The sequence below is a fragment of the Tinamus guttatus genome, unplaced genomic scaffold (genome assembly GCF_059628265.1).
Source record: "Tinamus guttatus ecotype Peru unplaced genomic scaffold, ASM5962826v1 Tinamus_guttatus_pri_ptg000563l, whole genome shotgun sequence".
NCBI classification, from domain to species: Eukaryota; Metazoa; Chordata; class Aves; order Tinamiformes; family Tinamidae; genus Tinamus; species Tinamus guttatus.
In genome coordinates this window covers 1,065,115-1,135,180 of record NW_028289097.1, presented here as the reverse complement: position 1 = coordinate 1,135,180, position 70,066 = coordinate 1,065,115, and the positions used below count along the sequence as shown (strand labels likewise).

The following is a 70,066-nucleotide window of genomic DNA, read 5'->3' as shown; positions in this document are numbered from 1 at the left end:
CTTCACCTAACAGAGGAGGGGGAGAGAGAGTCTGTACCTCTCCCCTTCCCTGGCTCACAGCTCAGCATGGGGCTGCTTGAGGCTGTGGTTTGCATTTGCCTTTATAAAAACAACACATTGTTCTCCAGCAGTAAACATGGGGACCGGTCATACAAGTTTCCTCAGTCATGACAGTTAGTTTTTTCCTGGGTACAAGGCAATATTTTGGCTTAGACAAGCTTCAAGATCTGATCCCTGTGGTTGTGGAACTAACAAGAGCTCTGGGGCAAAACTATTGGAGATTCATCTAGGGCCTGAGTCTGACCCCTCTGGGCCATATTTGGGTGGGATTTACACTGTGCTGGAGCCAAAAAGTATCTCATTGGTGATCTCAGCGTGAGGAATCACATGAGTTGTCTCTTAGGAATCTAATGGAGATAGTCACTATTTTCTATCCCATAGCAGGAATTGGCTGCACTGACATTTATCAACTCATCCCAGCTGTGCTCCTGTCTGTATCCTGTCTGCAGAGGTTTGACCTGCGGTGTGCTGAAACCTGAAGTCAGATCTTGCAGTGGCAGCTGGAGTGGAGGTGGTGGTCAGTGACTGGCTGCTTGATCATTCATGTAAAGAGAGCTGCCAGTGTCCCTGTGTACAGCTACTGGGTAAATTTGCTGCCCTTTTCTCAGTGGATGTTACCTTCTGGTTTTGCAAATCAAATCCCAGCTGTGAGGTGGCCAAGGAGCAGGAACAGGAGCAGGGACACCTGCTCATTTGCCAGGCAAATTTCCATGGGAGAACGCAGGCTAGGAGCCAGCCTTTCTACCAGCAGTAGCCACTGGGGCTGGTCTATGGAGTCTCCAGCTCCAACCCCTGCAGGCTGAGCAGCCTGTGGTTCTGCTCCCCTTCCTCACCACGCTCCAACAGAGCTATCTCCAGACAACTCAAAGTGAAGGAGCGTTCCCCCCACTCCCAAGCTCTGTGTGATTATGCTGGCACATACCTCGCATAGCTGGATACAAGCATCACCAGGAATGCTAACCCTTTCCTACTCTCCCGGACCGTAATGCCTGCTTGGGCACCGGCCTGCCGTGGGTGCTGCTGGCCTCCTGACGCAGTCCCAGCACCACGAGACACTATTGGCACAAATGAAATGGAGCATGGTGCCAATCCTTCATGGATTCTGCATGTGTTCTTGCTGCCTGAAAAACATTTTAGCTCATGAGCAGGTTGAAGGGCAAATCACCCCTATTCAAACCCCTCCTCCTACGTGCTGCTTTGTCTCCACTCACACCTCCATCACACTTCCCTCCAGCAGCCCTTCATGTCATGATGCTTCCACTGCCTCCGTCAGTATGGAAAGCCACGGTGTAGAAAGGGTCCACAATGGGAACAGGGCTTCATAGCAGCTGCTTGCCCTTCCTAAGCAGAGCTGAGGTGAATCATCCCAGATTCCTACATGTCTCTGGGATGATAATCTGTGCATCCTGTTTCTTTCACCATCTTCTGCTCAAAGCAGCCTCCTCTGCAGCTTGAACACCTCTGCGATGTCTGCATTGGCTTCTGTTGGTTGGTCCCAGCCAATATCCAAAGTGAGCTCAGGCCAAGGTGATCTGACAGTTGTCTGGCCTCCAGTCTTATTAAGTGCAAGGATGCTTAGCGGGTAGCCTGGGGAAATAATCTGTTCATGCCACATGTGGCAGAATGCACCAGGTTTTCACTTTTCTAGGTCAATGCAGACATCCCAGCCCACTCTTCACATTGGACACCCTCTAGGGAGTAGGGTATCCTTTCCACTAGAGACTGAGATACAGCCAAGATTCCATGTCCAAGTGGACATGTATGGTTATCCATGCCTGTCTGGCTTTGCAGGTGCCTGTGTGTCCATTTTGACACGCATATGGATGTGCATGTGCATAATTCTTCATGGGAGCGAGTCTTCATGCAAGAATGTTTGTATGTTCTTCTGGCTCTGTGCTCTGTAGGGATTGACCCAGGAGATTAGCTTGTGCAGCCCAGGAACTGTAAGTCCTGCTCTTTCTCTCTGCGTTGTTGTTGCAATGATTCCACAGGACCTCCTCACTGTCTCCATTCTTCACTCTATCAGGTCTTCCCCAACCCAGTCCTAAGAGCTCCTCATGCATCCTTCTTCAGTCTGCTGCCTGACTGCCTGGCTTCAGTCAGCCCTTTAGTCAGTCTAGGATCTGAGGTCTGGATACTGCACGCAGCTTGAGACTTCAGTAGATTTCTCCCCTGAGCCAGCGTACTTGTCTCTGGCAGTTCCTGGAAATGCTCAGACACTCCTGTAGTATAAATCCCAACGCCCAGGACCTTTCCATCCAAAAGCCAAGCTACACAGATGTATATGGAGGGTCTGCACTGGTGGCACAGGTCAGCAAGCTTGAAAGGAGTGACTGTAGCTGGACCGACAGTACAGCACCGCAGACATATGTACACTCTTACCCCTGTAGGATGTCCAGTCTTTCTGTATCAAAAGCTGTTTCTTTCAGCTTTTGGTACCTCTTGAAGCACTGGTAGCCAGCTCAATGCCCTGTGTGCACACTACTAGTGTCACTGGGTCTGGGATGGGGGTCAGAACCAACTTCACACACTGCTGCAGGAGGCTTGTTTCCATGCCAGGGAAAGGCAGGTGGAAAAGAGAGCTGAAGTCCTTGCTCACATGGCTTTGACACAGAGATAATGAAGGCTTATAGACACCTTTGGGGGTCATCCAGCTGCCTTCCTAGTCTGGGCCTCCCTATAGCAAAGGGACAGAGAGGGGCCACCAGGGCTCTGCTGCGCACTGCTGCTGGTGAGATGATGCCTGCTGGATCCAAAATCTGCAGGCAGAGCAGATAGGTGCCTGCCATTTTCTTTCTGTGCCTTGCTGGGTAAAACTTGAAAGCTGCATCTATTCCATGCACTGGTAAGAGGTATTTCAAGACCCCAGCAGCTTTGATTGGTCCTGGGTTTAAAACCTGGGGGTATCTTTCACTTGTAGAATAGAGAAGCCCCTACCTTCTGAGCTGTCTCTCTGGAAAGCAGTCCTCTTGACGTGAGTGCAGCAAATCATGTGCCCAACCCTAAACAAAGGATGCGTCTGGTGTGTCTGTCCTCTCGGAGGTAACCGGTAAACTGAGTCAGCCACCTCGTGCCCAGAGAGGCCTCCGAGAGGTTCTGCCAGGGAGGGGGCAATGGGGCAGGGCAGAGACTGGGATTTTCTCCCATCCTCAGACGTAGCTCTGGGGGTGCCAGGACCCTGCTCTACTGCCCACAGGAGGTGGGAAACTGCTCCGGTGTTGCTGTGCAGGGCAACAGAGAGGCCAGCGGAGCAGGGACTGTGTAAGGAGCAACTCGGAGCAAGAGATGACTCAGCTGCCATGGGAGGTGAGGTTCAGGCTCCGCCAAACCCAGCCTTTCGCAATGTGTTTACCAGGACCAAGCAGCAGGTGCCTTCCAGGATGGGCAGATCAGCCCCAAACCTGCTTGCCAGGCTCAGCGGGGGCAGAGGAAGGTCCCTGTCTCCACCCTGGTCTCTCTGGCTCACCGGCTGGCAGACACTGGCCAGTTTTCTGCTTGCAGATCTGCAGCCGACCCTTTGCCGTTCCCCCTCCATGAAGGGAAAAGGATGCACCCGCGCCGACCTCAGGGAAACATGCTCCAAGAGCAGCCAGAAAGTTGCTGAATTAATGAAAACAGCACCAGCCTGTATGGAGGCGGTGGCACTTTGGAGTATTTATATCCCGATTATATCATCCTAGGGAGAGAGGCAGGAATTTCCCTGATTTCTTGACACTGTAGTACCCAACCATCTGGCCCCCTTCTGACAGTTCCCAAGTGGACAGAGCACAGAAGGTGCAAGACAAGTCCCTTTTTATGAAGGACTTTGAAACAAAATACCTAGATTTGAAAAAAAAAAAAAAAAACTCCCTGTAGGAAAGCCAAGGACAACAGAACCTCGTTGTTTCATTTTCAGCTTCTTGTGGGGTTTGAGATGGAAAATGTTTGTCAGAAGCACAAAATACTAATGTTTTGTCCTGAAATGAGTCAGAATAGACAGTGTCAGATATTGGCTCTTTTCCCTGGTTTCCTGAGAGGGTGAACTAACTTTTGCTGCTGCTATTGGGGGTTAGTATCCAATAGCTAGAATCAGTCACCAAGTTCCTCCAACTTGTTGCCACAAGGAATCCCCTGACCGTACAGCTGGCAGGAGGTGGCACATGGCACCCTCCTGGAAATAGGCTTTGGAGACATCAGCAGTGGGGAAAGAGCAAAGAGAGGTCCTGGAAACTTCCTATAAGCATGGGGCAGTCATGAGCTTCAGGGCTAGAGCTCTCTAAGTGCTTCTGGTAGGGCCATGGAGATCCGAACACCACTGAACAGAGTGCTCATATGTTTCAAACATTGGTGTCACTCACTGAAAGCCACTCAGGTCTGACCAGCATGGTCCCTTTGTCACACTGTGTAAATGAATTGTTTTCAACAGTAAATCTCCTAAACGTACTTCCAGGTTAACCCAGTTTGGCTCTGGGCAAGGCTGGACCCTCCAGAGAGTACCCATGTGGGGGCCTGTGTCCTGCTGGCCTCTTTGCTGGCAGATTTTCAGCTTGTGATTCATTTTGGTACCTAGTGCCAACTGCAGGGTAAAGACCCATGTCATTGCATTGTCCCCAGAATATTTACTGCTGACCTGCTTGGTTACCAGACTATGCTCAGGTTGGTGGGAGATCACATTACAGGCTGCAGGTAGAAGCTGCCCTCCCAGCCCTGGCAAGGACTGGTGGTGGGGGAAATGCTGCTGCTGGGCAATGTTGCTTAAGGGATGCTGCCCACTTCCATGGGCATCTTAGGGCAGCAAGGACAGATGGAGAGAGATGGGCACCCTGCTCCTTCTGGGTGCTGAGGAAGCCAACATGGATTACATTTAAAATCTGCTTGGATTGCTTGGGAACTGTTGAACAAACTTCTCTGCCCACTGGGCTCCCTCTGAGGCGCTCACTCCTCCCTGCCAGCTGCCCTTGCTTTCACCTGTGACTCCTCAACCACCCCAGATCCATAGCAGGAACGTCAGAGAGGGCAGGACTTGCACATAAAAGAGAAACATCTTCATCCACCCCATGTCACGAGTATCTGCCCAGAGGGTGTGTGCTTGTGTGGGCATAAGCCCATCTGACATCAGCTGGTTTTTAGAGATGGACCCCATCATGTGAGCCTAGACTGGCCCATAGCCCTTCCTATTCAGATCCTCCACATATCAGCAGTGCTGAGCAAGCTTCCAGCTCCTAGAAGATATAAAATTCTCCCCAGCTAGCCTTAAGGCCATAGGGTGCACTGGGGAGTGGAGGAAGGTGCAGTATGGCACATCCAGGGCCACCCATGTCTGTAAATCAGTAATGAAACCGGCAGATCCGTTGCTGCTCCCATTTTCTCGCTTATGTGACACTCCCTGTCTGTGGTCTGTCCCCACACAGCGGGCAGGAACAGGCGATGACGGTGACGGTGTCATGCGCCTCCAGGCTGCAGGTGCCCTGCAGTTCCATGGCAATGAGACGGGCATGGGGCAGCGCAGGAGCAGGAGCTGAGAGAAGGACAGGATGGTCCTTCGTACTCAGGGCATCCTCTGTGTCTGGTGGAGAGAGAACTGGCTGCATGGCAGAGTTCAGAGGGTTGCGATCAGCGATGCAGACTCTACTCGGAGGCCTGTGGCCAGTGGTGTCCCTCAGGGCTAGTACTGGGATGACCTGGTTGAAGGGACAGAGTGGGGAGTCCTGGCGGCCCCCCAGTGAGCATTTTCTCTATACCAGCTCCTTTTCTAGATGGTCTCATGATGCTCTAAAAAAGAAACAAACATCAACAACAAAAGAAGAAGAAGAAAAAAAGTGGAATTTCTATAGCTTTACAGATGGAGGAGCAGGACAGGGACCTGCCCTTGTTGAGCTGGTGAGTCAGCAGCCAAGCGTGCACCACAATCAGCTCCTTGCTATAGATAAATGCTCCTCACCTGTGTTCTCACCTGGGGCTTGGGAGAGCCCCTGCTCCATCCTGCTTGAAGCTCCAGTGCAAGCTGGGACTGTGGGACGGTGTAAGGCAGGGGACATGGGTGCCCGTGGTTGTGTCCTGGGAAGGCAGTCTTTGCTCAGCTGGTGGCACATGGGACAGCCTGTCTGCAGACCAAGGAGGCGATAAATCTCAAGGCAGAGACTTGTCAGAGGTGAGCTCAAGTGCAGGTGTCCACTTGAAGGAGCTCGTGTCACATCCTGAGGACACCGAGGCTCCCCAAACTTCCAGCCTGGGGGTCATGTGCTCTTGGGAATGCCAAAGTCCTGGACCAGTTTTTAAGTTTCGGTTATCTGGCTCTTGCTCCTACCAGTAGTCTTAGTGCAAGAGCCAGATTCTGAGAAAAAAAAAGTAATAAAGGTGGAGAATTATTCCTGGCTGCAGTCCTGAGAGCATTAAACAATATCTCTGATTTCTTAGCAGAATAATGGAAGGGAGTGGCTCCATGCAGCATAGCACGAAGTAGGTCATAAAGCCTATGAGTAGGCAGACACACTGGGCAAAATAAAATAAAATAGATATGAGCAGGCACTTGCGTTACTTGCATTCTCTCCCTCATTATCTAAAGCCTGTTGAATCTCTCTTCGTGACGTGCGGGTGTATGAACCCAGTGCATAAAACAGAAAGGTCCTTTCCTATCCCATCATACACACATGGGTATCTCTGTCATTATCGGTCATCAGATGCCAACTTTATTCCCAAACATTTGTCATGATAAGCTCTTTCCTTAGCTTTTAATGCCATCGGCAACACTAGGTGCAGCAGGGATCTCTGCGAGACTTATCCAGCGACCTCTGTCTTTGCAAGGAATCTCACAGCCAAAATCACTCTGACTTTTCCCTCTAACACACTGCTTATTCACGTGTCCATAGATCCTACTAGTCAGTAACCTCACACACTAGTTCTCCTCACCTTTGGGTGAAGAGTGCCTGGTACTGGACATTTTTTTTCACTATTTATGTAACCAGTTTGCTCTGAAAATTTTGTTCTCCTGACATTTCCATTTGGGGGAATTCATCTAACTTCTCCGCTATGAAGAAAGAGTCTAGGATGGGAAACCCCCAAGCTGCTTGGCAGGAAACAAACAATGTGATGGATTCATATAACTTCTCTTTTACAGCTTATTTTCCATGAATACTTTTGCTGTACTCCATTATATGTGGACTCTAGCCTCTTTGGCAGGCATCCATCCTTTGTGTATTTGACAAACTTTTGAATGTTAGCTTTCGTGCCTTTAGAAAGTTGTTCCTCAAAAAATTTTTGGCTGGCCTTATTGTGGTTTTACTTTTCACTTTCCAAGGTTTACAGTCTTTGCTGTTTGTGTTGTTTGGACACCAATTTATTCAAATATATCACTTTACTTCCAGCAGGCTTCTATAGTTTATTTTTAATCATATTTACTATAATACTTCTATAATCTCTTTGGATAGTCAGTGTACATTCACTCTCTGCTTATAATAATGTTAATGCTATCTGAGAACATTTTAACCTTTTTGATGCTACTTTTAGTTTCTTAATTTCTTCACTATCTTAATTTCCTCATTTTAATATAATCCCTCTTCTTGCACTTATATATTACTGCTGGTTTTCCTGTCCTAAGGTGTTGATCGCTTTAGTCATTATAACGATATCTTAGACAAGGTCTGATGTGTCGGTTGGTGAGATGAGCAGCAGAAATACTAAGCTTGGGATGGATGAAGAGTGGATGGGAATGACTGGGTGTGAAAGCGCCAGAAGAAAGCCCAGAGAGGAAATTAGGAGAATGTCATGCACTGTAAACCAGAGGCACAATCAACACCAGACAAGCATTGAGGAATGCAGTGTTTGCCGTAAGCCCAGATGGCTGCTGCGTGATAAGGTCCTGCTGTTGATGACTCCCTAGCAGAAGACTTACGCTTTGGTAGCAGGAAGATGGCAGGAAGGTCCCAGCATCTCCCCTGTGTCTTCCTCCTGTGGCAGCATTTAGACAGATGGCAGCCACAAAGACATCCAAAATGAGGAAGCCCAAAGGGCAGCAGTCCTGCCCAGAAGTGAGCAAGGTTCAGAGGCATATGATTTCTCTATAAAAACTCTTAATTCCTGAAGGTTGTGAAAGACTTAGCATTGCCAGTTTGTTGCCAATTAAGAGGAGCCCGAAAGATGCAGTGAGAACTTGACTGCTGGCATCTCTTGTCCTCTGTGTTGTGGACTAGTCACCACCAGGCCTTGTGTACACATGTCTAGGTGTGGGATCATGTCACCTTCCTGGAAAAGAGGCTGCCCACAGGTTCAGGGATCTCCTGGCACACAGAGTAGGTTGTTGTCCTTCTCCTGCCACCCTATCCCAGCTGCATTTCCACCTATTGAATCATGCAACTGAAAAGACTGCCTATCTCTGTGAAGCAGTCCTGGAGCAGCAGGCTGGCAGGACTCTGCTATCCAAGGTCATACAAGTGAGTGGGAGTCGGAAAAAGGAGATGCTTGGGAGACAATCAATGCATCTTGCAGGATTCCTTGTGCCTCCTGGAGCTGGAGAAGACACTTTGTGCCTGGGCACTGCTTTTCTCTCTGATAGGTTCCGCAAGGTTTCTCTCCCACCAGGCTGCTGCTGTTGGAATCCCATGGGTACTGTGCCTCTGTGCTCACAACGGGCTGATCAGGGACATGGCTGTTGAGACTTGATTCCCCTGCAATGACAAGTCGACAAGTCAACAGGGTCCGTCTATCCGGCCCAGTCCCTGCATCCCTCCAGAACAAGGTAGAGACAAGAGACCCTAGGGAAAGCAGAACAGCACCAGGTCACTGGCATCCAGCAGTTAAATGCTCCTTGACACTTTTAAATTGCAGAATAGGGAAAGACCAGTGTATATGGAAAAAAAAAAAAACTGTTCAGAAGGAGGTATTGTCCAGGCCAAGGTGAGAAAATATCAGCATCTTTGCAGAAAGATGATGAAATTTGCAGTAGGGAACAGAGAAAAGTCGTCTCAGCAAGTGAAGATTGTTTAAACAAAATATATAAAGCAAAGTGCATAAAAAGAGATGCCTGGAGGGTTAGACCTTAGAGGTATTTTTATGAGTGACAGTGGCAGGTGATAGGATACAGGCAGAGGAAGGCATCGTAGATTAAATGCTTGCCACGATGCCCGTGGGGTATCGACATTCACCTTCTCTGCTGGCAGCACCAGGTTTGCTCCTATATAGTGAGCTCAGACAAAGTGTTTAAGCTTCTAATCATCCCATGGGAGAAACCCTCCTGGCTGGGCAGAACCCTGCCCAGCTGTGCTCACCTGCATGATTAAGACGATAGGATTAAGAATAGTCTTGTCCAATAATTAAGAGACCCCAGGAAGCAACAGGAGCTTAGGAATGTTCTGGGATTGCAGCCAGTTTCAGGACTTCAGCTCTTCATCATGTAGCCCAGGCTTTTAGCTTTCCTATGCTGGATTAATTCCAGGCCAGGTGGCTTGTGACACAGAACAACTGCCCTCTGCCTCCTGTGGACCCTGATGTGTAACTCTTCTTCGGCAGTTTGCAGGTGGAGATGTCAGGTGCTTGACAGAAGAGCAACACCACCTCCACTTCCCAGGGAGAAAACTAAGACAGAAATGGACCTAAAACTGTCTCACACCCAACAATAGTGTCTGGTTCCCCATGGGACACATGCCTGTGACTTATTGCCCTTCAGGCCAAACTTGTTATCTCACTGATAAGAGGTGTACAGCACCTAATGGGCACTACCTACCTAGTCCATAAGTGCTCCCCAGAAGTTAGGAGAAGCAGGAGTGTGTCCCAGGAGTCCTTGCTCTCCCCTTCTCCAGAGGTCCCATTCCCCACAGTTCTCCCTCTGTCTTGGATGTGTTTGCACCCACCCAGTGCTGAATTTGATGTGTCCCCAGTCAGAGACTCTTGACACCCAGGACATGATACCATGGCTTCAGTGAGCCCAGCTCTCATTGACCATAAGGATGCCGCCCAGGTCTATCTCTGTTCTCGGGCTGTGCATCTTATTCAGTGGAGCAGAGTGGGAAGCTCCCAAAATAATGATGAGGACATGGCAAACAGTAGAGCATGTCCGTGGCCATGTGTCTTGCTGACATGGGATAGGGACAGCAGAGTGCAGAGCCTGGCCACAGGCACCAACTCCAGACAGGCCCAGAGGGTTTCCGTAGAGCTGAATCAATTCTCCCAGGAGGCAGAATTCCCAATTCTGGCAGACTTTTGACATTGCTTGTACCCTGTCTTACCATCTTCTCAACAAGTGTCCAAAGCCATGGAGTATTTGCTCTACCTACATAGTTATGAGTATTGGGAAGGAGTATGAATGAGTTCATCAACACCACGCCACAATTATTGCTGCATCAGTACAGCCTTGGTGCCACTGGGCTAGCAGGGCTTACATGGCCAATTACTGCCACACCTGGGAGATATCAGCTGCATTACCTGGTGACTAATGGCCACTGGCTGTGGTGTGAACCTAGAGACTCTGACCTGAATTTAAGGGAGAAGGTCTTGCAAGTTGCTGGCTGCCTCCTGCTTTACTGCAGCATTTAGGAACGCTGGTCTTTGGTGAGCTGCTGGCTGGAAGCCATGTGGGTCCATATCTCAGTGCTGAGCAACTCACCATGTGGAACTGAGTCACACAGAGAACAGAACAGAACAGAACAGAATCTGGGTTTTCCTCTGTCAGTGGAAGATCTTGACCTCTCCATCCTCCATAGCCAGCTGCCACAAACTCTGCTGCCACATCAGAGTCCAGCAGGCTGCAGAACTTGGAACCTCTTAAGCAGATGCTATCACAGGCTTCAGGAATCCCACTTGAACCGAAGCTCAGATCTTGTGCTTGGTCTTCTGTTGGTCATGAGGGTGTCAGAGTAATTTAGTCAGTCATCAGTGGAGTCCCTGCCTCCCCTAGCTGTGACTGTGACCCTTCTGGCTGTAAAATTGGTTAGCTTCCCAAGACACAGAGTCCAGTCTCTCCTCTGGCATAACTGCAGGTTAACAGTCTTGGGAGGGAGGTTTTCCGCTTCCAAAACCTTGCATGATTTAGCTTCTTCCAAGCCTCCCAGGCAGTAGCACAAAGGAAGAGGGCTTTCAAGGCAAGGGCTTAGGAGTTTCTCTTCCTGTGCCCTGCCCTCCTCCAGGCCTGGCCCGTAGATGCCCTGAGCATGATGTGCGGATTCTGAATGTCTCTGGGGCCTCAGAGGGCTCTTGACATCCCTCTGTTAGGGAAGGCCAGTCCACAGGACACCAGTGCAGCAGCACGGTGCAGCTGGCATAGGTACTGATCCCGTGTGGCAGAGCACGGACAGATCGGGATCTTCCTCAACAAGTGCCAGCCCTGCAGGAATTTGGGTGCTATTTATCTTCACCCCTGCTTCCTCAGCCTCAGCAATGAGGATGTGACCAGGTCCAGGGATACCTTGAGTCCCTGTGTGGCTCTCCCTGCATGAGGCTCAAGCAAGGCTTCTCAAAGGGACACTCTGGCTTCAGCAAGCACCTTCTTTGGGAGAGTGAGCCTGGCAGGGCATGGAAACTATGGGAAGGGGCATCAGAGGGCTGTTGAGCCTGGACTGGCAGAGGGGAGAGACAGGATGCTCCGTGTCTGGCAGAAATGCTGGTTCAAGAAGGAGAGGAGGAAACTGGGTCTGGGGAGGGCAGCAGAACCAGCCACAGTGCCCACTGGTGCTCAGAGCTGCTGGAGAAGAGAGAGAGGTGCTGGCGTCCGGCACAACCTGCATAGAAATACACAAGGGCTTTCCCCACACAGGGCAGTGGCAGCTTCCCTGGGGACACCGTCATGTCCCTGTGACCAGGACCCGGGTGCTGCGGGGCCAGCTTGGAGGAGCTGTTTCAGAGAGGCAGGTCTGCCATGCAGGTGCCCTGGGTGGACACGGAGATCCTCCTCCTCAGCCGTGCTGGGGTCTGGGAGGAAGGAGGGTAGTTGCTTTGAGTTCCTTGGGTCTCCAATTCCAGCCTTTATTTGCATGCGAACACGACAGGGAATTTCCCGATTTTTCCCATCAGCAAGCAGCAGCCTTTTCTGGACAGTGACCTTCGTCCCCCGCTGGGGTGGGGCACCCACGGCAGCCACCAAATGTCACCACAGTGCCACACTGCTCACCAACAGGTAGGTGACAAGTCCCACTGCGGCGGGGGACACTGGGCTGCTGGCAAGCAGATGGGGCAAGAGCGTGGTCCGAGCCCGTGCTCCCGGCTCCGGGGAGCACCTGGATTGCTTCACAGGGAGCAGGAAAACCATCTTGAGACCATTTTGCTCCCTGTCCTCAGGCCTCCAGGTCCTGTCACTGATACCTCATGCTGGAGGGAGGGACAAGCTCTAACACTTGCTCTGTGGTGCTTCATGGCCTTCAGAAAGGACAGACAGGTCCTCTCTCCCACAACTGTCAATGCAAAGGGAACATCCTTCTACCAGTGTCAAAACCCTGCTGCCCTTGTGTAAGGAAACCTCTGCTTTGGGGAACTGGCAGGTTCATCATCCTCGAGCAGCTCTGACAGGAGCACTGACTGCACAAGCACGCACTAAGAAGCTGTAATACCCTTAGAAAGTGCAAATCACCCTGAATTTTGCATGGTTTGAGCAGAGCATGGAGGAGATCACTCACGAGCTTCAGACAGGATGGCTTGGCATCTCTTTTCCTACAGACAGGTTGTTCTCCATCGGTGTTTCCCCAGTGCCCGATTTTGGCAGGCAGGTGGATTACAACTGCAGGACACCCAACCTGCCTCTCCCTCTGCTGACATGAGCAGGGATGGCAGGCGACAGGCTCTTACACTGACACGGGTTCATATGTAAAGCTCTTCAAGAGGAGCTAGACCTTTATCGACCCTGTGACCCAAAGAAGAAGAAGAGGAAGAGGAAGAAGAAGTTCAGATCTTACATTGTGTCAGCCCCTTATGTGTCTGAAGCCCCTCAGTCTCAGCATGCCACAGCCAAAATGGGAACCTAAAGCAGCTATGGATCTTGAGGTTTAACCCCAATGCAGCTAGAAATGTGGAAGCATCAAAACATCGCTAGTAGAGTCAGAGAAACTGAACTGAGGCAAATGGAGAATCTAGAGGCAATATTCCCTGTTCCTCTTCCACCCTGTAAAAAGGGAGGATTTGAAAATAGTTGATTTTCCATATGAAACTTAGGACTGTTTTTCTTCCAATTGCATTTTTGCATTTGTGAGTCTATGTGAATAAAAAGGGAAGTTGCAAGCTAAGGGCTCAGATAAAGGCAGTGAGTTCAGAGCCTCTCCAAATGGCCTTCTAGGAAAGTGCTCATTTTATTTCACTGACAAATGTCTTTGCCTAGAGCTGAACTTCCTTGGGTTTCAGTTCCTCCCCTGAACACAAAGTGATCCCCCTGCTCCAGAACAGAAAAACAGCCCCTGCTCACGTGAGCTGATGGAAATGCTTCCCTGTGCAGAGAAGCCCATGTCTAATGGCAAGAAGAAAGCGCTGAGGTCCTCTGAGTTAATCCCCATCGAGAACTAAATTCTTGCTGTGGAATGAGATTCTTGCTGTGGCTCAAGGAAAATCCCATGGCATTTTTGGTTTCCCCACTGCAAAATAAGGTTGAGTGTTCTTCATATGCTTTAAATTAATCATTACTGGGAAACATGTCCATGGGGAGAAGGGCTCACAGGTCCGTAAGCGGACGGGAAGGCCATCGTGGTTTGTTTTCAGGACTGCCAGCTGGCCACAGTCAGTTCTGCAATTAAATGGCTGTGGTTAGAGGGGAGAGGCTTTTTACAAGCTCCCGGACAGGAGATGTGGGTGTAGTGAGAGGGAATCAGTTAATCCACAGGAGGCAGCTTTCAGAAGCCTTTTATTTTTTACGATTCCTACTGTGCAGCTGGCTGGCTCAGTTATTTCTAGCAAAGAGTCAGTTAGTGATTTGAGTATATTTATTTGGAGCAGCTGATCAAACAGAGGGTGCCTCACCAGAAAAATCCCAACCTTTGGGCGGAACCTGTAACCACCATCGTTATGGTAGACACCAGCTTTCACATTCAGTGCCGTTAGGAAGCTGATAGGATCTCCAAGCACCACCTCTATCCTAAAGGACTGAGCAGGTAGGTTGGGTCCAGCACACTGAGAGTTAGTTTTGAGATGTGGGAATTGGAGCGGCCACAGATATGAAGCTGGAGTCAGCTGCCAGCATGAAGACAACAGAAAAGATCAATTGGACAGATGATCATCTGCAAGGATCATCCTATTTCAGGGAAAAACAAATAAAAAAAATCACATGGAAGCATCTTCATTCAGGATGAATGGTTATAGCTGTGGTGGGTCCAATAGTGACAAGGCCTGGAGGACCAGGATGTAGTTCCCTTGTCCATGTCCACCTTCCCCACAGCTGCCTTTAGAGCAGGATCTGGCTTAGGATTTGTCTCAGACTTTGCTAGGTGACTGCAGCCTGTGTGTATTTACCATGTCCCTTCCCTGCCTCTGCCCGTTTTCCTGAGAACCATGCACATTAACAGCACCAATCCAGCAAGCATGTACAAGCCTATGGCTGCTCTGCTCCCATGCAGTTTGGAGGCTGGAGTGTTTGGTGAAAAGGGAGACGTTTCCCTCCTCTCACAGATTATTTGGGTCTTGTCTACCCTGCCAGTCACTTGCCAACAGGTGACAGTCTCATTTCCCATCCATCTGTCCAACTCAGTGCATGGCGTTATACTTGACGGTACAGTTCTCATATTGCTGTCCTGATTGTGAGCTGTCTCCATTTCAGCTGTGCTCCAGTGCTTGGATCATTTACAGTTACTCCACAAATCTCAAGGTCTGCAAACTATGTCATTTAAACTAAGAGGGGATATAATTTGCCCCACTAGGGTCCTTTGTGGGGTTGGGTGGCACTAATCTATGTTTGGGATGACAGTGGGTCTTCTCACAGAGAGAACAAAGGAGTTGAAAAACCTCTTTGCCTGACACTGTAAGTCCTGCTGACTTCACTCCGTCGATATCTTGGTGCTGGCATCCTTTGGGTCCCTTCCAGTCAGGTAGGTGCAGCCTAGCAATAGAGTCAGGGAAGTCATTCATCTTACTTCATCACTACCCTTGCTTTCAACAAAACTCTCCTGCTTTGGAACAGTTCAAGAAAAGGAACAGTTCAAAAAAGCCCTAGAATACCCCTGAAGGGGAATACATTTAGAGTGGTGGAACACATGCTCAGAACACTTATGATTTTTGCCCCTTTGCTATCACGTATTTCTGAACTTGTTACTGAAGTGTGCCATTCCCACAGGCCCCAGGAAAAGAAGATCTTAGCTGATATGTGATTTTTATGCAGACAGATCTACATGTGTGGAACAAACGAAATTCCTAGAAGACAGTATTTAGGAGAATCCTCTCCTGGGTTACACTTGAAATCTCTCACTCTGATAAAGTACCTCCAAAGAGAGGCCTGCCAAAGCCAGATACACAATCATCTCCCCAGAAACAGTCTCAACCCGTCTGTGAATCTGGACTGGATAAGATGCTGCAGAAGAAAAATGTGCAGTTCCCAAATGATCCTGGGCCTCTTGTCTGGCAATCATTTTGGGGGCAGACAGGGACCACATGGACAGCCTGGGAACTCCTGGTTACTGGCTGGTAACTCCGAGCTGAGAGAGGGGAGAGATGCTTCTCAGCCAGGCTGTTTCCCTCGGTGACAGAACCTGTCCAGGTCATTCCTGTGCTGCCGAAATGTCACCTTGCCCTGGTGAACCCTGCTGTTGTCTTCAAGCAATTCCATGACACACCCGGCTGTTGTGTAACTGCAGTGTAATGAAACTAAAAATAGCTCCTGCGCCTTGCAGGAGAACACCTGGCTGTGCCGCGCTGAGACACGGCTGAGACAGCGCCAGCCACCAGCACACAGCCAACCTGCAGGTCCCTTCTCAGAGGGAAGAGTGCACCAAAGGCTCCCTCTTCTGAGCTGATGTGGGCATGGAGAACACAGCTCCTCCATGCTCCTGCCTCTGTCTAGTTCTTTGGACCAGACAGCGTGATGTTCCTCAGAGCCATGCCAGGGTGCACTGGCATTGTGCCCTGAAGAGAGGGCATGAGGGAAGCAGGGATGGGCACCCCACACCTATATCTGCCCATTCCTACTGCTTTCTCTTTGCGGCAGAAGCCAGGCTCAGCACCAGGTGCTCAGCAGGGTGCAAGTTGTGTTATCCATCCTTCGTAACAGTGTTGGCTGGACAAGTGTACACTGCTCTGGCTCTGCTACCATCTTCACATCCAAAGAACACTTGGCACACTTTAGGCCATGACCTCACTTTTGGCTACAGGATGTTGGATTAAGGCAAGTGTACTCATGAGCACTGGGGTCAGTCCCCTGTTCTTTATGAATTTCTCACGTGGCTGTTTGTGGCCTTGGATCCAGAGTACCCGAGCCAATTATCAACCCATTAAAAACTTGAATGACTTCTCAAGCTGCCATGGGCTGAGCCACTTTTCTCTTCTCTTTTTTTTGAATTTCTGGCCAGAAATTTCTTCATAGGTGCCTGTCCCTGCTGCACCCATTGTTCACAGTAGAGACCTCATGCATTTCTATTGTCAACCATCTTGTAGGACTGAGAAAGACAAAATCTTTCTTTTCCCTTTCCCTTCAGCATATCCATATGATGCTCAGAAATCATAGCATTAGAGAGACAAAAAGCAGGACACAGGTGTGGGAGAAGTATGACAAAGGAGAGCAGCTAAGCACAGCTGGACGAGCTCCAGTCTGCAGGGCCAACACCAGAGAGTCTTTGGGCTAAGCGCTTTCTTGAAGAGGTTGGGCACTTCAAGAAAAAGAGCCAGTCTTCTGGTGTGCCTTGGATTTCTATGGTCATTGTTGATGGACAATTGCATGCAATAGAGAACAAGGCCCAGCCCTGAAGGGATGAAACACTTGCACATGCCTGGACTTACTGCTTCGGGAATAGAGGTTCCTCCTGCCTCACCCTGGAGAGTTATGGGGTCAATGAGCTCTCTGTCAGCCCACTGAGGTAGCTGAGGACCAAGGATCAGTTGAGTACAATGCCATTTTGAGCAGAGCATGAGTCTTACCCTGCTTCAAGCCCATGTTTTTCCTGTTTTCTGCCAGTTTCTGGAGAGGGGCTGTGATGACAGATGAGGGTCAAAGCTCTCCCAGGAGTCTCTCAAAGTCTCTGGACTCCATATCCCTTCTCTGCCTCTCTGTGGCTCCAGTAAGATCAGCTGTCCCAGCTCCCAGTAAGAGGCCCATGTTCTCATGCTCTGGGACTTCAGTCAAGGGGCCCTTCCAGCTAATGGAAAAGTGGGCATGGTGCCACCCCGATAAGGCAGCACAGTCCTGACTCGGGGGGGAAATGAGATTTCCTGCAGTGAGACAAGTCATCCTGCCTCCCTGACACTACGCCGTGCAATGACGAACTCACTAAGCTCCTGAGCAGCCCCGCGGCCCCAACCCCCATGGGCATCCCAGTGTGCTGCCCCCTGCCACAGGATTTGTTCCCACACAGTGATCCCTGTGAGCCATTTCCAAGGGAGAAATAGTCCAACAGGCATGGAGAGGAGATGACAGCACAGTGGAGAGGTGATGGGCGAGTGACAGTTGACCAGCACAGGGAGAGATAATACATAGGACAACACGGAGTGGTACAAAGAAGATGAGTATGGGGACAGGTGATGGATGTGGGGAGAAGTGATGAGTACTGGGGAGAGATGATGGATACAGGGGATTGGTCATCCTTAGTTCTGTTTGAACACTTGTTCCAAGGCGAAAGTCAGTAGAAAAAGCATCAACAAACCTTGGGAAAGCCAGACCAAGCATTCCAACTCCTCCAAAGTGGCTATCAGGGCAGGGACAGGCAGGTGGCTTCCCTTGGAGCCAGGTAATCCTTCCCTTCACCCTACCTACCACAGGCCGTCTCCCCAAGCTCAAGACGAGGTGGCTTGGCTGTTCAAAGACATCCTCAGTAGAGGTTACTTTGTGGGGAGCTGAGTTGGCAATGTGGAGTACAGCGGGGGACAGGCCATGCGGTCCTGAATTTCAGGTTTCAGGCATCCTTAAAGCCGATTGCTTGTGGGGAGCTGCGGATGAGGAGGGTTCGGTGCTCTGTCTTTGATGCCTCAGTCACACCAGCTGCTGAGCGTCTGGCCCTGGATGCCGATGTGTCTCTGCGGAGCCTGGCAGCCTCCTCGGGAGCGGAGCTGTGACCAGCAGAGGGCCTGGCACTGCTGTGCTGGAACACGGATTTTTATTCTGTCCAGAGCTTTCCGGAGAGCCCAGAGCAGCAGTTGGAGCAGGACGGACAGGCTGCTCCTCGGGACAGCTCTGCTGCTTCCTCCAGCCCCAGGGTCTCCTGAGCTCGGGGCTGCTCTGCACTCTAGGACATCATTGCTCCAGAGGGTGACGACAGGACCATGCATTCACCATGTCGCCTGGCTCTGCTGCTGCTGGTGCTGCCGGCGCTGGGGGCTGCGGCCATGCACGGCCAGTCCAGGCAGCCCGAGGAAGGCAGCACCCCACACGTCCGGGATGGAGGAAGGACTCTGCCCACGGCGGCCCAGGACAGAGCAGAGGTCCGTCTGACAAGGGAAAGGCTGCGCCGGGGGACCGAGAAGGACTCCAGGTCAGTCCAGCAGTATGTGCCGGGGGTCCAGGTGGAGTTCCCACGGCCTGCCAACCCTGCCAGCCTGCACCCAACCAAGACCCTGGTGCCAGCCAGCACCGACCCGTATGAGCAGCAAGGAGGGCTCCCTACGGACGGAGAGGGAGCACAGCCCCGAGCCAACCTCACCACAGTGTCCAACAAGCGGATGCAAATCCAGAACCCTTTGTACCCAGTGACAGAGAACTCCTACAGTGCCTATGCTGTGATGTTCCTGTCCCTCATCGTCTTCGCAGTGGGCATCATTGGAAACTTGTCTGTCATGTGCATTGTGTGGCACAATTACTACATGAAAAGTGCCTGGAACTCCATCTTGGCCAGCCTAGCTTTCTGGGACTTCCTCATCCTCTTCTTCTGCTTGCCTGTGGTGATCTTCAATGAGATCACCAAGAAGAGACTGCTGGGGGATGTGTCCTGTCGCATCGTGCCCTTCATGGAGGTAAGGGGCTGCACAGGGCTCTGGAGTGCTCGGAGATTTGGGTCCTCTCTGCTTTTGGGGCTGTTAATGCTGTCCAGGGCCTAACACAAAGTCTGTGTATTGCAGAGGCCCTGCCATGGGAAACTGCAAGAATCTTAGGTGTGTTCCCAGTACAAAGCTCTTCAACTGCCTGGACCTGGGAAAATTGTGATATGAAAGGGAGAGGAGAGCAGCCATGGGCCCTTGCACAGAATCTGCAACCAACATAATGGGTCCTGGGGTGGAAGGAGCCTGTGAAACCCTCCCACGTCCAGCTAGCATGGGGTCGTCTTTCCATGGGGCCCATCTATTCATCCGTCCCTTTTGCAAACTGACACCTGTCTCCATCTTGCAGGCCCAACCCCAGTGTCATGGGGAACTAGCTGTGGTGGGCTGGTGTGAACAGGCACAAGAACAGCAGGATGCAAGTGGAGAGGGTAGCTGCGTGGAGCACAGGGGCAGGAGAGTCTGTGGGTAGGTTTAGAAATCTGAAATCCATGCCTGTCACAAGCGTGATGGGTCTCCGCCATTCAGGGTGTGTGCCCAGCACATTAAGAGACGGCTGCAGGGACCATGGTGATGAGGGCGAGCAGAATAAACAAAAGCTCCATAGATGGCATGATTTTGCCCATGTCCTTCTTTTGCATTGAGAAAACAAAACCAAAACATTATAGGGCTTTTCCCATTCCAGGGAGAAGTCTGGCATCAGGCTGCTCCCTTCTGTGGCATTCCCAACACCCATGGCCAAGATCAGCCCTGCCTGTTCTGGTGTTGTCATCGTGCTGATCTGGAATATGGCTTTCTGTCATTACCAGATCTGTCTGTGCCCATCATTAGGACTCGTGCTTGTGGCTACTTAGAGGAATAGCAGTCTGTCCCAAGTGCTGGAGGGGCCTGAGCACAGATCTTTGGACTTAGATTGGGAAAGCCTGTTGGCAGAGGGAATCCTAAATATTGGAGAAGCATTTCCTCCTCCAAATTCTCCTTGACAGGCCTGGGAACCTAAAAGCCATGAAATCAGAGCGGCCCTTTGGGAGAAGATCCTGGCTGGTTCCTGCTTCATGGCTGGCTGGATTGTCCTCTACCGCTTCATCTGATGCAGGGGGCAGGTTGGGGTGACTCCAGTGCAGGGATTTAAGCATGGGACTGCATCAGAGAGCCCATTCTGGGCATCCTGGGCAGTAGGCACAGCTGCTGCACCAACCTAGGTGAGCAACAAGAGAGCTCCAATGCTCTCCATGGGATGCTGTTGAATCTTGGATGCTGGTGGCAAAAAAAAAAAAAAAAAAAAAAAAAAAAAGCTTGAAACGTCCAGTGCCTGGGGCAGCACATGCCTACTAGATCTGGAGTAAGGCACCTCCAAACCCCCATGCTGGCAGGTGAGGGACATGTCACCAGTCGTACAGCTCTGTCCTGCAGCTGTCACCCACTGGCACCACGACAGCCTTAGCTCATGTGTATAAATGCCTTTGTACTGGGTCTGCAAAGGCATAGGGGTCCCTGGGGCTTCTCTCATGGCTTGAGACACACATGACCTCACCAGGAGACCTGGCTGATACAACTGGATCTTTTAGGTACAGACCTGGGCTTGTGGCCCCCACAATCTGTATAACCTGCTAGACAGAGCCTAAAATCTGCCTTGATCACAGCCACCAGCTGAAAGCAACAGCCAAGCAGGATGAAGTGGTATTTGCTGGTGCAGCTGTGCAGTCCCAGTGTCGCTTAGCAACATCTTCATTGCTCGGCAAGCAAGAGCTGCTCATTTCTGGATGTCTCCCACCCCGGCCTGTTCCTAAAGGAAATATTTGTCCTGCCCCTGCCCCCCACTTCAAGCCTCTCATCTAACAGCCAGGCAGAGACAAGACTCAGAGAGGGTCCGGAAAGTAGACAGGCGTCCAGGATGGCGTTTGCCTGAGCTCATTTGCCATGGGCTTAGTGCCCTGGGTGAGGATGGAAGGAAGAGGGGATGGAAGGAAAAGAGGGTGACCCCAAAACAATCCCCTTCTTGAAGTTCATCGAATCACAGAATTGTTAAGGTTGGAAGGGACCTCTAGAGATCATCTAGTCCAACCGCCTGCACACACAGGATCACCTAGAGCACGTGGCACAGGACTGCGTCCAAGCGGGTTTGAAGATCTCCAGAGAAGGAGACTCCACAACCTCTCTGGGCAGCCTGTTCCAGTGCTCTGGCACCCTCACTGTTAAGAAAGTTTTCCTTAAGTTCCTGTGGAACTTTTGGTGCTTCAGTTTGTGGCCGTTTCCTAACGTCTGTGGCCGTTTCATGACTATGCCATGTTTCCGATGCACACATGGGTTCAGTGGCCATGACCATGCTGAGGTTTCCTGGTCAAGGGATGGTGGCACCTCCATCTGCAGTGGTTAAGCAGCACCAGAGTGCCTGCCAGGCCTTGGGACTGCTCTGTCTCTGGAGGAGTTGGAGGCAAACAGGGGGACCTTGGGGCTGATGTGACAGTTGTTGGGATGATTGTAGGGGAAGTGGGGTAGCTGACGTGAAGACTATGCATCCTCACCACCTCACCACTGGCCACAGCCTTTACTGTGGAGCATGGAATCACACCCTGGAGATCCCATCAGCCCAGACTTAGATCAGCACAGGTCAGTGTGATGGAGGTCCTGTCCCATCCCCGTCCCCAACCCCCCCCCCATTTCCTTGAGCTGCTGGAGGGATCATGTATACGGGGCGCTGCCTTGGTCCTATATCTGCCCCCATGATGAAGAATGGATGTGACAAACACCCAGTGAAGCAGGTTCCTATCATGGTCCCCAGATAAGGCCATGTCCATTTTTCAATCCAGCCTTGCCCTCCTGCCCCTTCAGGGCTGGCCTGGGCAACAAAGTAAGGTAAGAAAGCAGCTGCAAGGATTCTCTGCTCATATGCCTGCCTCTCAGCACACAGGGACCCCTCAGCCTTCCAGATCAGAGCTAAATTCCCACCAAAGTACCAGCTAAAAGGGAAATTGGACTGTAAATTACTAGGACTGTAGCCTAGTAATTAATGTCCAGTAGTAGTTAATGATGTTGGGTGCAACTGGACAGTGATGTTGAGCACCAAGCACTGTGCTCTGCAATGCTCCTTGCAAAGACGACAGCCCAGGACCACTGAAGAAGGTTCATAGTGGAAGACCAGGCCTATTTCTTTCAAAATCCTTTGTTAGGTGGTTGTCCACAACACGGGCATCATGGGATGCCCTGGAAGGTTTTCTGGGAATGTTCCTTGGCGTTGGGTGAGGTTATGAGGCTTTGTGAGATCAAGAACGGCTGTTGGCGTGGGAGGCAAGGCACTCCTGTGCACCCCTGTGTAACCCTGCCATATCCCAGCCTCAGGGCTGTGGAACTTGGCTCAGAGAAATGATGCAGCTCTGGAGCTTGGCCTATTAATGCTGATTTTGATCCTCGGTGTCTTGCCAGCGCTCCCAGGGCCGTAGCAATCCCTCGACCTCCTTTGGCCTCTTCCCTTTGGCAAATGGGGATGTTTTTTCCTGCTAATCTCAATGCAGCGGAAATTGCCCAGAGCTGATTTGTGACAATGGCAGCTTCAACTCGTTTGGCCTGTCTGGGAAGCGGGCAGCAGCTCTGCAGAGCAGGGCAGAGAGGAGCTACCTGGGGACAATGGGGGCCCTGGGAAGGCACTGATGGGGGTGATGGGTCCCTGTTTTTCCTCTCTCAGAGACATGTATGATAGAAAGAGCCTGAGGGAAAATCCTATCATTCCCATCCTGGCCAATAAGGGATAAATTGTTTAAAAGTGACATGTTTATCTACTTACTTTTTAAGAGACACAGGAAAATGTCTGCATGCTGGGATGACTTCCGTAAAATGTTGGATGAAGTCCCTTGGGTTGTACTCTTGGTATCCAGCAGTTGCCACCGACCTGGTAAAGCTGAGTCCATCTCAGCGTCCCAGCAGCGAGGTGAACCTGTTTTCCCTCCTTCCTTGTTAGGTGTCATCACTGGGGGTCACCACGTTCAGCCTCTGCGCTCTAGGCATCGACAGGTTCCATGCAGCCACGAGCCCCCAGGCCAGTGCCCGGCCCATCGAGCAGTGCCATTCCATTATCGCCAAGCTGGCCGTCATTTGGGTGGGCTCCATGACGCTCTCGGTGCCAGAGATTCTGCTGTGGCAGCTGGCACAGGACACATCGCCTGTGTCCGGTATGGCGACGGAGTATTGCACCATGAAGCCTTCATCCCACCTGCCTGAGTCTGTCTACTCCCTGGTGCTCACCTACCAAAATGCTCGGATGTGGTGGTACTTTGGTTGCTATTTCTGTTTGCCCATCCTCTTCACTGTCAGCTGCCAGCTGGTCACCCGGAGGATCAGCGGCACCGAGAAGAAGACTGAGTGCCGGGGAACCAAACACAGCCAGTGCGAGAGTCACTTGAACTGCACCATCATTGGGTTGACCATCATCTATGGTCTCTGCACCACCCCTGAGAATGTCTGCAATATCGTGGTGGCCTACATGTCCCCTGACATGTCCAGGCAGACTTTGGACCTGCTCAGTCTCATCAATCAGTTCTTCCTGTTCTTCAAGTGCTCTGTGACGCCGGTCCTGCTCCTGTGCCTCTGCAGACCCCTAGGCCAGGCATTCATGGACTGTTGCTGCTGCTGCTGTGAGGGATGCAGCCCAGACACCACTTCCAGTGAGAGCAGCGCTGACAGCAAGCTCAAAACAGAGATGTCCTCCTCCATCTTCTTCGACAAGCCCCGGGAGTCACCCCCACCTCTCCTGGCCCTTGGCACACCTTGCTAAGCACTGCCAGGGATATGTAGAGATCATTTTACCACCTTCTCCCAAGACCAAACGTTTTCTTTTTGCTGTTAGTGCCTGTGTCTGGACGTGGAGCATGCAGAAGAGACAGCTCAGGGGCTGCGCCACAAGATTCAAACCCCACATCTGGCAAAGGGGTTTCCAGTCCACATAGCTACGTAGGCAACCTTCATGCCTCTGCCAAAAGACCACCAAGGACACCAGCATCCTCCTGTCCAGGCTTCCTGGCCCAAGGATGCGCAGGAAAGGTCCCATCCGACAGCCAGGAGGGTTTCCACGGTGACTTGCAGAGGACATTGCAAATATAACTCACCCGCATTCTATTCTGTCCCCTCCACAGTAGAAGGTCCCAGTGACTGTGCCCTATCAGTTGCAAGCAGTGCCCTTTAAGAGCTCAATAAATCAGTAACCTAGAGCACATTGCACGTGCCACCATCCAGCACCGCAGATCAGAGTGTCTGGAGGGAGGGCGGGGGACAGGTCTGTGTTTTGGGTTTGTATGAGACATGGGGACTCTGGGGTGGCCAAGCCGAAACCACCCTGCGGCCTACCAGGAGGCCAGGGGACATTTCGGGAGCGTCTGAGGCAGCCGCAGCGGCCCAGGGGCGGCCCAGGGCAGGCTGCGCGCGAGCCTAGCCGAGCCCGGGCCTCCCCGGGACCTCGCGGCCCGTCCGGCGGCGCTTATTAAAGCTCCTTGTTCTCTCCCCTTGGCGGCCACCCCCGGGCCGCCACATGCCAGGCAGAGGGAGCCGGTTGCTACGGGCGCTGAATGCGAGGGGCTCACTGAGGGCTTTGTGCCGCCGCGACACCCACCGGGCCGCGCTTTCTCGGCCCAGTTGCCAGGGAAACAAAAGCCCCAGTTTTCTTCACAGAACACAACACTGAATTTATTTATTTATTTTCTCCCCCCTGCCTCCCCCAATCTCAGCACTGCCGAGATGCTCCCAAACCCTGTCCTGGCCCCCAGCAGCTCGGGAAGGGGGAGGATGCAGGCCAGGGGCTGGCGGAGGAGGAAGACAGTCACATCCATGGCCTGGCACATGGAATAAAAGATGTCCCGCGCCCACGCTGCCCTCTGTGCCCTCTGCATCCTTGCCCAGGTCCAGTGGGCAAGGCGGGAGTTGCGTTCCTGGCAGGACAAAAGGGTGCCGGGGGCGGCGAGCCTCCCCCCGCACGCACGCAGGCTGGCGCGAGGGGAGGGAGAGTGGCTGCTTTCATGCACTTCGCGCCGTGCCGGTTTGTCCTGAGCCCGGAGCAAGGGCGAACAAAGCCGGGCTTGTTGCTCCGGTCCTGCTGGGCTGCAGGCACGTGGGGAGGAGGAAGAGCTGGGGAGAAACGCGGGGCTGGGGGCAGGGAAGCTGTGGACCGGGCTGGCGAGGTTGTGCACAACGCACCGACTCGGAGTGCAGACCCCAGGACAAGCGGAGGACTCGGGACCAAGAGGAGTCCTGGTCCCAGGGCCGTGGGCTCCCACCAACATGAGTACCAGTTGGGGCAAGATGTGCCAACGGCCTCCCCAGCAGTATCCGTCACCCAGGGTCCCTCCTTAGGTGCAGGAGAGCCAGCAGCACAAGGAGAGAACAGGGAAGAGGAATGCAATGGCCAGGTGGGAGGAGAGCAGCCCCCTTGACATGCACTGAGGGAAGTACCCAGCCTGGAGAGCTTAGGTACCCAGAGAGAGTGCTAGAAAGCACAAATCTTAACTTCGATGTGCCCCTCACCAACAACGGCTACTGCCCAGAGCAAGAGACCCTGAAGCAGATTTGTAACCCCAGCTCAACCCCTGCATCCAAGTGCTGCATCCTGCAACCATCTCAGGCTAGAGCGTATGGTGGGAGAGGAACATGTGGCCACCAAGACAACTGTGGCTGGAGGTCTCCAAGCCCATCTTCATATCCAGGCCAAGAAAATAAGGCATCTGGAGCCATCAAACGTGGCCCAGCACAAGGCACCGAGAGCTGCCCAATCTTGCAAGGTGAGCACTGGCCTCAGCATTAATGCCAAAGGGGGCTGGTGACGCCTGTGCCCTGTGCTCCAAGGTATGCATGTGGCCCCACAGAAGAGGGTGGATGGAAAAGGGAGAGTGAGAAAGCAACATGACTGCAACCACACCCACCAACACAAAATTGTTAATTTATTATTATTAGGAAGGAAGCAAAAAAAAAAAGTTGTACAGTTACAAGAATCATTTCCCAACAGAGGTCAAATCTGAGCCAAAGTCTCTTAAAAAAGAAAAAAAAGAGGAAAAAAAAAAACAAGGGGGAATGACAACACTTTACAATTCATTAAATAAAAAAGAAGAAGAAAGAAATAAAAAGGAAACCTCTCTTTGTGCAATTCTGCAAAAATGAGAACAGAAGAAAACACCACAGCCTTGCTGCCCCCAGGAGCCAGTCCGCGTATGGGAAAAGGGCTCCGAGAGGGACCCTGCAGCTTCCCGTACGGGCTGCAAGCTGTCTCTCAGCAAAATACAGGCAGGGAGGGAATGCAATGGTCCCCGGGTTATCTCCATTCTCTCCCCTCATCTCCGAGCTGGAGAGAAGCAGGAGACCCTCCAACGTGCCACAGCTCTGACCCCACTTAAGTACCTCTTGGCATCAGCGTGTCTTTCCCTGTGCCACCAGAAGGCCAATCTGTGTGTCCTCTCACCTGCTAACTGGCCCATAAGCAACCTGGCAAGGCCCCAAGGCTGCGCTGTGCAGAGACCGAGCAACTCAGCACACAGCACAGACAGGCAAAACCTTTCTGACTCGTCTGGGTTTCTTCTCACTCCTTCTGCATATGCAGAACATTGAACACTGACACCCACCAGCCCTGCTGTCCCCTCCATCAGTGCCCTGAGGGCCCTGTAGCTCCCTTTAAAGCCAGGATATGCAGCATAGGGCACAGGGAGCAGGACACAGTTTGAAGCAACATCCTCCCTCCTAGTGGGGACCACTGCCAGTACCAAAAACACTCTCAGGGTCCTGCATCCACAAGGGGAAAATTGCCTCCTTCTCTACCTCCCAACACCCTTGTGCAATGTGTTCAACCAAATCAGAAACCAGCAGCTCCAAGCCAGGGGTAGGGCGATACCTTTGGGCATGCAGGAAGCAATCTTGGCCACCCAAAGAAGCTGGACAATATGAAGCTGAGACGGAGATGTGCCTGTGGGGCAGCTGGGGCAGGGAGGGGGCAGGGGCCAGCCCCATGCTCTCCACTGGTAGCCACTATGGCTATCCCGAGGTTTTCCAGGGCCACCTCCTGCCTGAGCATGGCATCCAGGCAGGCTCAGCCCCCAGCTGCGCTCCCCGTGCCACAGATTCCCGCAGCATGAGGCAGCCCGAGGGCCCTGGACTCTGTCCCATCCCTGGTCAGGAGAAAACGCAGGGGTGGAGACAAATTGCCCATGAAAGCGAGGAGAGGGTCTGGGGCAGCAGTAGGGTAGCTGGAGATGCTGCACGGAGGTTGATCTTACCATGGTCATGAGAGATCCCCATTCCCAAGGGCAGTGAGAGGAGCCCGTGAAGAGGAAGGGCATCCCCTCCCCAGGCAGCTGTGCCCATTGCACTCCAGGGCGAGCCCTGCCCGAAGGAGGCCAAAGCACAGGGAAGGGCTGTTCCTCCGTGAAGACGGGCCAAGGGGCAGAGCAGGAGCACTCCTGACCCTCCCCAGGGAGGCCCTAACCCTGAAGATCCAGGCAAGGCCCCAGGGAAGAGGCGAGGGAGCATAGGGGAACCCGTTTGCAGCCTGGAACAGCCCCCGGGCTGAGTTCTGCTGCCTTGTTCATCTTCCTCCCAGCGCTGACCCTTGACTGTCCTCAGGGCGCCCACAGCTTTCCTACAGCTCGTAGGGCCCAGTTTAGTAACAGCGCTATCGCTTAAATTAAAAAATTAAAATATATATACATATATATATATACTGTATACACAGACAACAACAGAACAGTGCCAAAATGGGAGGGAGACAGAGAGAGGAGAGGAAAGGAGAGGAGAGCAGAGTTGGACATTTTCTTTACAATAAAAACAAGGGCTCCACGTCATCACGAGTGGAGTCTGGGGTCCCCTAAAAATACCCATCTAGAGAGAGAGCTGAAGGGACAGAGCAGGAGAAAGAAGGGGGCATGGGCTTGTACAATGGCATCTTTCCAATAAGAGCTGTGGTCCGCAGGATCTCAGCTTCTCCTAGACTTCGAGTGCTGAATAAGCCACTGTAGGGTGATGTCTGCAAAGGCAAGGGACAGTTAGCTCTTGCCCCTCTGGTTTGCAGCCCCTCTTGCACTTGACAAGCAGCCTGGGATAGTCTAGTGCAAGGCTGCCCCAATCACCCCGGGACGGAGTTTTCCTGCCACCATTGGTATTGAGATGCAAGTACTCACCAATATTGTCCTTTTCTTTGCAGGAGATAGAGTAGCAACAAATCTCTCGGTCCTGGATGGCAGACAGGTTCCTGTGGGAAAGGGAGAAAGCTCTGAGTGCCTGCTGCAAACCACAGAGACTGTGCAAGCATCTTAGCACAGGGCAGCAACTGGACACGTCTCTCAGTAGCCACTTGAAGGGTCCCTTTGAACCCAGGGTCTGAGATAAGGGTCTTTCCAAGGAGCATGGGGAGCTGCTACCGTTTGTGAACTCCAGAAGGGTCAGATGAGGACACCAGTTCTTGGTGCCAGTGACAGCCACAGCATGTGCAGGGTGGGCTCTTACCATCACAGGGGTTAAACAGAATCATTCTAAATTGTCTGCTAGCTGCTAAATAAAGGGACAGAGGTCCAGACCCTAACAAGAACCAGGCCAAGAAATTACGCGACTTCCTTCAGAGCTCCCTAAAACTCATGGTTACACGGAACTCCTGAGATGGAGCAAGTGGAACTGGGGACAGGGTGCGGGGCAGGATTTGCAGCACGGGGTGCCCACAGAACAAGGCAGAGCTTTGTTCAGCGGCTCGGAGATGCTGCAGCCTGACCCCAGCAGGTGAGCCTGTTCAGCCTGGAGAAGAGAAGGCTGAGAGGGGACCTGAGCAGTGTCTAGAAGTACCTCAAGGGAGGCAGTGAGGAGGATGGTGCTGGCCTCTTTTCACTGGTGGCCACCGACAGAACTAGAGGTGATGGCCACAAACTGAAACACCAAAAGTTCCACAGGAACTTAAGGAAAAATTTCTTAACAGTGAGGGTGCCAGAGCACTGGAACAGGCTGCCCAGAGAGGTTGTGGAGTCTCCTTCTCTGGAGATCTTCAAACCCGCTTGGACGCAGTCCTGTGCCACGTGCTCTAGGTGACCCTGCGTGTGCAGGGGGGTTGGACTAGATGATCTCTAGAGGTCTCTTCCAACCTTAAGCATTCTACGATTCTATGATTCTATGCAGAGATGCACAAGCCACTCTCCCAAGGCCTCCCAGACGGCCTGCGGGCAGGCGGCAGCACCGGTGCAGCCGCCGGGCTCCCTGAGAGCAGCCAGGCCCTGCAGCGCTGCCGGGCCCCGACGCCACCGTGTGGCACAAGGCGCTGTGCCCGGCTGCGGCACCCAGCTCCTCCCCGGCACCATGCGCCGTGCGCGGCGGCAGCGCTGCCAAAGCAGCTTCCGCTTCCAGCTCAAGGTGCCCGGCCGGGACTCACGCACGCGCAGAGCTCGGCTGGCCGCGGCCCTGCAGACACTTCTCCGTGCGCCACCTAGGGCGCCACGGAGCGACCATGAGGCTGCAGGAGAGGAGCCCGGCACCGCTGCGCTCAGCAGAGCAGTGCGGAGCGGGGGAAACGGCGGGACACTGAATCACAGAACCACAGAATGGTTCAGGTTGGAAGGGACCTCTAGAGATCATCTAGTCCAACCCCCGTGCTCCAGCAGGGACACATGGCACAGGGTCACATCCAGGTGGGTTTTGAAGATCTCTAAAGAAGGAGACTCCACATCCTCTCTGGGCAGCTTGTCCCAGCGCTCTGTCACCCTCACAGTAAAGAAGTTCTTCCTCACATGGTGATGGAACTTCCTGTGCTTCAGTTTATACCCATTACCCCTTGTCCTGTTGCTGGCCACCACTGAGAGGAGTTTGGCCCCATCCTCTTTACATTCTCCCCTCAGGTATTTGTACATATTGATCAGATCCCCTCTCAATCTTCTCTTCTCCAGGCTGAATAGGCCTAGCTCGCTTAGTCTTTCCTCCTAAGATAGATGTTTGAACCCTTAATCATCTTCCTTGCTCTATGCTGGACCCTCTCGAGAAGGTCCATGTCCCTCTTGTACTGGGGAGCCCAGAACAGCACACAATACTCCAAGTGTGGCCTCACCAGAGCTGAGTGAGCAGGAGGAGGGCAGGATCCCCTCCCTCGACCTGCTGGCAACGCTCCTCCTGACGCAGGCCAAGATCCTGTTGGCCTTCTTGGCCACAAGGGCAAACTGCTGCCTCATAGTTAACTTACTGTCAACCAGAACTCCCAAATCCCTCTCCATGGAGTTGCTTTCCAACAGGTCAACCCTGCTTTCCATGGAGTTGCTTTTCAGCAGATCAACACTTTGTTTCGCAGCATCCACCCCAAAGAAAGCAGATAATCAGACATGCAGCAGGACGAACATAACTCAGCCCATGAGTGCACTTACATCTTCTCAATGAGCTCCTTCTCATCCAAGGCACCAGGGAGGTCTCGCTTGTTCCAAGGACTAGGACCTGCGGGGGAGGAAGGGGAAACACCTGAAGCCCTTGTCCACAAGATCGGGCATAAACCTGCTTTACGTTACCCAGAACCAGACGCGGCTTAAGATGTATGGGAGCCCTGTCCTGTTCACCGGGCCATGCCACAGACAGACAAAAACCTCTCTGACAGGCAGTCAAAACAGCAGAGCACTTGAGTTAGCAACCTTAATTAGCTCATACCTAGCATCTCCTCTTATATATATTCTCTATCCCTGAACAGAAACTGGCCTCAAAATACAAATTCTCTGTTCTTTTCTCAAGGCATGTAGGACATTCTCCCAAGGGCCACTAACCATCTTAGAGCAAAAATCCAAGAGAAATCGGAAGTGATGGGATAAAATCTACATAATGAAGAGGGATGGTAGAGAGACTAGCACAGTGCCAAAGCTGCTCTTTTCAGGTAACTAGTCTAAAAAAAACCTGTTTGCACTATGCACTGAAAACTCTTCACTTCAAGGCTTTACACAACCATGAAGACATCCTCCAGCCTATGCAAAGGAAATTACCAGGCAGTATTTTCTCATCCCCCTGAGCACACCATACAACTGCCATTTGATAAGAACAGCATTGAAGCTGTGGTTGCTGTGAAATAGGGCCTCTCCAACATGACAGTATCACAGTATCCTCCCATTTAAATTTGCTGTAGACTTGTAAAGTTCAGGTTCTCGAAAAAGAGCACTCAGAAGTGCTGCAAACACAGTACATAATGTCAGGTGCTTAATTTAGTTAGCAGTGAACATTTGGGATCTGTTGCAAGGTCCTAAATTAGCTCCTTTCAAAGGATGCCAATTCTGAATGCTCTGTAACCGCCCTCCTCTGCATTCATAGTGTGACCAGCGCTTGCAGTTGGTCACGCTGCTTGCAGTTCACCTCATTCAAATGTCACAGAGGAGACACTGCTCTCCTAGGAGAGCAGACCTTAATGTCCTGCCATAAATAAGGTGCAAATTCATGTGAGAGGACAGAGCTCACACATGGTGGTTTTTTGGTCTCTTCTAAACCTCCTCGCCCAGCTGTGACTGGGCTACTTAAACTCATGTCTGCTCATCATGGCCAAGCATAGAGCAGCACAGGGCAGGCTTTCCCGGCCCGGTGCACTGCCACCCCGTCCCAAACTAGAATTCACCACTTGACAATGTTTTTCAGCAAGCATGAAGGAATGTAGATGGGAAAGGAACGTGATTATCAAGAACCTGCTTTTTCCCAGTAACACTTTTCCTCCAAATCCTGGTGACCTCCAGAACTGCAAGTGGCTAGGCAGAAATCTGTAAGGACAATTGCTCACCGGGATGCCCTGGAGCTGTGGTTTGTCGAGCAGGTTGTGAAGTTCATTCTTTGAGGCCTCTATCTTCTCCTGGTCAGCAGCATCCACCATGTACCTGCAAGGAAAAGAACATTCCTGAGCCTAGGCACCTGGGGAGATGCACAGCACCTCCCTCCAAAGGGTCTGGGATCCCTGTGCCTCTGAGGCTCATGCCACCAAACCTTGTGTCTGCCTTCATACCCTATTCCTCATTCTCATATGGCCAGCTACACCACCCCCACAGCATGTGAAGGTGGTAGGTAACTAGCATCCTGCCCCCAGCACCCCTCTTTTCAAATAAAATTGTGGATTTGAGAGCAGCTTGTGTCTCCCACTTGTTCTCCACGATCCTGGGGAGGTCCACCTGATCAAAACCCCCAAAGGATCAAGCAACAGCAAGGAAAGTCATGTTGCCAATAGATAAAGTGAGCAAAGAGGCTCCTAGGCACTGCAGTAGGTGCTCCAAGAAGCTGTAAGAAACACATTATTCCCAAACATTCAAGAGGAGCTTCTCTGCACATGGCATTTCTTTATAAAGGAGCAGATGCAAGAAAAAGACAACAGATCAGGCATGGATATGTCACAATGGAGCAGAGGAACCTGCTGACATGCCAGAGAGAGGTGGGAAGGCAACGTGCTGTAAGGGTGGCCCACTCAAATACAGCCAACAGCCAGATGCGTTGTGAGGGATTTATCTGCTGAATTAGAGAACTAAGGGCAGACAGACAAAACCAGATGACAGGGGCACTGCATAGAGTGGCACTGAAGGCAGGAGGAACAACTGAAGACAGTGACCAATATAGATGGTCATAAGCAGAGAAAATGAGAAGAGCTGCTGACAAAAAAAAAGCATGTGATGGGGCAGAGATTCACTCCAGCGCCAGAAGGAAACTTCTGGTTTCAGTCAGGAGGTTGCTGGTAAGGACAACTGATGGGACTGTCACCAGAGAAGAGACAAAGTGAACTGCTAGTGGCTGGATCCACAGGAAGAACTTCCTTGTGAAAAAAAAAGCAACTTCTTCTGCCTTGAAATAAACTTGGATGCAGAGAAACAGGAGTGAAGAGGCCTGCAGCAAGCCAGCTGTTACCAATGTTCAATCTAAGCAAACAGAGGAAGACTTCAGAGTCTTCAGGACTAGAGAAGTACTTTCCGTCTTACTGGGGTAGACACCCATCCTGCCATTCCATCATCCTGGGTAGACAACAGGAAAGCCAACAAACAGGCAAAGGAATGATCATCAAAGGAGTCATTTTGTTAAAGATTAAGAAGCTGAAAGCAAAAAATAAGAAATATCATCAAGCTTTATCAGATTTTGCACAGTTAATTAAAAATAGCAAAAGAATCTTTATCTACCTAGACGGAGAAATAGGGAAGACATGCACTACGTTGTTGAGAGGATGTAAAAAACACTACTCAGAGATTGCTATAAGGCTGTTGTACCACATTCAGTGCAGGAGGACTGAAGGCATGGAAAAGAAATGCAAAATATACTCAAGATGAAGACGATGGACCAAATGCAAACATAATGTTTCAAGAAACTGATAGCATCACCTGGGTGATAACTCCCTTCATTTCCTCTTATCAAGATGGACCACTTTGGAAAGATACTTACAGAAGTTAGGGAAGGAGGCAGTAAAAGGAATGAAAAGCATGTGGGTCTGTCCAAGAATTTATCATTTTCAGGTAAGTTCACGGAAAAATACCAAGGAAATGTCCTCACCTACTGATCATTCACAAGAGCAGGAACAGCAAATATGTTCTTCCTCCTCAGGGTCCCATAAGCAGTGATGAGTGCAGAAGGCTCTTAAGCAAGTTTTAAATGTCTTGTAACCAAGAAGCAGCAAGTAGAACATGCCAGGCTGCCAGCAACACCCTAGAAGCTGGCCTAGGAGGCATGGCACAGACCTGGACTGTACTGGCCTGGATTAAGATGTGTTCCTGCTATGCGGCTGCATTAACTATGAAACTGCCCAGCTGGATCTGCAGAAGAAACACCACGTCCCAGACATCTATGGGCTTTCCAAAGATCTCTGCAATGGTCCGAGCCAGTCGTAAGAGCAGTTGTCAGGCTTCAAGTGTTGAGTCCTGGCCCAAAGTACTAGTTAGCACTGATGGGGCAGTGTGTGGGACATGATCAGCTCCACAGGTACTCAGGGTATCCAACAAGGTCCCTGGGGAGAAACAACTGCAAAGAATCAGCCTGAGCATGAACACAGAGCTGCACAAACACCCTGACCCTCTGACTAGCCAAGAAGTGGAATGAGGTTCTTCCACTCATTAGTTGTGGATCTCAAAATAGTTTGGGATTTGCAGAGCAAACATCCGAGCTGCACTGTCAGAGAGGCAGCTCCTGTTTTTAAGATGTGAATTTCCTCTCATTCTCCTTCACTTGTCAGGTGTACAGTTCAGAAGGGCAATACCAAAAAACAAGCCCTCCTGATCCCTCCAAATCCCAAGGCATGGTCAAATGGTGAAGGTCACAAAAATCTGATTTTCTAACTAGTTTTAGACAACTTGAGCCTAAGCTTCCAAGGTAAATATTTGTCCTTAGAAGTATGTAGCTTGCTTCCCATGCATGTCTTGCCAAACTCCTCTCCAGCCAGGACTCTCTGGGACTGAGTTGACTGAAACATTCATGAGCAAAGGACATACTCAGAGAGACTGCTAATGATCAACAATAAGTATTGCAAAAACACAAGATTTAACCACATACGCACTACAATTTGGAAAAACCCTTAAAATCACCCTGCTGAGAGGGGGTGATCCACACAAATGACACTATGAGCCTTTCAGATTAATGGAGAGCACACAGGAACCATGTAAGCAAGGAAAAGTAAAATCCAAGTAATACAGTGAGGCCAAGTGAAGTCAAATTAAAAGGAAGAGTTTGCAATGGCTAGCAGAGAACTTGTCACTCTGGAGAGCATTAAAGTCATTTTGCTACCTCTGTGATCATGTGGTGACACAGGAGCTGCAGCACCCCGTGAAAGGCCAGAGCCCCAGGCTGAAGCATCTCAGCTCCTCACAGGGTTACCCAGTTCCTGGTGCTGGCAGTAAAGGCAATGCTGTGAAAGTCACCTTTGCTTGGGGCTCCTGATACATTGATCAAATGGCCCAGAAGAGCCATCTCAGCCATGCCCAGCACCCTTGCAGGGTGAAGGGATGCTCCTAGGCATACTTACACGATGGCACTCACTCCACGGCAGTATCGCTCCCACATGCTGCGAAAACGAGGCTGGCCACCAATGTCCCAGAGCTGTGATAAGGAGAATGAGGTTTAAAACACTGTTCTGCCCTTCAGGACAGGGAAACTGCTCATTACCCACCCACCTTCCCCTTTGCATCCAGTCTTTAACCCTTCCCAAAGTGGCTGACTGCCCTAACAGAGCATCCTGCAGACACACAAACGAAACATCCTCTCCTCCTTGACTTTAAATCCAATGATGAGGCTTTAAACTCAACAGAGAAACAAGAAATTCCTCCACATGCAGCTAGAGAACATTAACAGAAAAGCAGACGGTCAACTTCATGCTGGTACTTTGTGCAAGCCACTTTCTGGATGAGATGAGGCCTTTCACTACCTAGGAGGGAATCTCAGTCCATCCATTTGCCAAGGATGGAAGAATAGAAAGCAGAGGCCAACTGGCATGAACTATGCATGCTGTGTTAGTGACATGCTAATTACACTGCACAGCCCTTTGCTGTCCTCCCAAAGCACTCCCAGGGAGGAATGGCTTCACGAACTACATACTTGGAGAAGAACCATGCCAGAATCCAGCAGGAGGATCCATGAATGCATCACTCCAGTTTGACTGGAGCTATCCAGACTTCTCTGCTCAGTTGACACCACTTTCTGCAAACCTAAGAGCCCAGGGAACAACCTAAAACAGCCCTTAAGGTTTGGCAAGGCCTTTGCCTGTGCTAAGTATCCTAAGAACCTGGAGGAACTGGCCTTTTGCTGATGCATTTATCATTTCAAAACTCACAGCATGCTCTTTGAAATGCCTCCGAGGCAAGCAGAGATGCCCTGACCACCTTTTGAAGTCGAGGAGCAGTAGAAAAATATCTAGCCCACAGTTACTTCCTAGTTCAATCTGGTACCCTAGGAAGACACCCAATGGATAGTGATATCCTCTTACTATGCTCCCAAGACAGAGACCAAAATTCCCAGCTGCGAATGGCTCCTCCATCTATGAGTTTCCCTTGAACCCATCTTGCATCCCAAGAGCCCCCAGTGTAGACGTCTTTTGCACCTTACCTTTATGGTAACGTTCCCCTTGGTGATCTTCCTCATATTAAAGCCCACTGTTGGGATCATGTCTTCATTGAACTGTCCTGACTGCAAAGAAGAGATCAGACAGTCAGATGTGTTAGAGAACAGCACAATAAGACATCAAGTGCTGATACTCTGGCCAGAAACAGTCCTAAACGCTCTGCCAGCTCTGTCCTGCAACAGGCACCAAGTGACCCTACTCCTGTCCACACCAGAAGCAAAAACAGTGCAAAGGAGACCAAATACCTACAGCAGAGAAATATAGCTGCTATGTCACAACTGAATATTGCCTTCTTTGCAGGAAAAGACTAAACTCTTTACTTAATACAAAGAAAATGCAAATGTCCCAGCCAGCCAGCAAAATCACAGCATTTACTGTGCCTAGACCTCTTCTACCAAATCCCACTGTGGCTCTTCCCTTCACAAACCCCCTGAGCCCCCTGCTATTGCTCTTTGCTTTTCCTCCAAGCAATGCAGCTAAAAAATGCAAAAGCTTCTTCGCCAAAATCCCTATTCTTCCCCTGTGAGCAGAATGGGAGTTTTCCAGGCTGTGCCGTGCTGCAGCAGAGCTGATCTTGCAACTCCAAGCAGGCTGTTCTACTATTGGCTTTGAAAAATGTGGAGTTGGAAACCCAAGCACAGCTTCCACGATTCATGCTGGTATTGCTGGAAAATGTTTCTGTTTGGCCAGAACTCAGGTCTTCTCCAGCCACAAGCTCTGGGTACCTCGATGTTTTTCTGCTGTGGATAACTTATGGTCCAGCTTACAAGACAGTGACTTCTGCTTTCAGTCATAGCTGGCAGCTGCCCATGTCTTTTACATCTCATGTGCGTTGTCCAATGAGAGATGCAGTAGGAGAATTAAATTAGTTGCCCAGGCTAAAATGCAGAGCTTTTCCCACGTGGGTCCCGGGACCTAGGGTTTTTAGATGTTTCCCATTCATATGAAACAGTTTAAACATCCTTGACATGGGTACAATAGGGACAAGCCCATGAGTATGGTCTTTCTGCTCTCAAATCCTAACTGATGATGACCTGTGTGGGTCACACCATGCCCTGGCCACCAGCAGTGAGAACTGGTAGCCCAGTAAGATGCAGGGCTCCATCTCTCCCCCTAGACAGAGCTTTCTCCCTGTTGCTGAGATTTACTCTCCTCCCCAAACCTTCCCTCAGGGAGGGCAGGACAAACCTCCCGGCTGGCTCCGATGCTCTCACAAGTGTGTCAGGCAGAAGCATGAAATTGCTGCAGATTTCCAGCACTGAAATGCTGCTGCGAAACTGGGTTAGTCTTGTCAAAGCCAGTGAGCAGGAGTCCTCCCCTCTGCTGCCTTAGGAGAGATCCCGGCTCTTCAGGCCACGTGCCCAGTGCTACCGCCAAAAGGAGAGGATGCTGCTCTCCTTTTAAAGCCTATCTGTTCTTCTAGAGTTTTCCAGTCAAGCCTCAAAGCTGTGAGATCTTTCCTAAGATCTGTAGGCACCAGCAGCCTGGTTAACTGGCAGAGCATGGGCAGGGCAGGGCCATATCTGTGGACATCTAAACACCCAGATCATCCCAGGTGGAGAAGAGAAACATCCAAATCCAAGTGACACGTCTATGCCTAGAGGAGATAGCTTACTCCTCGGAAACACAACTGCCCAGGGTGATCTAGACTTCAGCCGTGTCACAAGGGTGACATCACCAGCACTAGAAATTCAGAACTAATATGTTTTATTCAAACGGACAGTTTGTGGATCTTAGTGCTACAGAATGTCAGGAAAAAAAAAGGAAAGACCTCACTGGAAGAGCAGAGGTGATCCTCTTCAAGGCTTGGACTAGACGATCTCCAGAGGTCACGTCCAACCTCCAATCACCTTCTGTGATTCTCTGACACTAGATTCCTTTGGCCAAAAAATGATCCAGTCAACATTTCCAAAACAGGGGAGGATCATAAGCCCAGTCTTCCTTTAAATTCCACCAACAGCAAATGACCATACCACATTCTATGCAGGAGAGATGCTTAGATGAGGAAAGGCTTTTTCAGTCCAACTTTCTAAGCTGTTGTTAAGGAGGTAGAAATCAGGGACTCCGGGAGGAAGTTTTTACATCCTGGTGAACTACTTAAATTCTAATCAAACCAAGCCTGGTTCACAAATGTCCCAAAGCAGCTTCCAGCGGTGAGATCTGTTTACAGAATTCCTCTAAAACAAAGACAAGCATGATGACAGCCTAGAGCCTGAGATATAACTTTCAAGAGAAAGAACTCTGAGAGCAGAGCAACCTTCCCTCTATTTTCCAGGGTGAAGGAAAAGGCAACACTGCAGCTTTTGGCCACCAAATGTCAAAACGTGCAGACACGACCGCACACAGCACAACGCACCTCATCTACCCTTCCTGGGATTGAAAGGCTTAAAAACATTGTTTGGCTAAGGATTTTCCAGGTTTTCTTACAGTTAAGCAGTACCAGCAACACAGTCAGCAGAAAGGGAAAGCAATTTATGCCCTTCTCTGATAAGAAGAATTTAGTGCCTTTAGTCATCAAGTTTTCTAGATGCACTACATCAGCAAGTCTGTAGGGTTTTCCTAACTTTTTCCAAAGGCTCTGCAAATACATGGTGCTTCCCTTTTTCATTTCTCTTTTGCATTCAAGAAGCAAGGTCTGGCCACTGAACAAGGTCTCAAAGTCAAGACTTAAAAAAATATTTCTAGGATGAGCGACTGGGAAAGAGTATGCCAGTATTTTTCAGGTACTGAAAATAAACCAATTATCTGCTAATTCTCCTGCTGCTCTTACCCACCTTTTCTTGGTTGGAAAGGGACACACTGAATCAAGACCTTATGGTTATTATTTAATCCTCAGGAACTGACCCATCTCCCTACATTACTGAATCATCACTTTTTTTTTCCTGCAACCCACCCCATTATATTAGAAATTACCAAGTTTCCTCAAAAAAACATACTTGAGTTTCAAACACAAAGAGAAATGTAGCAGCTTTCATTTCTCGTCCATAATCTCTGCATCCAGCCCCCCCAATCAGCTTAGCACAGGAGCTTTTGGGGAGCCAAGAACACACTCTTCTCATACACTGAATGTTTTACAAAGAGGCATAAATAACTGTTCCAGAAGCAATTCTCTGAAATAAAAAAAAAAAACACTGGGAAAGGTAATCTTTAAAAATACCTGCATTTTGAAATGGATTGGTGCTATGTTCAGAAAATGATAAACTAGAGTAGCGCCCGCTGCAAACACCCTGGCCACATTAAAGCAGCCTCAGTCACCTCTATTCTGTTCCCTCCCAAGTATATTTAGCATCCAAACTACAAACCCTCATGCATTTCCTTCCTTCAGGAACACGTGCAAACTGGTCTTTTTCTGAACTCATTTCCCTTTAGACTTAAGCCCATTATGTCACCCGTCATTTCTGACGGGCAAATGAGATCAGGCCAGCCTGGCTGGATGTGCTCATCCCAGCAACCCGAGCGCATTTCACATCCGTGACAAGATGAGCCGCTCCTCGTAACAGGAAAGGGGCAGGAACGGTTAGACAGCCCTGCTCTACCACGCCAGGGTAGAGCGGCCCTTGGTACTACCAAGGGTCTATGGGGGATGAATACAGGTCCAAGAGGGTCCTTGGCTGAACTGGAGCAGCCAGGAGGAACTGCTGCCCAAATCTGAGAAAAATACAATCCAGCCTTTTGCTCTAAATCCTCAATACGCTTTGGTTTCAATATACACATCGAGCTTAGCATCACTACTGCAAGTACATCAATGCAGAGATGGGTAATCATGGGTTTCCGTGACTGGGGACAACTACCCTGGCATCTTTTGCTCATCAAAGAAGCACTCAGAAGGACCACAGAAAGTCCTGATCAGCTCATTTTCTGCCAAGAGATAGCAGTCCTTGCTGCACAGGGACAGCAGGCAATGCTTTCTGAGGCCTCCAGATCCTTTGGCACAAGACAAAGGTCCCAGCTGAGCAGGACTACCCGTTTTCTGTCTCCTACTTGAGGGAAACAGAACTAGCCTCTCCGCTAGTTCTCCACCTCTCACTGCATCTCTCCAAATATTACAGAAGACTTGAAGAAGACAACTACTACTGACCTAGACTAGATCTGACTAGGTCAGACTGCCCAGCTCACATGACGGGATTATGGAGGCTTTAGAAGACGTAGTTATTAATCTATCCCTACGTCTCTTTTCCCACCATCTACAATACCTCCACGTCTCTGCTCCAGCACTGCCAGCATCCTTCCAGCCTCAGCCCATGGCCCTCTCCAGCCATCTGGAGGCAGCACCAGATCTCATATGAACTCCACACTGGAATAACTCGGCCTCTCATCTTTGAAATTATTCAGTCTCCCTTCATCTTTCAGTGAACTGTAATCTCTGGTTTTTCATTCTACCTTCGCTGAGTTCTCAGAGGCCTCCAGCCATTGCCCTGCTCTCAGTTAATGGGTATCTAACCCATTTTCCCCTCAGGTGCTTCCCATAATCGGTCGGAAATCTTGGGCCAAGGCTGGAGCAACCAGCAGCAGAGCTGAGACTATTCACATCTCACAGGCACAGGACTTCCTCACAGGAGTCTGGTGGCTGCTTCCTTTTGCAGAAGATTCAGTCTAGCCCTGCACCTTACTCCTGGGTCCCCACTTCTGCATCAGGACTGCTGCATGCCCACGAAATCAAGGCTTTGGGCCTTCCTTCCTTAATCGACTTTAGTCGAGGTGAAGCTTCACAGAATCCTAGATGAGCCAAACAGGGGTAATAACCAGGACTTTGAAGCAACAGCACTGATGGAAAACGCAAACCTATCCTCAGGGCAGCCGGCTCGAGGGCACGTCTGGAAGAGGGGTTCCATCAAGCATTAGCTTCTCTGTCTCTGAGAGAGGAAGCACACGTTTGCAGCAGCTCACAAGCACATGGAAAACACAGAATGACTCAGTTTATCCCTATATTCTAGTTGGCACTTTCTTGCTCAGTCCTGTACAGGGATCGCATTTATCCCAAAGGATCCCTCCTGAGATCCTGGCACATAAACCAGCAAAGACTAGCCTACATCCGATCTCTGTAAGAAAAGAAAAAAAAAAAAAAAAGGAGTTGAAAAACTACAGACCGTGCTTACAATTACAACAGTGCAGGACAACAACTGTGTCTGGAGCTGCAGGGAACATTTACTCCCTACCGGCTACTTGCTTTATATTCTGGAGTATATCACGTGCTCTAAAAGATTCAAAAAGGTAAAAGTGAATTCCAACACAACCTTTACTTTCTCCAAGGCTGTAAAGATGAGACCAAAGTAAATATTTAAGCAGTACCCATAGAAACCAACTCTTCCACCTGCTGGAAGCTGCTGAGAAGTCAATTAGAAGGAAAAAACTCTGCATAATGGCAATAATTAAAAAGCATGCATAACAAAGCCTGAAGCTAGACTGATGTTGGCACATTTGCCATCTTTAGAGAGAATTGGGACTGCATTTGATTTTTTCACTGACAAAAACCCAAGAACAACAGAAATGGGAAGCAAGCAGTGGGCTGAGTAAGCAGTGGGTAAATAGGCTGCACAAAAATACAGCAGAGCTCGTTTCAGCATTAAGTTTCTTCCTTCTCTTACACTTCCCGGTCTCCATCTCAGGCCCCGTATCAGTCATGCAGAGTCCTTTGCAGACGTAAATGAGAATCACGTGTAGGCTCGAGGCTTTCTGAACTGGGCAGCTGTGAAAGGAAACGTTTGTGTGTATGTAGGCGAAAGGATCTGGAGAGTTCAGCAAGCAGAGGCAGTGGAAGCAAAGAAAAAGACAGGGAAAAGGAAAAATCTCTCATGCTGGAGCTAGTGCACTTTGCCTGCTGGAGTCAGAGAAATTCAGCAAATTGCTCTTTGGCCATCCCTCTTCCTGCTCCTCGGGTCACCTGATGCCTCTTTGCAGGAGAAATGTCACATACATGCCTGAAATTTGAAGTTGCCTATATAGAAATTTATCTGCAAATATATTTTTCATTTGTTCCTCTAACAGAGCATGTGTCTCCACATTAAACCAGTCAGGCACAGATGCCAAATTTTGAGGTTCATATGTTGCCTGACAGCACATTTACAAAGACCAATGGGTCTTCAGGCAGTTGCTCATTACTCAAAATCCCACTCCTAAGCAAAGCATAGGAGGAAGCGAAGTTAACTACCCATAACATCTTCCCAAGCATGGTTTTACCATGGGACAAGAAAGCAATAGTACAAAGAGTTAGAGGACATGTGTGACACATCCATACATGAGCTCTCAGGTAGGAGAAGCCAGAGCAGAGACCAGGAGTCACTGCAAGGACCACACAGAACCCACTGATCTTGCCATACTCCAGAGTCCTCAGCTCTTTGAAGCTGGATGCATCTTTGAGGCTGGCCCTGCACTGTGAGATAGGATGAAAGCCCTAAATTATTTTTCATTCAGGCTGCCCTTTAACTTTGTATCGCTCTGAAGCTATTTATGTTTACATTCTTGCTGGTCCTTCCTTTTAAGCTTTGGCTCTTTAATTAAAAATATACAGTTACAACACTTTAATTAGCAGGACTTTACTACATCCAGGCCTTGGGTTTTGCCAAGGGGAAAAAATTCAAGGACTACGTTCATTTTTCTGAATTTTCTGGACATACCGGTGCTCTCACACAGCAATCCTGTTCTCACATGGCGAATGGGATTCACACACATAGCGAGACAGACATCTCCCTCACTGCCCAACATCCACATGTGTTTTTCCCTTGGGAAACTGAGGCCAAATATACCACAGTCCCAAAATACATCACACCAACTCATGGTGGGGCAGGCTGGTTCCGTTGCACAGTGCACATCAACTCTGGGATGGTGCGTTCAGACCGCTTGGCATCACACCAAAACCAAAGCAAGGTGCTGCAGGAATCCCCCTACCATAGAATCATAGAATCACAGAATCCTTAAGGTTGGAAGGGACCTCTCGAGGTCATCCAGTCCAACCCCCTGCACACACAGGGTCACCTAGAGCACGTGGCACAGGGCTGCGTCCAAGCGGGTTTGAAGATCTCCAGAGAAGGAGACTCCACAACCTCTCTGGGCAGCCTGTTCCAGTGCTCTGGCACCCTCATTGTCAAGAAATTCTTCCTTAAGTTCCTGTGGAACTTTTGGTGTTTCAGTTTGTGGCCATCACCTCTAGTTCTGTCGGTGGCCACCAGTGAAAAGAGGCCAGCACCATCCTCCTCACGGCCTCCCTTGAGGTACTTCTAGACACTGCTCAGGTCCCCTCTCAGCCTTCTCTTCTCCAGCTGAACAGGCCCAGCTCCCTCAGCCTCTCCTCATAGGGCAGATGTTCCAGGCCCCTGATCATCCTTGTGGCCCTGCGCTGGACTCTCTACCAGTCTCAATATCCAGGGAAGAAGCGTAAAGCAATCCAGGTGGCTTCACCTACACCCAGCAATGTGGATGCCACGTGGAGAGCATCTGTACCCCAGGCCAAGCGCAGGGGCACCAAAGCCAAAGCAGCCAGCTCACCGCTTTGCAGCACGCTGCTCCTCAGGGCAAGAAGCAGGGTCGTTTCTGGTTTCTCGACAAATGAAAAGGAGATGGTACACGACAGCAAGATGAGAACAAGAAGTCTGGCTCCTATTTGTATTCAGACACTGCCTGTCTCGGCAGTGGTAAATCACTTTAAATCTGCTTAAATTTCTGCACTGGATAATGAGGCGCATGCTTAGGAATCCCGGGAAATTGCACTACCCATGTTTTTGTGGGTCATGCTGGAAGGGTTTGCTACTCCCCCTACTATTCCACTGCCAGCAACATCTTCTCTTCCAGAAAAAAGCAGAAATTCCTCAAACCTACCACTCTCCAGGTTACAGAGCTAAGGGGCAAAGGGAGTTGTCGGATACCCCAGACTTCGTATCAGGAATCAGAGCAACCATTCACTGTAATAACCCCCATTCCTCTCCCACCTGCATCTCGGCCTTGCCAGGGCTCCAGGCACAGGCTACGTCTCTGGCAGGTCCAGAGATACTGGGAGACACAGATGCCAAGTAGACAGGCAAAAACAGAGTAAAGAGAGATCTTTTGGCTTTGCCCTCAGCAGAAGCACTATCAACTACTCCCTTTACTTCTTCAGGAGTTTTCAGAGATGCTGCAGGACCTGGTTATGTCAATACCCTTCCTAAACTCAGGCCCTCAAGTGCACATCCTGCAAAGAGCGGTCAGTTGGCCAACAGAGGGGAGGTTTCAGAACACCGTGGTCTAAGCCATGGTCTGGATGCGCTCTCCCATCTCCTGCATAGATCAGAAGACAGCTGCCCAAGATGTGCACAGCCACCGCATTTATCATCTTACCTGATGTCACTTACACTGGTTAACATGGTTGTTCCTTTACAGCATCTATTTTAGTAACTTTCTGAACAAGGCCCAAGCGCCAAGTCATTGTATCTGGTCCACCACACCAAAGAGATGGACACCCATGTCCCAAAGGCATTCACAGACCCTGCTGCTATCTCCACGCAAGGTTTCCAGAGATGTGTGCCTGAGAGATGGGCGCACAGTTTAGGAGGTTTCTCCTGCTCTGCTCTCCTGGAAGACTCATTATTGCAAGTGGGAGATCTGCAGGATTGACTCAAAATGAGAAAAAAAAACCCTCTTTTTCTTAACATGTCATCCACTGAAGTGTTTCTAAACATGCACTGAGTGGTTTCCTATGCTTTCCAGTCTTATTTGTGTTCCTTTTTACCCTCAAGACCATTCCAGGCAAAAGGCAGCTAAAAAGACTCTTGGTTTCTCATCGAAAGCAAGACCAGAAGACCAGAACATATTTTACAGCCTTTCATGCTAAAATAATTCATGCCTCTGCATCCTGCAGCCAGGGGAAAAAAAAAAATGGTTGCAAAAGAAAAATTGCCCCTATGAACCATAACAATTCCCTTCTGCTAGCCACCAAGAGCAGCTGTCTTCAGGAAATGCTTCATCTGGCAAGGATGATGGACATGGGCACAGGTGTGGGCTGTTCTCTAGAAAAGTATCAGACTTCTCAGTCAACTGGATTCATTCTGGGGATTTTTTTTTTTTTTGTATCAGGGTAAAAAATAGCAGCCAAAAATCCCAGAAAACAACCATTATGCAAAGACTTCCAGAGCAATTCCAGCCACGAACCCTCCAGCAAGCAGGTATCATCCAGGCAACCTCCAGAAATGTCTGTAATAACTTCATCTTTCTTAAATTGCCACTACTATGAAAAAAAATGTAAAGAAAAATTCACCAGCTTTCTGCTTTAAGCCTAATTGTGTGCTTTGCTCTAAACCACAGCAAATCCGTTCAGCCTAGAGAATGTTGTCTAAACCTTTGGGGCCTCGGAGATTTCTCAGGAAATCTCTCCAACAACTCTGAAATCTGACACTTTTCAAGAATTTTGATTTTCTTTTTTTTCTTTTCTTTTTTATTTAAAGAAATACAAGTCATAGAACCATAGCTATCCAATTCCCTTCTTTACAGTTTAGTTATATTGGTTTAAAAACAGACACTTCAAACATTTCTAATGCAGCATGACTTGGTTGGGATTTTAGGCGCTTTCTTTTTTTTTATGTTTCCCCCGAGAAGACCCCATTTACAGGACATTTCCTCAAAGACCAGTTCTTATTCATAGCACATATCTGCCCTAGAATTTGAACTTTCCAAACAGCTTTATAGACAGAGGCAAACCTGAAGCAGACACTGAGCGTGTTGTTCCATACACATAAGTTGGCTGGCTGCACTGCAAGGATGCTGCACACCCCATCATGGAAACATAAAACACCAACGGAATGGGAGGCCTGCTTAAACTCATGCATGGAGAATTTCCCTCGAGAGCTGCTGTAATTACAGGATGGCACTTTTCTCTACCTCAGCAATATAAACTAGGCATGAAGGGTCTTGCACTTATTGGACACAGGAGTCTTGCACATGATAAAAGTCCAGGGTACAAACGATTTATTTGATGATAAGAGACCCCCACCAAAGCCCACACTCTTGCTGGCAAAGGTAAGATGTGCTGGAAAAAAGAGCTGTTGCATGAGAAGAGGTGCAGGGGTGAGGACCATCCCTTCTCCCCCAGTTTTCACCTCTACAGTTGAAACAGTCCAGCAGGTTTTGGATAAAGCTCTATCACTTTTCAAAGCATATTTTCTTATTTAAAGAGGGGATAAATCACTTCCCATTGTTTTGTTTGCTGGTTCTTCTTCTTCTTTTTTTTTTTTTAATAAAGCTGTTGCTGCTGTTAACAGAACAGCAGGTCCAAGGTATCCTCCAGACCATGCCCATGCCCTGTCCCACTTTGGGCATGCAGAAAAAGAGAATTAAACATGCACACAGAAGGGATGAAGTAGCACCTATGAAGACTGTTACTTATTGAATGTGGTGACTTTGAACTCTTGGAGTCCTAGACCCACAAAGCTTTGCATTACCCACCTTTGATGTGGATTAGTTTGCTAGAAGAAAGAGCACCAGATCCGCCTGCTGACAGCAAAATGGCTCAGGATAAGGAAAGGCTGAAGTTAGAGACCAGCAGCTACATTTTAGGCCTTCCTCTCTCTGCCACAAGGCTCTTTGGGAAGGTCTGGATGGAGGGATAACTGGGTGCCTTCATTTTTCATTGCTGCATTGCTCAGCATCACGGCAAAACCTCCTCATTGAAGGCAGCTGCAGAGTGCCAAAACCACCAAAGGAACTGCAAAAATCACCTTTGACAGCACAGCAGCTTTCAGGGCCTTGAGCGAGCAGAAATAATACGCTTTGCTTTGGAGCTGAGCCACCAGAGCAAAGCACCATTCAAGGAAAACATGCACAACAGAGACCACGAGGTGGCAAGGCAATCTGGAGAACTGGAAGAACCGGGCAGCCTCATCTGCATCGGCTTCTCTCTGTAAAATCCCAGAGGGCAACGACCCAAACTCCACTGTGAGGAAGACCTGCCTATCTGGGACCTCGTCTTGCTAGCAAGTGGTGCCCCCTTGAAGCATAACATGTGGAAAAAGTGCAAATAATCAAGTTGGGGCCTCAAAAAGCAAGGAAGGAGCAAGACTTCACCAGAGCATCTCAACAGCATCTTTGCAGACGGAATAACTCCAAAGGCTTGGTGTCTACAGCTCAGCGTCCCCCAAATTCCAACTTGGCTATTGGCAATGATCACCTGAAGAGCTCCAAGAGACACAGGGAGGTTTGGGCCCTGCTGACGAGGTAGCTCAGCAAGATGCTGTTCCACACAGGAAGATGACAAGCTGGGAAAGGTTGGCCTGAAATTTCTACCCCGTGAGGATGCACTCACAAATGGCCATCACAGACCTACCCTGCTGTAAGCAGCCAGTAGATCCTGGGTCATCTCAGGCCACAAAGACAAGGGGCTACCACATAGTTTCGGAGTACATCTCACCACTGTAGCAGCAACTTGCTCTCCCTCTCATGCTCCTACAGCTGCCACCAAAAGTCACTTTTCATGAGCGTTCATGAGGGACAGCACAGACATTGCAGCAAAAAAATAATAATATTATGCAATGACAAGATCTAAGAGAAAACCTCCCCCCGGCTCCAAGCGGTACCCGCGCCGGGATGCTCTGAGCCTGCATCCCGGTGCCGCAGCAGCGCGATGCTCTGCAAACCCCTTCCCTGCCGGAGCGCATCCGTGGTGGGACCACACCCAGCAGGGTCCCCACGGCCACCGCGGCACCAGGAAGGGCCACCCCACGGGAAGGGCCGTGGGGCACTGGGGGGGCACACGAGCCCCCAGCACCTCGGGCTCAGCACTCGGCCTGCCGTAAACCAGCACAATGACAAAGCACCTCTTCCAAAGGAGACCCCAGAAGTTTCCATCTAACTCCTGTCACGAACACGGCGAAGCTCTGGGACACAAAAACAAGCAAAACCAGGCAGCTAAAACAGGACAGAGAGCTGCCGCACTCCAAAACACCTGCAGTTTCCCAAATGCCAAAATTCCACCAGCCCCACAATGCAGCATCTCTGAATCCTGGCTGGATATTCCCTCCTCCAGCCACGGCCCAGGCTGCAGCAAGGACTGCTGTGCACAGCAAGCAGAAACGCGAGAGATAAATAAATAAAGCACCCGCCTGGGGATACACCCCCTGCCAGCTTCTTCTTGAGAGAAGAAAGGACCCAGGCCGTGCATCCCGGCATCCCTCCGCCCCGGAGCACCCCCAGGTGCCCAGTCCTGGTTGTGCTGCCTCCAGCCTGGGAAAGCAGCAGGGAGGAAGGAAGGGATGCAGCACCCAGGAAGCTGCGGGCTCGGGCACCCGGCTCTGCACCTCAGCCAGGCCTGGGCCGCTGGTGGCATCTGACAGGGCCCATCCGATGGGGACGGGTGGCATCCGATGGGCACCGCGGATGCTCGGGAAGGGCCGGGGCCTGGAGCCCTGGCTGTGCGCTCGCCCTTCCCCCGCCTCGCTCCACACGTGCGAGCAATCGCTTTCTTCTCCTCCCCAAAATGAGCGCAACGGAGCCATTTCTGCGCGTTGCACGGGAGGGGACAGGCAGACGCCGAGCCGGGGACTGCGGCCCCGCTGCTCGGGGCGGGCCGGGTGGGTCGGGATGGGGAGGGGAGAACGCGGCTCTGGGGCTTCTTAGGGCTGCGAGTGAGGCCAGGGGAGGGCGGCCTGCTCCCTGCACCCTGCCCGATCGCAGCCTCTCCGCGCCGGGGGTGCAATTTCGGGGGTGCAATCACTGGGGTGCAACCAATAGCGCGCTGCAAATACGGGGGCGCAGTCACCCCCGGGGGGTGCAATCACGGGGGTGGAGGGGTGCAAGCAGTTCCCGGGTTGCAATCGCGGGGGCTGCAACTGCGGGGGCTGCAATCAACCACGGGGAGCGCGATCAGCCACGAGGGTGCAATCACGGCCATGCAAAGCCCACCCGCGGCGCAGGGCGCTGCGCTGACGGGCCCGGGGGCAGGCCCGGCGCCGCGGGCCGAGCAGGGGCCTCGGTGCACGGCGGATTTTGGGGGTGCTGGGAGGTAAGCGGGGGTGCCGTTACGGCGGCGCTCACCGCGATCACGTTGACGAAGGTGGTCTTGCCCGAGTACTGCAGCCCCACGAGCGTGAGCTCCATCTCCTCCTTCCAGAAGAGCGCGCGGAACCAGTCGAGCAGCTTGTTGAAGAGCGCCAGCATGGTGCCGGTGCCGGTGCCGGTGCCGGTGCTGGTGCCGGTGCCGCCGCCGCCAAGCGGGTATTGTCCTCACGCCGCCGCCGCCGCCGCCACCGCCCCGACCGCCCCGTCCGCGCCGCCGGGAGGGGCCCGCGGGCCGCCCGCTGCCGCCCCCCGGCGCCCGGGAGGACCCGGCGCGGGGCGGGGAGGGGAAGCGGCTGCGCGGGCGCTGAGGACGTCGGCGCTTGAGCCCGGGGGGCTGAACCCGCCTGGACGCGGCACCTCCGTACCCTGCACCCCTAGGACCCAACACCTCCGGCACCCTGCAGCCCCGGGACCCGGCACCTCCACACCCTGCACCCCCGGCACCCTGCACCCCCGGGACCCGGCACCCCCATACCCAGCAGCCCCGAGACCCAGCACCTCTGTACCCTGCATCTCCAGCATCCTGCGCCCCTGGGACCCGGCACCTCCGTACCCTGCATCTCCAGCACCCTGCGCCCCTGGGACCTGGCACCTTCGTACCCTGCAGCCCGGGGACCTGGCACCTCCGGCACCCTGCACCCTCAGGACCCGGCACCTCCATACCCTGCATCTCCAGTACCCTGCACCCTCAGGACCCGGCACCTCCATACCCTACATCTTCAGCACTCTGCATCTCTGGGATCTGGCACCCTCTGTACCTGTACCTGTCCTTTCACAAGCCTGGGAAGCCCCTTGCTGAGCTCTGTTGTGTTGCAAGGTGTTAAACTGCCCTCGCAGTTTGGACACTCGTGCTGGCGGTGCCTTGGCTCTGGTTTGCCCTCCCGCAGTGATGCTGAGCGCTCAGTGCCACACACTGCCGGCTGGGACAGCCAGCTGGGCAGTGCCCGTGAGGTCCAGTTACCTCCAGGCTGGGCTGGAGCCAGCCCTGAAAGGTGAGATCTTCATCTCCATCCTGCTTTTCATCCTTAACCCCCACAAAGGGCATTTCAGAGGGAAAGGAGTAAAAGCTTCAGAAAAGAAGGTGTCTGAGCAGTCAGATTTCAAGGGGAAGGTTTGTAAGTGTAAATCAGTCCTGGAAAGAAATCTTCATTTATGTTAAGGGTGTTATGTGCGTCATGAGAGCTCCAGGCGAAAATCAGTGTTGTGCCACCCCCAGACTTGATTTCAAGACATGGCTCCTTATTAAGAAAAGACAGTGCAGAACTTAACCAAAGCAGGTGAGCAGAGCACGCTAGAGCTGACTTGTGTTTATAATACATGGGGACACTTTTAATTCAATTGCTCCAGGACTCCAGGACTTTTCTTCTGACGGTTGTTGGGGAGAGCTGAATGTCAATGTGCAGAGGAGGTTGCTCATCATCCCACCAGAGCTGAGGATGCTGAGGTCGTTGCCATCAGCAGGGCTGCTTTGCTGTCTGAGAGGCAAAAGCTCAAGGAAAGAGAAGAAGAAGCTGAGTTGCCGTTGGATCTGCCTTACCGTGAATGTCTCAGAGCCCACGGCAATTAGGGGTGGGAAAGTTTCCTTCATGTGATATAAATCATTGGGAAGCTGCTTTTGTTTTCAGAGACTGAAACCATTTCGTTTCCAGAAGCTCTTCAACCTGTCTGAGAGGTTTCCCATGCCCTCAAATAGAGGCCTGAGGGAAGCAGCGATATTGATGCTCTCTGCAATTACTCCAAGGTAACTCTACCACATACCAGTGAAAAATGCACCCCCGCAATTCTTGTTTTTAATTTCTGCTTGAAAAAAAAAAAAAAATCCAACCCAGGGAATGTCCCTACAGCAGTTTGGGGCTTCCCACCGAAAATGCCTGTGGCACTGAAGTTGTTAGAATTGCCTCCTGATAGCACCTATTGTACTCCAGTCTCTAACAAAGAAACTCTATGGGTCAGGTTTTCACAGAAAACACACCGCTCTTAAAAGAAATGGGAGCTGGGGGATTCCATCTCCAAACTGGGGGGAAAATCAGAAAAAAGGCCTCCTAGCATGTGCTGTCCCCAATCCTCCACTGTTCCCTATTTCCCCAATCTGCAGCAAGAGAAGGATTCTCACCTCATGGGAGAAAAATGAGGAATGGAGGCAATCTTGGCCCTGATCAGTAGAGAGGTGAGATTTACCTCCTTTTCATGTGAGATTTTTGGAGTTCCTTTGCTTGCTGTTTTTCCACTAAAAATTCCCATATGGGAAATGTATGTCTTTATGAACAGGATGAAGCACATTTTCCCAGGAGGCAGATATTAACTTGACACAGACAGAGCTGCTCAAATCACCTTCCTTCACAACTGACACCACATATGAACCCTAGGATTTCCCTTGTCTTGCAGTAATAGGGAAATGAGCCAGCACGGACCAATGGTGTGCTTAAAAAAATACATAAATACAGGGAAGCTGGAGACATCCTCAGATACTGCTCTGATAATGGCCTGATAAGTGTCTTCAGTAGATAAAGCTGATTGATAGAAATTCAGGCATCATTGAACTGAAAGACAAGAAAAAAATGCTTAACTGATTATGATCTGCATCAGAAAGCTGAACTGGCCGAAAATTGGCTGAAAACTGGCTGAAAACTCCCAGCACATGTCAGGGAATCTGCGAGGGGTGACACCATCCCCTGCCCAGCTGCTAGTCCCATAGGGAATTCTGCATTTCTTGGGAAACCCTCTGGCACAGCTTGCACTGCAAGGCTGCCCTAACAACAGCCTCCTTTTGGTAATACTATCAAAACATGAGAATCTTGCTCTGTGTAAAGGGCAGTGAAAGATCCTGCCTTGATGTGGTTTGCAGAGCATTCAAGTCCTACTGACTTACAGCAATAAGCGGAGAAAAGACTGGAAGACAAATTCACTGAGAAAAGCCTGTTTCAGATAAGCCCAAAACTTCCATCAGCAGCTTTGGAGACACCATCAAAGTCAGCAGCATGGCATAAAAGGGTTTCCTAAATTAATACTGAAATGTGCTTTGGTACTTCAAGGGTCTCTGGGGAGCTCACAGAGGCTGTGAGGACAAGCCCCACCACAGAAGAGGTCTTCCTCAGCAGCACTCAGGCATGAGAAGTTGTGGTGTGAGGCAAGGGTTGATTTGGTTGTTTGGAGCACGGGGACAATTGCTCCACCAAAATGATCTAGACTGACTTGGGTAGGGAATATTACTTCAGTCCTGGGGAGTTTCCTTGCCGCAGATTTGTTCCTAAGGCCACAGAGATGGGAGACAGGGGAGCAGTGGTTGCTCCCTTTGCAATGTTCCTCGTGGCTGCAGCTCCTCCACGTGCAAAGAGATCCCAGGAAAGCATGAACAAGGAATATCCAGGCTCTGGTAATTCTTTGCAGGAGCGTCTCCCAACAGCATGAGACTCGCATGCATGGAGGGCTGTGTTAGCACAGGGATCTCTCACTGCCTGTTGCTTTCCAGTCGCTCTCCAACACATTTTTCAGAAATATTCTTTTCCTAGAAATGGGCAACTGCCATATGGCTTCATTATCCTATAGCTCTGGCAAAGAGTATACCAGGCTAGTCTGCAAACACATGAGAAGAACTAATAAAGATTGACAGGGCTCAGTGATACATGATAATTTCTGTAATTCTGGCTAATTAACACTCCAAATGTTCCTCAAGACATTCCTGAAATACCACCGAGTTTTCTATTTGCACCAAGCGAGATTAGACAGAAGTAGCTGGCTTCTGCTCACTGCCCATTCCCAGGCAGGGAGATATTCACTGCTTTCATACAGAGAAGTGTAAGATCTTAAAGGAAAGGCACAGAGAGAACGGGAGGTGAGGGCGGGCATGGAGGGACCTAACAACTTGCCCGAAGAGTCACGTGTATTGCAGAAATAAGGGTGAAAAATCTCTTTTTATTCATTCATTTCTCCTTCAGAAGTATCCATGAGGCCTAAAAAAAATGAGCATGAAGACAAAACTGCCAGGCAGTTGCTCTGCTGTATTTTGGGTGATCTGCAGAGTGGTGAAGTGGGGGCCACACAAGTAGCCCTAATCTGGGGACACCCCGGAGTCAGAAGCAAACCTGCTCTTGCTCAAGCCAAAGATTGAGCCCTTGGTCCTTTTTCTCACCCACCAAACAAGCCACATCAGGACTCATGGGCACAGGCAGGCACGTGCAAGGCAGCCCCCTATTCCGTTTATGGAATATCTCCACATTGCTAAAATCTTGTGCTAAAATCTTGTCCCTTTCCTCTTCTTTTTGCCCTGAAAGAATGGGAGGGAGAGGTGGAGAGAGATCGGAGATAACAATACTAGCATTGTTTTGTTCTGATTTCAGCCAAAACTCAAGCATGTAAAACCTGTCCTCTTGTAACTGAAGACTAGGTTGCAACTGGAAATATGCTGCTTGCAAAATTTCAGGAATATCCTCTGCTCTGAGGCTTTTGTGCAGGTGTTGGCTGGAGATGGAGACGAAAGCAAGCCCCATAGTGAAGGCAGCCAACGATGCGCCCTTAGGATTAAATCGTTGCAGCATCTCTTGAGCAAAAAGAGTCTCATATTCAGAACAAGCCTGGCCCTGAGCGCAGTGCCAGCCTCTCACCACAGACCATAAACAAGCAGAAGAGAGGATCTGTTTATTTGCAGCATATCTGAACCAGCTCCTGGCCTAAGGGGACAGACATTTTCATGTGGCTAAAGGGGAAAATGTGCTTCCAGCTTCAGTTCCTCCGCATAGCTTGCTCTTCTAGCAGAGGATAAGATACTGCATGTTTTGAAAGAGCTTCTTTTGATCGTCAAAATCCGTCTTCTACTTGCAGCAATGGGCATCTTACTGCGGACCATCCGTGCCAGGGCAAGGTGGTCCAGTCAGGCTGAGGGATGCGGTCACCCTTTTGCAGGATTTTGAGGCAACAGGATGGATAGGTTTGCTCAGCCACGTTCATCCAGGGGCATGGGTGCTGCCATGTAGCCTAGCAGGATGAGGAGCTCTTTTGGCAGCGGTTTCTCCGATGCCAGTGCAGGAGATGTTGGCACAGGACAGGGAGACTCCAGCCCAGGAGAGCTCTGCGTTACTGGTCTCCCACCTCTGGCAGTTGGGACACGAACAGAGCAAGTGTGTGATGAAGAAACTGATACTGCTCGCTCGTCTGGATCATTCCACCTCTGCGAAAGGAAAAGCAAGTTCCTGCTGAGGCCTAACTGAATCAGAAACCCTAGCTAACCCCACAGCTTGCTCCCCACTTGAGTCACACGTGCATGAATGTTCCTGCTTCACTTGCCACCCCTGGATTCCTCTGAAACAGATCCAGTGCTCCCCAAAGATTATTTGGGCTTAGAAGCATTGCTGGGTTGCTCAAAATGCAGATGAGCAATGCATTCAGCTCAAATTTTACTGGAACTTATCTTGGCCTTTCCTAGGACTGGCTCGGACTGGCTCCTCACTCTCATGGGAGATTAAGCAAGCATCTGCAGGCTGCACACAGGAAGAAACTTGCAGTAAAGCCAAACTGGGATACCAAAGTGGGAGGAGTAGCTGCTACCCCAGAGGGCTGTGCTGCCATCCAGAGGAATCTGGTCAGACTGGACAACTGGGCAGAGAGAAACATCATGAAGCTCAGCAAGGCCAAGTGCCAGGTCCTGCACCTGGGGAGGAATAACCCCAGACACCAGTACAGGCTGGGGACCGACCTTCTGGAGAGCAGCTCTGCAGAGAGGGACCTGGGCGTTGTGGTGGACAACAAGGTGACCATGAGGCAGCAGTGTGTCCTCATGGCCAAGAAGGCCAATGGGATCCTGGGGTGCATTAAGAAGAGCATCTCCAGCAGGTCGAGGGAGGGGATCCTGCCCCTCTACTCAGCCCTGGTGAGGCCACATCTGGAGTATTGTGTCCAGTTCTGGGCTCCACAGGACAAGAGGGATGTGGAGCTGCTGGAGAGAGTCCAGCGCAGGGCTACGAGGATGATCAGGGGCCTGGAACATCTGCCCTATGAGGAGAGGCTGAGGGAGCTGGGCCTGTTCAGCTGGAGAAGAGAAGGCTGAGAGGGGACCTGAGCAGTGTCTAGAAGTACCTCAAAGGAGGCAGTGAGGAAGATGGGGCTGGCCTCTCTTCAGTGGTGTCTAGCAATAGGGCTAGAGGAAATGGCCACACACTGAAGGGCCAAAAGTTCTAAAGGAACTTAAGGAAAAAATTCTTGACAGTGAGGGTGACAGAGCACTGGAACAGGCTGCCCAGAGAGGTTGTGGAGTCTCCTTCTCTGGAGATCTTCAAAACCCACTTGGATGCAGTCCTGTGCCATGTGCTCTAGGTGACCCTGCGTGTGCAGGGGGTTGGACTAGATGATCTCTGGAGGTCCCTTCCAACTTTAACGATTCAGCTCCCTCACCCTTCCCACATCTGTCCTTCCAGGTTTTGCACCCAGGACAACCATTCAAAGAGCAGGCCTGACACTGCTGTGAGTACCTACCTATCTATGCGGAGACGGCACACAATTCCCAGGATATCCACCTCTCCCGTGTCCTTCAACTGCTGGCAGCCAATCCTGGTAGCAATAAAGCAGCCCGTCCGTCCAATTCCTGCACTGTGGAACAAGAGCCAGGTCAGACACAGGTAACCTGAGCACAGCAAGAAAATGCACTGTCCAGACCCTGCTCCAAGCTGGCCAACTGATTAGCTGAAATAATTTCTGCCATAATTAATTGTCACAGTTTCTTCTTAAAGGGATGGTGGAGTCCTGTGCCAAGCTGTCAGACCATCTTTCTTAGCCAAGCACTAAGAAATTTGGTTGGCCCCATTTTGCCATACCAAGGAGGTCATGCCACATTGAACAGCTCCGCTGAGCTGTGCCCTGGAAGCATGTGGCTCTGCTGTGCCCTCCATCTCTGCACAGTGCAGAGGTCATGGCAGTCTTCTCCCCTCCTTTCCTAGCCATGGTCTAATCCCTGGGGAAAACCAGCATGTTTTGAGGTGAGAAGATCTGCAACGTCGTGCTCTCTGCCTCTGTGGCATGGCAAGAGGACTGTGCCACACAGCCCTGCTCTGGCTGACCCCAAAACCATTCAGCAATAATAAGGACCAGCAAGATGGTTTGGAAGATGCACAGAGGTTACCTCCTCCAGGAGGAATCTCTTGAAAACAGCTTCAGCTGAGCCACAAACTCTGCGCACCGTAGGGGAAGCAGAAGCCTGAGCCATGGATGTGCTGACTCAGACCTCTATAAAGCCCTGGAAACTCCAGAGCTGCAATTCTGACAGATGTTCACACTGCCAGGTGGATATCAGGCTTCCTTATGGGACAGTGGTAGCTCTGCACCATGCTAATATGTCTATTTTCATGCCAGAACAGGATACCTGTGCAATGGGGGTGTCGCACCTTGGAATTTCTGTATCATGGTGTATCACAAGTGCGTGTGTGAATTTCCCAGTTGACATTTTCAGGATGACCCAAAAATGTTAAGGACATGCAGGGGCTAAAGCAAGGGGAAAGCTCCTACCTGCAGTGCACGATAATGGGCCCCTTGTTGGCTGCAGCCTTCAGAGTCTCCTCTACCTTGGACACCAAGTGCAGCAGTGGCTTGGCTGACTCAGGTGTCTGCTGGTCCGGCCAGGAAGGGAAGAAGATGTGTTTGACCTGGCGGCGTTCACCTTCAAGCTTCTCCAGGATGGGAGAGAGAGAAATCAGGATGCGGGAGCACAGATACACAGGACTGGGCCAGCAAAGGTGTGGAGTCCAGCTCAGTTATGGGGTGCATAACTTGTGCCCAACTTATCCGCTTTTCTCATTCCTGCCAGAGACCCAACAGAGATTCGAGGGCCAGGGACACTCCTGGGCCAATTCAGAGCTCCTTGCTGGGTTGAGGCCCAGCCATGCCCCACACACCCTGCTTGGACCCCATGTGGGAACTGCAGTGTACCCTGACCATGTCTCTGCTCAGAAAGGCAGGACAGAAGGCAACATGTCCCAGCATCAACTGCGCAGTTCAGGCAATCAGCAACACCATGTTGGCTAGTGTCAGCCCATGGTGACTGAGAGAGCTGGTAGACCAAAGCTCACCGGCACAGTGCAAGCAGCAACAGACTAGTTTGGAAGCTCCTGCTACTCTGACTGTCTCTCCTGTTTCGCCCAATGTTGGGACCTTCTTGCCTCCTGCTCTCCTTCAATCTCTGCCAGGCAGAAAGGAGTTCTACGGACCCTTCCTCTGGCAGGGACTGCATGAGACCCAGTTCTCCAAGACACAGACCCTCCACAGCCCTTGCACACAGTGCTGCCACCTTGCTACAGAGCCCAAGATGTTCTGAGCACTGCCAGGTTCTGCTGGACACCCCATCTTGCCCCATCAAGTGCTTGAACCCACCTGGATGGAGAGGTCCCGGATCACGTACTCCACACACTCGCTAACCCCCTGCACACGGATGGTGAAGGGGCCGTAAGTACCCTCCTTCTCAGGCCAGTAGTGGACGCATTTCTGAAGGCAGAAGGAAGGGGCTGTGACTGTGGAAATGTCCAGGGCACCCACTGGGTGTCTGATCTACATTTTTGGTAGCTCTCTGGAAAAGGCATCACTTTGGGTGGAGGGAACTGGGGAAGGCGGATGCAGGTTGACACGGAAAGGAGCATCATGAAGAGACAGAGCCCCCCTCTTAACCATTGGATCCTTCTGTACATTCTCCCTGCCTTCCCATATGGCTTGCAGGTCCCAGGGTCCTTGGGATGCCCAAGGGCTGATGCCCTTGGGAAAGGGACAAGGAGCTGAGGACCCAGCCAACACATAGAGAGGCAACTGCAGCAAAGGGCTGTGCGATCAGGACGCCACTCAGGGGCACGACACTGCCTGCTCCCATCCCAGCCTGGATCCACCATCTTAGAGCTCCCATCCCAGCCTGGATCCACCATCTGAGAGCTCCCAGATCTGGACGGGAACTGCTCAGTGCCAGAGGGATGCTGCTCACTGCTAGCTCTTCCAGGGGATGCCCTAATTCTCCTTATCCTGTTATCTGGCTAGCAAAGCATGCCCAGCATGGGAAGAGGCCACCTGATAAGGAGAGGCTTTGCTGGATGGTGCAGGAGTGCAGCTGTGGGTCTCATCTCCTACTTGTCCTATGGGTCAGGAGACACCCTCTGAGAGCAGAGGAGAGCAAGCAAGCAGGTGCCCAGGCCACTTGTTCAGCAGTCGTGTTTGCTCTTATATAACCCTGTAATTGTTGTTATTCTCTCTATCCTATAGCACCCATTCCATCCTATTCCAAGCTGGGATTCTGTGTCCATTGTAGGGAAGGGGCAATGGTACCTCTTTGCGTTCCTGGAGCTTGGTTATCATGATGATGAGTGGTGTCTCCTCCTGCCACACCATCTCCCAGAAATCAGTCACAGTGTTCAGCATGGGCCCCTGCGTGGCAATGTACTCCCGGCTGCGCCCGGCGTAGCCCTGCCAAGCACACGGCTGGTGTCAGTGATGATGAGGAGAACCTGACGTGCGATGAGAGCCTGTCCCTGAGCCAGCCCAGCCCTCACAGTGCTCTTCTTCCTCTACATATGTTAGGCTGGGCTGTACTGGGTCTTTCCCTACTAAACCAATCCTTATTCCTTGAAATGACTTTACTGACAAGGACTGTGGGGCATGGGGTGGCTCCTGACCCCCAAACAGCCAGAGTACTCACCGTGATGTAGTTGGCATTTATGTAGCTGTCTTCCTCCTTGTTCCTTGCCCTCCTCAAACAGACCCGACTCTCGGGATCTAAAAGACATGACAAGAATTAACTATGGGACTACCTCCCTGAGCATGTGGCTGGCCGGCCTCTCTGACTCAGCTCCAGAGCCTGGAGACCAAGTCCTCCTTGCTCCACACCATGCTTGGAGCTACCTGAACCTTCCTTGGGACACTCTTTTAGCCCCCTTCTTGCTCCACTTCACCCTGGTTCCCACAGTGGCATACAGCCATCCCTGCCCTAACCTGTCTGCACTGCAATGAGCATGTGGGGTAACTCAACTGCCAGGCAACAACCCCCCGGAGCCTTCCCAAAGTGCCTGAGAAGCCTTCCCCCAATGTCCTCAGCTTTTCACTCCCCCACTAATGTGCTGCACAGCTCAGGGTTAAACCTCCCCCTGTCCCCAAGGAGCAGCTCCCTGCATATCCCCTAGCAGCACTGGGATATCCCCTGCACCGCATCATCCAACCCCTGCAAACACAGAGAGCAGAATGAGACACAACAGGCACCAAGGGGCACTCAGGAGCATCTGCTCTGGTGCCAGGGCTCCTTTCACACGTGCACACACACACCATGCACATGCCTCTCCACATGTGACACTACGGGAGGCAGTGTTGCTTACTGGGGAGGATGGTTTTGTATCTGTCCTTGGAGGCATGTCCAGGGATCTCCAGCTCCTCTGGATTGATGAAATTGGGGGGTATTTTCTGCAAGGGGGAAAACAACTATGAGGAAAAATGCATTTCAGTTGCTTCCATCTCCTTGCCACAGCAGAGCCAGTCCCACATACCAACCTTCAGACAATAAGACACTGACCCAGAAACCTACTAGCATTACTTGAGAGGTCCCCTCCTGGTATAAGCCCTGTCCTTACCCAAGATGTGGCAGGACACCTTCCAGAGATGCCAACTTGGGAGAGCACATTGGCCACAGGAGGGCAGGCCAGGCTGAACCTGGACCTGTGTGTCCAAGGAGTGGACAACAGGGGATACCTGGGGCACCTGCACCCCCTTCATTCCCGCAGTGCTCCCTGATAACAGGCACTTCAGGGCACAGTTGACACAGGGCCTGTCACCTGCAGGGTGATATGTCCACTCCGCACTGAGCCATGACCCCGCTGCAAGAGTTCCCATGACAGTGCTATCCCGCACCAACCTCATGCAAGGAGGCAAGCGTCTCACCGAAAACTCCTCCTGGAGCTCTGTCAGGCTCTGGGCACGTTGCTGGAGCTCCTCTTTTCTCAGTATGTGGCTGGATGTCCTTAGGAACTTCATCGTGATGTCCCGTGGTGTGCAGACAGGCTGGATGGGTTCCACGTTCCCCAGTGAGCTCATGTCCAGCATCAGTGACACGTTGGAGCCCCTTCTGCAAAGCAAAGGGGTACCTTGAGCCCGTGCTTGACTCCACACATGGGTGTAGGGCCCAGGTTCTGCTGCTCCATGACAGACAGACAGCTCCTCCTTCCATAACTTCAGTTAGAACTGCCCAACACACCAGGCAAAAGCCAAAGAATAAGACAGGATAAAGAGAGGGGATAGAAGGAGAACCCAGAAGACAGTTGTTTAGAAAGATATCTATGGAAATAGCTGCTCTTCTGGTCATTTTCCTGGAAAGAGACTGAAAGATGCTGTCCAGATTTGGCCAAGACTGGCTTATGAATTGGTTTCCTCCGTGTTTGGATCTGGCAGCTGCCCTGCAGCAAGCTGGGCTGGATTGGGGGAAGGAAGCCTTGGGAAGCCCAAACCCTGGAGCAGACCTGAGGTGTAAAGCATACAGTTGTGCTGGGCTCTGAGGGAGCTGGAAGCATTGCAAGTCCCCGCTGAGGGCTGGGCTACCTGCCTCACTCCTCTGGCCACCAGCAGGATGCCAGCCCAGGCGCTGTTCAGCCTCCTCGTGCTCACCTCTCCTGGAGACGCACGTGCTTCTTAGCAGAGGGACTGGGCTTGTCCGTCTTGTCCATGTCTGTCCTGGCTGTCCCGGCTGTCACATTGACGTTATGAACTCTGGAGCATGCCAAGCAGGCCTGGACCATGCTGTGCCAGCCACGAAGCCCTCGTCCTGAGGCACGGAGAGTGAAAACAGGTGGCACTCGATCCCCATTGAATCAAGGAGCCATTTGAGAAAAAGCAGCTGGAAAATACAAGACAGATCTGAGAGACTCCATCACGAGAAGTGAACCCCCTTCCTGAGGTCCCACAATGAGACTTTCTCTAAGAAAGGGACAAGTTTTGGTTCTCAGCTGCTCTGTCACCAGGGGTTTCCATCACAGCATCCATGGGGCCAGACAGGTGCCAGAGGACAGTTCTGGCATGTCCACTCCTTGGAGCCTCCCCATGGTGTAACAGGCCATGTGGATCCGCACTGGTGGCCTTGGACACGGCAAGGTGCCCAGGAGGCCTCCAGCCCTTCCCTGCAATTCCTACTTTGCCCTGGGGACATGATGGGGAGGAAGGACAGCTGAGGTCCGCCTCAACAGCACTGTCCTCTGGGTCACACAGCCCAGGGCCATCCCAAATGGTCAGCACTCAGCAGGTGAGACATGGACAAGCTATGAGCTCCCTCACTGCAGGATGGGCTAGGAGGGCACCAGCCCCACAAAGCCAGGCTGAACCTGGAGGGAGACAGCTGAGTGCATCACAGATTGTCTGGCCAGTTCCCGCGGTTAGGAGACACGAGGATGGAGGCAGCAGGGCCAGGCTGGTACCCTGAACAGCCACACAGCCCTGGTGAGGAAGGGAATCTGCCTTGTGACAGCCTCCTCTGTCCCCTGGGTCTCAGTAACCGACAAGAGGAAACAGCTTTAAATGAGTGGTTGGTTGAGCAAGAAGCTATAGGGTGACATGGCTGGAGAAGGGTGCCAGGGCCATGCCACTATCATCCCTGGGACATCAACCCCAGGAAAGGACCCTCCTTCCCAGGTGGTATTCCCTGGAAGACCTTGTCATCTGTGGTTAATGCTGATTGACCCCTGGTCAGTGGTGGATGCAGCTCCCCATAGCCCAGGCACCTCAGAACCCTCCCTGCTGAGGAACCACAGGAAGGAGATGGACCCGGTGAGATACAGGACGCTAGGCACAGGTTGGGATGCTCAGATACATACAGCATCTCCAGGAGGTCTTTCAGAGAACCAAGCCCAGGCCAGCCCCATGTGGGACATTTCTCCTAAGCCAAAGCTATTCCCCATGACTCCCTGCTGTATGGAGCATTTCTGTCCCAAAGAGCAACCTATCTAGAGGTACCTGGCACCATACTCACCACCACCATGACCCGTGAGGGTACCCTGTGGAGGCCATGCCATCAGCATATTCCTGAGCCAGGCAGGACAAAAACTGCTGCTCTCCAGGAGCCAAAGCACCAAAGCAAAGATCCTTGCCAGAGATAGCAACAGCTTCCAAACCCAAAAGCCATCCCCTCATGTCAGCCAGGAAACATCTGCGAGATGCCCCAGTGGAGCTGTTGGCATGGCTGGGGGCACTGGGAAGAGCCCTGGCAAGGAGAGGGTCCCCATCACCTGTGCACGGTCCCAAGGCAGTCACCTCAGGCCTGTCCTGGGATACCTGCATTGCTCCATGAGCAAGCACGTGCCCGTACCCTGCAAGGTGCCCAGGGTCTGGTAACGGCAGCAGGGCTCCCATCTCCAAAGGACATCATGGGACCCCAGGACCTCCACCTACAGGCTCAGGGGCTGCCTACCTTGTGCCCAAAGGCATGGGCTCCTCAGGCTTGCAAGCGCCGCGTGCATCAGCCTAGCACCATGGTTTGAAAGTGTTCAGGAAGCTGCTTATCAAAGGAGCTGCTGCCTCTGCCGCTTCCTCTCCCTCCTTCTCCCCCACCCTGCCTGCCGCCCACACACATACCGGCCACATCGGCTGCAGCTCCACTCCGCTGGGCCGCCCGCGGCCCCGGCCCCGCTCCTTGCCAGGGAGGCCACAGCTTGCCTGGGGGGCTACGGATGCAGCCCAGCCTCCCCCGGGATCTTGGGCTGTCTCCATGGGCCTCTCCGACAGGGCTGATGGGGCTCTCCAGGATGCCCTCGGTGCCCAGGGCCTCTCGGCACTGGGAGGCAAAAGAGGGATGTTTCACGCGCCCTGCATGGCACTGAGGTCCTGCCAGTCTGCACCATCCTGCTGTGTGAAGGCACCTGGCCATAGCTGGTTGTCTGGGCTCTGCCCGTCCCCTTTCCTTGTCCAGTGCCTGGTGGGCCATAGCTCAGTGTTCCCCACCCTCTGCGCCCTGCAAGGTCCTCATGCCACCCACCTGCCCTCTAGCATCCATCTCTCTGCATGTGTCACCCCTCGGGCCACCTTCCCAAGCCTGATACCATTCCAGAACATCTCCAGGGGCAGAAACACAGGCACCCCCTCTCCAGCAGGGCTGGGAAGCACATGTATTTTTGGAGGAAGGTCACCAGGGAGGGTTTGGCTCTAGATTCGCCCTCCCGGCACTGCACATCCTTCCCGCACCAGCCTGCTGGTGCCTCCTCAGACACCCGTCTGCTCTCTCCTCACGGCCCCTGCCACTCTTCCTGTTTATCATTGCCAGGGCTCTGCGGAGAGAGACACTTCATGGCCCGTTTCCTTCCTCTTCCACCCCCACCGTGCGGTGCCGCGATGTCTCCCACTTGCTGCCCGGGCAGCAGCCTCTGGACGTTGCACCCTGAGCACCTTTTCCCCCGATGTGGCCGGAGCTGCCGACTGCTCCTCGCTCCCCTGGAAGCTCCCACGTGCCCTTGGTCACTGTCACCGGGGCTCGTTGCTGCGAGCAGAAACCATCCTCAGGATGTGCTGTGCCTCTGATCAGAGCACTTGAGGAATTAGTGTGTTTGTGTGGGGGTATTTTCAGGAATGTGTGTGCAGGGGGGTGCCACAAGGGCAGAATTTCATCCTGAAAACAAACAAACAACAAACAAACAAAAGATAACAACAACAAAAACAGCATCTTAGCCTAGAGCTAAGATTTTACGCTGAAATTACCCTGGGAAGTAAGGCAAGCATGAATCTTTCAGCCTCAAGAGCTGTGAAACCAGAAAGCCTAAGCTCTAGAGGCGAAGAGAAAGGCTTGGCCAGCAGCAGAACAACGTTGTGTGAGAGACTTGAGCATCTGTGTGTCATGAGCAGCCCTGGGATCCCAGCGGCCACGCTGCAGACCTGAACTGATGTTCCTCAGTGCAGAGGGCAGCTCAGACTTGAGGACAGTCAGAGGAAAAATATGAAACAGCCTTTCTGGAAGCGTTTGGCACAGATGGACTAGCTTTAGCACTGCCCGTGGCTCCCACACTCTGACTGAGAAGACTTCCTAAAATCACCATAGTAGCTAACAAGGTGGCCACATAAATATGCCCTTAGTAGGGACCAGAATAAGCCAAGAGTATTCTTTGCTGAAGTATCAGAACCAGACAATGAAGAAGCTTCCTTCCTATGCAAGAGTAAGGATGGAAGTATATCTGCCCTCCTAGGGTAGTCATCATCCCTCTCATCTGGGTGTCTCAAGGGGTCCCACAGGCTACAGCGAGATGGAAACCCTGGTGGTTGCCCTTCTTCTGCTTTCCTCTGTCCCCATCTTGCTTGCACAAACCTGCTGCCTCCTCCCACCCTCACCTCATGCCCTGGGACAATTAGGACCCGTCTGGTAGCTTGTGAAGCTGCCACCCCACCAGGCATGAGACACCAGGCATGTGTCCATCATGCTCATGGGGTCACACTCACCCCTCCACCTGCAGCCTCGCATGCAGCTAGGTGCCCAGTTGTCAAATGCTTGAGATGGAGAGGTCACAGGCAGCAGGACCTCATGGAGGTTGGAAGGACTAGGGAAGATACACAAAACCTTGCAGCACCCAAAGGTGCAGAGAGATGTGGCTCTGGTCCCTTGGGCTTGGGAGCCCCTTGCTGGGTAGAAGAACCATGGGTGTATCCTGCATTCCTGCAAAGAGCACAGCAAGCAAGAGACTGGATAGCACGGCCCCATCTCCGAGGATCAGAGTATTTCACACTTACCTTCTCACAGCTCCACTCCCTCCAGGGCTCAATTTTCAGCAGGAACATCAGAGCTTTGCTACAAAACCCTGAATTTTGTTCAGAAAAGAAATCAGGATCAGGCTGCAAAAGCAGTCTGGAAAGAAAACTTCTATGGAGGCCTAAATTAGGGCACAGATTGGTCATAAGGGACCTGATGTGAGCTGGGCGAGTGCAAGAAACATCAGCAGCACCTGCCAGCAGGCGACCCCATGGGAACCTGCCTGCTGCATGCCAGGAGGGGAAAGCTGAGCTGACTAAAAGGGCAGGACACTCCCTTCATAGAGGGGAAACTGAGGCACAGAGCCCCATTTGTCTGAAATAGTTGTTCATGGAGATCTTGGCAACATTCAGGTTTCCTCCTTGCTTTGCCTTCTGGCTGCTGAGAGCCACTGGCTGGTTCTCAGGTGGATAGGGAGGATGTGGTTCTGGTATTCCTCATGAGTTTTAACAAGAGAAAACACCATCCAGAGAATTCAGAGCCTATTTCCGCCCCGTAAAACATGTTTATATCAAAGGGCATAAGAAACATCATGCTAAGATCTCACCAGCGCTTGCCCATGGCACATCAGCCCGCATGATTTGGGAGCACAACAACAGACAAGGCTGAGAGCTCCCTGCATGCTGCCAATTCTTGTGGTCCCTCCTCAACCCCTACAGATAATTTTAAGTTTCCCAGGACCTGGCTTTGGCAGGACTCAGCCCCACCACACTGCAGCCATGGGAGTTTTGTTTCCCTACTGATACTGTCGATCGGGAACATGATCTGCAGCCTGATATACGCTGATAAAGAGATTTGTCTGCCAGTTGCAAAGGATTTGGCATTCCTTTTGCAGAATGACCCTGTTTGCCCTAGAACATGGGTTGTTCCTTTGCCTCAGGGAAAAAAATAAAACACTGGAGTGAAAAAGGGAAATGGAAACCCCAAGACACCATGTCTCCTCTGCCTCCAAAGCAACACAGTTTCAGGGAACTCATGCTTAGGGGAGCACTCTGGAAAACTCAACATCAGCCACCCTGGCACTTTGCTACTCATGTACCTTCACATGCCACTGCCCTGATTCTGATGTCCCCACAGGTATCTGTCTAAGATTTGGTCATCCTCCACCCTGCTGTCCCTTGGCCCAGCTCCTTAGTGGGATTGCAGAGCTGCTGGGCAAGTGACAGAGGCCCTTTGGGAGCTGCACCTCAGCTGAGCATGGGAGCCTTGTGATCCCCTTTGGCCTCTCCTTATCCACTGTATCCTGTTTGAGCATCTCCATAGCAGCTGGGAACACCAAGACAGCAATACTGGCTTGACAACCATGGGCATCCCTGCGACTGCAGCTCTGTGAAGCCATCCTCTTTATGAGACTGTCACTGTATTTTTGTCACTTGTGGGAAGCCAGGAAGGACATGAAAGGGAGAGTCTTATCCAGGACCAAGGGAATGGAGGGGTGAAAGCAAGACGTGGTCCCAGAATGTGCCATCCCTCTGGTTCCCAGGAGCAGAAAATCCTTCACTGCCGACATCCTGACCTCCGTGTGCAGCATCTGAGCGCTCCTCCCATTCTTGAGTCTGGAGCATGAATGGGCTGCAGCGCCCTCCCTCCCTGCTGACGTGGTTTGGTGAGTATCCAGTTACTTTTCTTCCTCTCTGCTGAAGTACTGGCAGGCAGAAACATAACAGGGGTTCCTTTTGGGGGATGCGGAGCGTAACAGGCCATGGTCCAGTGAAGACCCAGTGCAAGAAAGGAAAGGAGTTGGTGGAAAAGGAGATAAGATCAGGCAGAGATGGGCTAGACAGAGCTAAGTCTGGGTGTGAGGGAGAATGAGAATAGATGGAGCAGGAAAACACAACTTGAGTCAGGGCTTTTTTCGTTTCTCCATGCTATTCTCGAAGATATGGAGCCCTTCCCCTCTGCATCTCATTGCACTCTAACCCAAGTGGCCTGGGAATGTAATGCACACCTCCAGCTATCCACTTTTTGAGCACATATGCAGGATGCACACATGCACATGCACTTTGAACATCCTCACTTGCACAGCGTGCAAAGGGCATGCAAATACTACCCATGTCTCTGCAGGACTATGCAAGACAACATGTGCACACACATGGATTTTTAAGCACACTTCTGGCCACCTTTGTGCCCTAGTTTGGAAAACAAGGTTTCCATCTTCCTAAACTCCTGAGGGACAGGTGTTCAATCTGCAGAGGGATGCAAAATTCAGCAAAAATCCATCAGCCTTTGGCAGTGGAATGTGAGGGCCTGGCATCTCCATTTAGCTGTTCTCACCAAAATGTGCTACCAGGTCTGCAATAGACCCACATGCTTAGCCCACAAACTTCCCTGGTCCCCAGGGTCAGCAACCCTCCCTGCCCCACCATGGTGGCAGTGGGTGTCAGTGCCTGGATCCCTCAAGAACAGCCTTCACCGTCTCCTCTGTCAGGGCTCACAGAGACGGGGACTGCTGGAGGGACCACGACTGCTCCACTGTCACATCAGACCCCCTACTCACTGCTCCCCTGGGGCCCTGCATCCTGCATCTCAACATTAGAGCATCCCCCAGTGTCTGATGCAGCAAGTGCAGTATTTAGCCACCCATCACTTCCTTCCGCCTGTCTGGGATGGTGTAATGTGCTCCCTGCACTACTTGGTGTGGCTGCAGATGCAAACAGCGGCCTGCGCAGATGGTTGTCATGTTCCTGTCATGTAGCAAAGGCACAACAAAACAAGAAGGTGGGAAAGCAGAGCTTTTGCATTTAAAAAGTTGATGATGAAGTTTAGAGTGGTGCTGGGAAAGCAGGGCACTAGTGACAGAAGGCCAGACCTGGGGGTGAAGGGCACAGGATATTATCGTGCCAGTCATGCACCTTTGTCAACATGGGGTGCCCAGAAATGCACCAGTCGTGGGGCCCAGGGCATCCTCTATCTGTGGGCACATGTATGCCAAGTGTGAGGCTCATGTGCCGGGATTTACATACTGGAAAAGTCTGTGGCAGAGCCATGAGGGTCTTCAAGGGATTGTATGGTTATGGCTTCATTTTCAGCAGGCCCAGAAGGAAATGTGAACCGTACAGAGCCAGTGCCCTGGGAAGGAGATCTGGATTTATCCGTGACTAGGATTTGCCAGTTTTCCGCTTGCACTTTGCAATTCCATGCAGTCATCTAGCCCCACACATCCTCTAGCCACAGGCTCATAGACCCTTCCCTTCATGGAAAGAGCAGCTGCCAACTTCAGGCCGGGAGCTACTGTCTCCATAAACCTCCCAATCCTGAGTCCTCCCACCAGAGCCTCTGGGCTCCTGAGCATGAGCCTCTTCTTCTGGCCACGCTGCCTCAACTCCACTCACCCCAGCACCTCTCTTTACCCTCTCCAAACAGCAGTATGGCCCCAAAAGTCATCTGAACCCAGGTAGGTACAAAACTAGCACCCAAGACACAGACAGTGCCCCCATCGTCACGCTCCCCAGGGACTGCCTACCTCAACATGGTCCCATCTCACTGGGCCTCCGCCACCTTTGTGCCCAGCGCTCGGACAGGGCTGGTCCTGCTCCCTTTGGCACAGATGAGAGCTTAGGATGTCCTGCAGCTTTTTGGAAATTAGACCATCTCCTCTGCTGCCCAAACATTGCTCAGGAGCTTGAAGGTGAAGCAGCCTCCTTGAGATTCAGCAGCCTCTGATGGAAGTGGCTGATCAGCTCTCAGCAGCTGTGAGGAGTGCTTAATTAACCCAAGCATCCCACAGAGCCAAGCACGGAGGATGCAAACAGCTCAGATACGTCAGGGGAATCCGTGCCATTTGCCCACCAGCCAGACACTGTGCTGACCTGGGGACAGCCGGGACCCAGGAGCTGAGTGAAGCAGGTCTGCAGTTTGCTTGTCCTGGAGTGGAGGAAAAAGAAGAAAAAAAGAAAAAAAGCCTGGATTCTCCGGCGTCCTCTGTGTGAGTGCATTCCCAAGGACAACCACTGGCTTTCAGCGTGCTGCACTGTGCCAAAATCCATCACGAGCAGCACATTGCAGCACGACAGCAGGGCTGCAGGCAGCCCGGAGACCACGGAGCAGCGGCGCCCGTGAGCCCAAACCCTGGGACACACCGCGAGGATGAGGTTGGTCCTGGGAAGGGAAGGGAAGGCAGGAGGGAGCAGCCGTGGGACCTTCCTCCCGTTGCCAGCAGGTCTGTGCAGGTACCTCCAGCCACTGCCCAGCTCTGGACAGAAGCACTTTAGCAAATGCTGCTTCGTTAATTTTTCAAGGCATCAGCCTCAGAACTTGTCACTTTTCCAGGAGAAACAAAAACACAATCTATCACTCGGAATTTAACTTGACTGTTTCTTTCTTTCTTTCTTTCTTTCTTTTTTCTTTCTTTCTTTCTTTTTTGAATGGCTCCTGAGCAGAACAAACTTCATTTTCTGGAATCAGGCATCCTCCCATGTCTTTCCAAAAGAAGCTGAGCTTTCCTGCAACTTTGCAACCATAAAGGCACTGGAAAAGCAGGCGTATGGCCAGACTCCCCTTTGTGGTGCTAACAAGATCACAGAGTTCCTATTGCTCTGGACTGACAAGGGGGATGCAGGCACAGAAGCAGTTATGCCAGTACCTAGTCCCCTTGGGTAAGGTGTTCCCCTGGCATTAACGTGCTTTATATCAGCATGTGTTTTTCCTCTCCCCGGGTGGCAAGAAGTCTCCCCATTCATTTCAGCTTCAGGCATGCTGGATTGCTAGCAAATCTACTGGGAAGGGTGTAGAGGATATCTAGGCCATTTTATGGGGCCAGTCCTCTAAGGTGCTGAGGCTTCGGCTTGTTATTGAACAAACACAAGAGGAACCATTGCAGCACAGCAGGAGCCACAGGGCTGCCCAGTTACCCACACACTGCCCATGTCTCAAGAGGAAGCCAGACAGTAAAAGACTCAGCCCCAGCACCTGTAAGTAACTTCTTGCTTTTCCACGTGCTGCTTGGGCTTGCTCCTGTCACACTGAGCGTGCCACAAACCTCTCCATACTGTTGGAAGGACTGCTTGGAAACCTTTGCGTGCCTCAGTTTCCCCTGAGGGCTGAGCCGTCTGCTCCACACGGGAGATTTGGATGGGTGATGCCCATGGTTTGCCCATGTCCGAGAGATGCACATATGTTCTTGTGGGAGGCTCTAGACCGCAGCAAAACTCTGTGAGGTGCGTGAGGAAAAAGGAGGTTCTCAAAGGCAAGAGCACCCA

General features: G+C 51.4%; 3 protein-coding genes across 3 annotated transcripts; 1 reads left to right on the top strand and 2 right to left on the bottom strand.

Annotated features, from left to right (window-relative positions):
• The first annotated feature begins 18,235 nt into the window (after window positions 1-18,235).
• Window positions 18,236-24,117, top strand: GPR37L1 (G protein-coupled receptor 37 like 1). The gene is made up of 2 exons (XM_010218126.2): window positions 18,236-19,089; window positions 23,069-24,117. The coding sequence occupies exons 1-2, from the start codon at window positions 18,403-18,405 to the stop codon at window positions 23,879-23,881; spliced, it is 1,500 nt and encodes a 499-aa protein (XP_010216428.2). The 5' UTR covers window positions 18,236-18,402; the 3' UTR covers window positions 23,882-24,117.
• Window positions 24,118-27,700: 3,583 nt separating this feature from the next.
• Window positions 27,701-49,334, bottom strand: ARL8A (ARF like GTPase 8A). Its single transcript, XM_088534436.1, is given in 8 exon segments — window positions 27,701-28,102; window positions 28,257-28,327; window positions 30,468-30,522; window positions 30,525-30,534; window positions 31,847-31,940; window positions 35,048-35,121; window positions 36,124-36,204; window positions 49,130-49,334. Coding segments are annotated over 8 exon segments (558 nt in total). The 5' UTR covers window positions 49,253-49,334; the 3' UTR covers window positions 27,701-28,052.
• Window positions 49,335-54,220: 4,886 nt separating this feature from the next.
• On the bottom strand, window positions 54,221-60,888 carry PTPN7 (protein tyrosine phosphatase non-receptor type 7). Its single transcript, XM_088534540.1, has 9 exons — window positions 60,758-60,888; window positions 60,038-60,221; window positions 59,479-59,563; window positions 58,809-58,885; window positions 58,439-58,576; window positions 57,506-57,616; window positions 56,645-56,802; window positions 55,619-55,732; window positions 54,221-54,317 (listed from the first exon to the last, which is right to left on the bottom strand). The coding sequence occupies exons 1-9, from the start codon at window positions 60,886-60,888 to the stop codon at window positions 54,224-54,226; spliced, it is 1,092 nt and encodes a 363-aa protein (XP_088390666.1). The 3' UTR covers window positions 54,221-54,223.
• Window positions 60,889-70,066: the final 9,178 nt, after the last annotated feature.

What these genes read in the sequence shown, in the direction of transcription:
- GPR37L1 (XM_010218126.2), top strand. Translation starts at nt 18,403, where the DNA reads ATGCATTCACCATGTCGCCTGGCTCTGCTGCTGCTGGTGCTGCCGGCG. An exon ending in GCATCGTGCCCTTCATGGAG is followed by an intron (nt 19,090 to 23,068) that starts GTAAGGGGCTGC and finishes CTTCCTTGTTAG; the next exon opens with GTGTCATCACTGGGGGTCAC.
- PTPN7 (XM_088534540.1), bottom strand. Translation starts at nt 60,888, where the DNA reads ATGGTCCAGGCCTGCTTGGCATGCTCCAGAGTTCATAACGTCAATGTG. An exon ending in TAAATGCCAACTACATCACG is followed by an intron (nt 58,577 to 58,808) that starts GTGAGTACTCTG and finishes TGTGCTTGGCAG; the next exon opens with GGCTACGCCGGGCGCAGCCG. An exon ending in CCCATTATCGTGCACTGCAG is followed by an intron (nt 55,733 to 56,644) that starts GTAGGAGCTTTC and finishes CTTGTTCCACAG; the next exon opens with TGCAGGAATTGGACGGACGG.